This window comes from Dipodomys merriami, unplaced genomic scaffold (genome assembly GCF_024711535.1).
Source record: "Dipodomys merriami isolate MVZ:Mamm:240054 unplaced genomic scaffold, mDipMer1.0.p SCAF_56, whole genome shotgun sequence".
Classification (NCBI taxonomy): Eukaryota; Metazoa; Chordata; class Mammalia; order Rodentia; family Heteromyidae; genus Dipodomys; species Dipodomys merriami.
Window position 1 is genome coordinate 3,400,738 of NW_027206135.1, and position 72,089 is coordinate 3,472,826.

At 40.0% G+C, this 72,089-nt stretch overlaps 1 protein-coding gene across 1 annotated transcript; it reads left to right on the forward strand.

Annotated features, from left to right (window-relative positions):
- The first annotated feature begins 15,254 nt into the window (after positions 1-15,254).
- On the forward strand, positions 15,255-29,461 carry Dleu7 (deleted in lymphocytic leukemia 7). The gene is made up of 2 exons (XM_070000035.1): positions 15,255-15,713; positions 27,847-29,461. The coding sequence occupies exons 1-2, from the start codon at positions 15,255-15,257 to the stop codon at positions 28,051-28,053; spliced, it is 666 nt and encodes a 221-aa protein (XP_069856136.1). The 3' UTR covers positions 28,054-29,461.
- Positions 29,462-72,089: the final 42,628 nt, after the last annotated feature.

Genomic DNA, 72,089 nt, shown 5'->3' on the forward strand with positions numbered 1-72,089 from the left:
AAGAAGTGGATAAGGAGTTCCGGGAAGATGGCAGAGGAGAAGCTGGAATCTGAACAAGCTCTCGCATAGAAAGCAGTTTTAGAGTTCCAGTGAACAGTCCTAAGCCAGAGAATGACACCAAGTGTGCCATCACAGAACAGAGAGTTAGAGAAGAGAGGGGAAGCCAAGACAAGGAGACACATCTGAGCGCCTGCCAGCAGCCGCGGCGGCGGCGGTGGCAGGGTCGCATGCGCCGACCACAGCCGCGGCCATACCTGAGCGCTCACACAGAGAGGCCAGGACGAAGGAGCCAGACGCAGCGGGCGAGAGGATTATATTCAACACCAGCAAGAACCAACAAGGAGCGGACATCCTCATCCTGCAGTTTGCAGACCAGAGATGACCCAGGATCCAAGACTCGGTGTGAGTACAAGCCCAACGTCCTCACTCCTTCTCAGGGAGCAGAGGAGGGAAGGCCACCCCTCCCCCCCCAGCACCGGTGATCTCCATCTTGGATACCGACAAAGCTCGGAGGAGCTGCCAGCTCCAACTCAGGCCTTGGAATAAAACGAGTCATTTAGCAGGTCACAAGAACTGAACGGCGAAGTGACCTGCCAGACTCAGCTCCATCCAGGGAAAAGTCACCCAGCTCAGGCGCCAGCCATTGGAGTGGCTTTCCTCACTGGGTAACCAGAGCCAGAGGCTGCCCCTCCCTCTAGCAGCCCCCACAATCAATTGAAAAACAGAAACCCTGAGAATGGCTCTGTGAGTTTTTCACAAAATAGCCCCAGGGAAAAGCTACTGTTTGTTGAAAGGCCTCAACTCTACCAGAACCTAGCCTCATCACCCCTCTTTTGTGATTCTCAAAGCAGATCACCCTCCCAGAAAACTAACCTGGGAGGGGGATCTCAAAATCTTCGGTAAAGCGGAGCATTTTTCTGCCTGTTCGAACAAACTGACTTAAGAAACCAATCAAGCCACAGGACCTCAAGCTGGCCAGAGACTCCAACAAGAGACTGGTTACAGACAAAAGGGAGATACAGGATTCTTCCCACCCCTCCCAAAAAAAATAAAAAAAAAAAAATCAAAGAACTTTTTTTTTTTTTCTTCTTCTTCTTTTTTCTTTTTTCTTTTTGTTTGGTACCTTATATATATATAAATTTTTTTTTCCTTTTCTAAAACTTTTATTAATCTTTAATTTTTGCCTTTTTTGAAAAATAATTGTTTTCCAGTAACTTTTTTTTCCCTCTTATAATTTTTATTTTAGGAATACGTGAATGTGCGTTTTCCTTTCTTTTCTTGTCTTCTTTCTCTTTTTCTTTCTTTCTTAATTATCTTTTTGTTTTTTGTCTAGCTCTACTGAACTTCTGATCTTTTTTTCTCCCTTTGTCATCCTTTTCACCTTTTCCTCTGTTTTGTTCTTCTGTATGTGACTTAACCCTTGTCCTGCACATCCTCAGATAAACCAATAGTTAACTACTAGACCCTATCCCCCATTGTGTACACACTTAATCCACAAATTTATTACTGAATCCAAAACCTCTGAGACTTAAATTCCTTAATAGCAGTACTACCTCTTTATACCTATATAATATTTTAAGCATTTTTTTAAGCTTTTCACATCTCCTCTATCTCCCTCCTGTTTTCTCAATATATTCACATTCCTCTCTAAATAGATGGTCTTTCAATCTCCATGACTATATTAATTTTTACGTTTCTATTTTTTTCTGGTCTCTTTTCATTTCCCTTTCCCTTTCTTCTTTTTCTCTCTCTCTCTACTTGCATCCTACCCAACCTATTTCCTGCATTGAGATTAGGACATAGTTAACTCTCCCTGTGCCTCCCCACACCAATCTATTCCTATTTTTTACCCACATGTCTCCCTAACCCTAATAATTTCTGGTTTTCCAAATTCTTCTCTGTGGTTCAAAGCCCATTAACATATAGTTGTTTGATGTTGAATAGATGTATCTGTTGAACTAGATTGTATCTGTAGACTGTTGACTGTATAAATGCAAACGTTGGTTGATGGTTGCCTTAAGATAGTGTTCTAGCACAAAACTGGTTCTATTTTCATCTCAAATGGGCAGAGTAAGCCAGAAAAAACACAAGAAAAATGGCAAATCCGGGTATCTCAATTCCCAATCTTGATAATCAGGGGTCAGATCAGATAATGAACAATCCAGAGGAGAGTTCCCAAATAGCTCTACAAACACTGGTGGCAAACATGATAAATGAGAAGTCTGACAACTTACAAAGGACTCTGTATGAGCGTGATAGGGAGAGAGAGGAGGCATCCCAAAAGTTTATACAGGAATATCATAAGCGTGAGGAAGCTACTCAAAAACTGATACAGGATTTGCGTGAACAACTTGAGAATACTCAAAGAGAAAGGGAGGAATGGCACGAGCAGGCTGAGAACACTCAAAGAGAACTGCAGGAATCCCACGAATGGGAGGAAAGAGAACTGCAGGAATCCCACAAACGGGAGGAAGCTAATCAAAGAGTAATTCAGGAATTGAGAGACCAGGTAGAGAATACACAAAGATCACTAAAGGCATTCATGGAATCCATTAACAAAGAGCTGAAGGAAGTCAGGGAGACCACAAAGGGAATGCTGAATGAAACCCAACAGAAGGAATGGGAGTCCAAAGAAACCATAACCAATCAACTAAGTGATTTGAGAACAAACACTGAACACCAAATTAAGGAAGTAAAGAAATTCATACAAGACCTAAAACAAAGCTTCAACAAAGAACTTGAAGCCATCAAAGCTGACCAATTAGAAGGAAAAGAGATAAAAAACAAAGTAGAGAGTCTTGACAGCAGGTTAGACCATGCAGAAGATCGAATCTCAGGGATTGAAGACAGCCTAGATATTATAGAGAAAGAACATACAACCATCCAAGACAAGTCCAAAAAATATGATAGATCTATCCAACACCTAGAAGACACCATCAGAAGGCCCAATCTAAGGATAATGGGTGTAGAGGAGCACCTAGAAACAGAAGTTAATGGTCTAGGAAATTTGTTTAACAGGATCCTAGCAGAGAACTTCCCAAACATACAAAAACATAGGCCTATTCAGATACAAGAAGCTTTTAGAACCCCAAATAGACCAGACCAGAATAGGACATCCCACCATCACATTATAATCCACACAGGATCAACTCAGACCAAGGAAAAGATCCTTAAAGCTGTCAAGGAGAAAAGGTTAATCACCTATAAAGGGAAATCAATTAGAATCACCTCAGATTTCTCAGCAGAGACAATCAAAGCAAGAAGAGCCTGGAATGATGTATGCCATGCCCTAAAAACAAACAACTATCAACCAAGAATACTGGACCCAGCTAAACTCTCCTTCATAACTGAAGGCCAAATAAAAACCTTCCATAGCAAAGAAAAATTGAAACAATACATCTCCACCAAACCAGCCCTACAAAAGATTCTTAAAGATGTCCTACACATAGAAAACCAACAAGACCTCAACAAAGGCCAAGAAACTGCACCCAAACTGAGAATCCAAGAACCATAGGAAGAACCCAGTTTTCGCAGCCCCCAAGAAGGTGGATAACATGGGAGGAACTCCCAAATACCTCTCAGTCCTATCTCTTAACGTTAACGGACTGAACTCTCCAATTAAGCGACATAGACTGTCTAGTTGGATTAAAAGACAAGACCCTTCTATCTGCTGCCTGCAGGAGTCACATCTTGCCCGTAAAAACAAACACATTTTCAATGTTAAAGGCTAGAACAAAATCTACCAAGCAAACAGCCCCCATAAACAGGCGGGAGTTGCAATCCTAATATCAGATAAAATAGACTTCAAATTAAAATTCGTGAGAAGAAATAAAAAGGTCGCTACATACTAATTAAAGGATCTCTCCTTCAGGAGGATATTACAATTCTAAATATCTATTCGCCAAACAATGGAGCACCCAAATTTATCAAAGAAACACTACTTTCCCTCAAATCCCATATAGATCCAAAGACATTAATTGTTGGGTATTTTAACACACCACTCTCCCCACTAGATAGATCAACTCGGCAAAAACTCAACAGAGAAACCGCAGATCTAAACAGCTGCATAGATCAACTAGACTTAACAGATATCTACTGAACATTTCACCCAGCAGCATCAGAATACACGTTTTTCTCAGCAACACATGGAACGTTTCTAAAATAGACCACATTTTAGGCCACAAAGCAAACTTGTCTAAATTCAGAAACATTGAAGTTATACCTTGCATTCTCTCTGACCACAAGGGAATAAAGTTAGAACTCAACACCAAAAGCCACCAAAGAAAGTCCGGTATCACATGGAGGCTGAACAACACACTGCTGAATCAAGAGTGGGTCATGGAAGAGATTAGAAAGGAAATTAAAATGTTCATGCTATTCAACAAAAATGAACACACAAATTACCAGCTCCTCTGGGACACAGCAAAGGCAGTACTCAGAGGCAAGTTTATAGCTCTGAGCTCCTACATCAACAAATTGGAGAGATCTGAAACTAGCAATTTAATGACACATCTAAACCTCCTTGAAAAAGAGCAGCAAGATAAACCCCAATCCAGTAGACAGAAAGAAATAATCAAAATTAAATCAGAATTAAATGAATTAGAATCCAAAAAAAACTATAGAAAGAATCAACAAAACAAAAAGTTAGTTCTTCGAAAAACTTAACAAAATTGACAGACCCTTAGCAAATCTTATCAGAAAAAGAAGAGAACACACCCAAATTAATAAACTCAGAGATGAGAATGGAAACATCACCACAGAAACAACCAAGATTCAGAACATTATAAGGGAATACTTCTCAAAACTTTATGCTAATAAGTTTGAGAACTTGACAGAAATGGACCTTTTCCTAGCAAATATTGACATGCCAAAACTAAACCAAGATGAGTTAAACCAGCTTAACAGGCCCATATCAAGCATTGAAATAGAAACAGCAATAAGAGACCTCCCAGCTAAGAAAAGTCCAGGACCAGATGGTTTTACAGCGGAATTTTACAAGGCCTTCAAAGCAGAGCTCACACCAATACTCCTCCAACTCTTCAATGAAATTGAAAGAGAAAGCTCACTACCAAACACATTCTATGAAGCCATCATAACCCTCATCCCCAAACCAGGCAGGGACTCATCAAAGAAAGAGAACTATAGACCCATTTCTTTGATGAACATTGATGCAAAACTTCTCAACAAAATTTTGGCCAATCGACTTCAACAATTCATCCAAAAAATCATACACCATGATCAAACAGGATTCATTTCAGGGATGCAAAGCTGGTTCAATATACGCAAATCAATTAATATTATTCATCACATCAACAGGAGCAAGAATAAGAACCACATGGTTATCTCAATAGTTGCAGAAAAAGCATTCGACAAGATCCAACACCCCTTTATGATGAAGGTTTTGGAAAAATTAGGAATCCATGGAACATTCCTCAATACAATAAAGGCTGTATATGACAAACCTACAGCCAGCATTATACTCAATGGTGAAAAACTAAAGCCATTTCCTCTTAACTCAGGAACAAGACAAAGATGCCCACTCTCTCCACTCCTCTTCAATCTAGTATTAGAATGCCTAGCTACAGCAATAAGATAAGATGCAGACATAAAGGGGATCGAAATAGGGAAAGAAGAAATAAAACTCTCCCTCTTTGCAGATGACATGATCTTGTATTTAAAGAATCCCATAGACTCTACTCCCAAATTACTCAAGCTGATTCAAAACTTTGGCAAAGTAGCAGGTTATAAAATTAACCCCCCAAAATCAATGGCTTTTCTGTATGCCAACAATGAGAAAAGTGTGGCTGAAATTAGGAAAGCAACTCCATTTGTAATAGCCCCACAAAAAATAAACTACCTAGGAATTAACTTAACCAAAGAAGTGAAGGACCTCTATGATGAAAACTTTAAAATCTTGAAAAAGGAAATCAACACAGAACTTAAAAAATGGCAAAACCTCCCATGCTCCTGGATTGGAAAGATTAACATCGAGAAAATGCCAATACTTCCCAAGGCTATCTACAAATTCAACGCAATACCTATCAAAATTCCAACCTCATTCTTCAAGGAAATAAAAGAGGCAATCCAAAAATTCATATGGAACAATAAAAGACCCCGAATAGCAAAAACGCTCCTCAATGGAAAGAACACTGCTGGAGGAATATCAATACCAAACTTCAAACTCTACTATAAAGCCATAGTAATCAAAACAGCTTGGTATTGGCATAAGAACAGACCTCAGGACCAATGGAATAGAATTGAAAACCCAGAAATGAACCTACAGACCTATAGCCATCTAATCTTCGATAAGGGAGCTAAAACAATAGAATGGAAGAAAGACAACCTCTTCAGTAAATGGTGCTGGCAAAATTGGTTAACTACATGTAGAAAACTTAAGCTAGATCCTTATATATCACCCTGCACCAGAATCAACTCCAAATGGATCAAAGACCTTGAACTCAAAGCAGACACTCTTAAAACATTACAGGATGGAATAGGAGAAACCCTAGATCTCCTTGGCTCAGGCTGAAATTTTCTGAATAGAGACCCGGAAACACAACAAATCAAAGAAAGATTGGACAAATGGGATTGCATAAAGTTGCAGAGCTTCTGCAGGGCAAAGGTCATAGCTAGCAAGATCAATAGAAAGCCCACCGATTGGGAGAAGATCTTTACTAGCCATACAACGGACAAGGGTCTCATATCTAAAATATACTTGGAACTCAAAAAATTAAACCCCCCAACAACAAATCCTCAAAGAAACAACTGCCCAATAAATAAGTGGGTGAAAGACTTAAAGAGAAACTTCTCTGAAGAAGAAAGAAGGATAGCCAATAGACACATGAAGAAATGTTCAACATCCCTAGCCATAAAAGAAATGCAAATCAAAACAACATTGAGATATCACCTCACTCCAGTTAGAACGGCAAAAATCAAGAACTCTAACAACAACAGATGCTGGAAGGGATGTGGACAGAAAGGAACCTTACTTCATTGTTGGTGGGAATGTAAACTTGTTCAACCACTTTGGAAAGCAGTATGGAGGTTCCTCAAAAGACTTCACATAGAACTCCCCTATGACCCAGCAATCCCACTTTGGGGCATTTACCCAAATGTTTACAAACAAGACCACACTAAAGCTACCAGCACAACTATGTTTATTGCAGCATTATTTACCATAGCTAAGATATGGAACCAACCCAGATGCCCCTCAGTAGATGAATGGATCAAGAAAATGTGGTATATATACACAATGGAATTCTATGCCTCCATCAGAAAGAATGACATTGCCCCATTTGTTAGGAAATGGAAAAACTTGGAAAAAATTATATTAAGTGAAGTAAGCCAGGCCCAAAGAAACATAGGTCCCATGGTTTCCCTTATTTGTAATATCTAGTAGATGTATGAGTCAAGTGGAACAGGTCAGATAATGTGATGTCAGGAAAATGAACCCTTAGATATGTATTTTAATGTTTTTTTGTTTTATGCATGTGTTTCTTTGTTGCTTTGTATGTCCCTCCCCCACAGTATAACCCCTGCTTTCACTATATTTGATGTCAGTATAACTTGTGGAGGAGATGGGGAAAAACCAGTTGTTTAAGGATTCAGGTGGACCTGTTGCAACAATGAGAAGTACAAGTTGTCATGTCCAAAATGAGCTTTACAACGTCAGTGCGGGGGGGGGGGGGGGAAGGGGGGGAAGGAGAAGGCTTGGGATTGGGATTGGGGGGGAGGCTCGGAAGGGATGTGAAGTGTAAACAAAGGAGGAGGCTGCAATGCTTGGTAAGAAATGTACGCATTATCCTGCCCATGTAATTGCAACTCCTCTGTACAATATGTTCACAAATAAAATAAAATTAAATTAAAAAAAAAAAGAAGTGGATTAAAATGTTTTGTAGGCTTGAACTCTGGGCCTGGGTGCTGTCCTTGCACTCTTCAGCTCAAGGGTAGTGCTCTGCCACTTGAGCCACAGTGCCACTTCCAGTTTTCTTAGTGGTTTATTGGAGATGAGTCTCACTGACTTTCCTGCCTCAGCTGGCTTTGAACCGCGATCCTCAGATCTCAGTCTCCTGTGTTGTAAGATTATAGGCATGAGCCACCAGTGCTGGGGATTGATTGCTTCTTTTTTTTTTTTATGCCAGTCCTGGGAGTTGAACTCAGGACCTGGGCACTGTCCCTGAGCTTCTTTTGCTCAAGGCTAGCACTTTCCCACCTAAGCCACAGCACCATTTTCAGCTTTTTCCATTTATGTGGTACTGAGGAATTGACCCCAGGGCTTCATGCATGCTAGGCAAACACTCTACCACTAAGCCATATTCCCAGCTCTTAGAAAGTTCTTTTTTTTGTTGGGGGGGGGGGGGGGATGGTCCAGTCGTGGGCCTGAACTCTGGGCCTGGGCACTGTCCCTCAGCTCTTCAGTTCAAGGCTAGCGCTCTACCACTTGAGCCACAGTGCCACTTCCAGTTTTTTTTTTTTTTTCTGCTTATGTGGTGCTGAGGAATGGAACCCAGGGCTTCATTCATGCAAGGCAAGCGCTCTACTACTGAGCGCTTCCCAGCCTCCCTTAGAAAGTTCTTAATGGAACAACACATTCATAAGAGTGAGTATAAGGAAGATTAAAAAAAGATTTTAATATGTCAAACCCAAGTCAAACATTTATTCTTTCACATTAAAATGGAACCTCCTGGAACTTTAAAATACAAGGCAATCACTAAAATGAATGGTCCTTGAATCTAGTTGACTAAGAACTTAAACACCTCTATATCATTCCTTATCCTCCCCTCACTCACACATTTCTTTTTTTAGCCAGGGTGTCAAAATGTTCCCAAACTGGGGCCTGGGAAGGTGGCTCAGTGGTAGAGCGCTTGCCTTGCATGCCTGAGGCCCTTGATTCGATTCCTCAGCACCACATAAGCAAAAAGAAAAAAGCCAGAAGTGGCGCTGTGGCTCACGTGGTAGAGCTCTAGCCTTGAGCTGAAGAGCTGAGGGACAGTGCCCAGGCCGAGTTCAGGCCCCACGACTGGACCAAAAAAAAAAAAAAGTACCCAAAACTGGCAATTCTTCAGTCTTAGCCTCCTGAGTTCTGGGAGTACAGGCAGGTACCACAATAGTAGACCCTTCCCCTATTTTTTTTTTAACATGACTTTAAAACTTTTTTTTATCATTTCAATGTTATGTCATATGTATACAGATAATCAAGTTGGTTTATCTGCTTTTAATAAAGCAGTTCTTTAATTTTTCCTTCCAAAAGAAAAAGATATTCTTCAAGTTTGATGTTTTGTGTTTGTAATGTAGAGGCAAGACCCAGCAAGGCCATCCTGTTAAAAGTGATGCAGATGGCCATAAAAATCAGGGCTATTGTCTTGTTCTTAAAAAACTAAACCATTATCTTCTATTTCTTTTTTTCTTATTGTTAGCAATGTGTGCCGTTATTGTGTTATAATGGTGTATGCACTGAACACAGAGATGGTAGCCAAAAAAGACTGCGTAATTTTTGTTGTACATGCTTAAAAATACAAATAGAAGCACTGAACTTAAAGAGTTTAGTTATGGATACACAGGTCATTGAATGAATCTAGGTTTACATAGCACCTGACATGTATATGGAGCGTATAGTCTCCTTAACCTATACATGAGCTTTCCCTGTCACCTGAGATAATCACAGCTGAAAAAGGAGCAAATTATTTCTAAATCAGAAGAGTTGTCTGGAAGAAAAGCCTATCCTGGGGGGAAAAGCTGAAGAAAAGAATAATTTCAGTATAAAATAAAAACAAAGATTTTTTAAACTCTATCAAAGCTATGATAAATTAGAAAATATATATATACTCTTTTAAAATTCACCTTTGATTTTTTTTATGTCAATGCCAAGAATCCTCCTAGAAATAAACTATTAACATGGAAACAAAATAATATGCCTGGAAAGAATTGCATTTTTGTGTGGAGGCCAGTGACAATGGGATACACATCCAATTATGTCCAGAAAGCAAGTGACACTCAACATTTCCAGCTTCTTTTTTTCACTGTAGTAGTGGCAATGTAATATGTAATAGAAACAATGTAACAGATGAAGAATTTGTTTTGGCTGTTCTTTTAACCTGTGATCACCTGGTTCTATGATTCTGAGCCTACCATAAAACAGAACATCTTGGTGGAAGGGGGAATGGTGGACCAAAATTTCCCAAGTCATTGGAGACAGGAAACAGAGACAGAGAAACAGAGTCAGGTAAAAGAGATAAGATGTAACCTCCCAGAACAGAACCCAGTGACCCACTTCCTGCAAGCAACCCCCCCCCCTCCTACAATTACACCACTTTCGAATAGTCCATCAATTATAAATACATCATTTGATCAATCCATTGATTATGTAGGAGCAGTCAAGGTCCAATAACTTCAATGATTGGATCCACCAGTTTCACACCAAGCTGACAACACAGTAGCTTTATGGGGAACACTTCATATCCAAACCCAAGCACTTATCTTCACTCACTTGATGATATTTTTCATCATTAGTTTCACAAAGATTCACTTAGCTTCACCAGCTTAATAGTATCTGGGAAGGCAGGAAATATATGATGTCCTGAAAATATATTTTCCTATGCCAGCAATTGTTTTGGGCAATTCAGAGCTCTCATGGTACTTGATATGATTGCATGTTGTTATTGCTATTATTGTTGTTGTTTCTGAAAAATCAAATGTTTAGGCCAAAGTTAGAACTTTGTGTGCATTTTTATGTTGGCATATCCAGACATTACAATTGTATGTTTGAAAAGGGGAATAGAATCTTTTTTTGTTTGTTTTGTTTTCTTCTTTGAGCCTACACCTTTTCCTAATTTGATTGCTTTCTGTTTTATAGTTCATTTTCCTGTCTCGGTGTATCTCTTCAACATCTGTTTCTCCTTAACAATAACTTTTATTAAAGAATAATAAGTCTTTGGTCTCTTTGCACATGTTTTTGCCCTATCCCTTCCCCTCCCCCTCCCCGCCATCCCCCCCCCCCCCCCCCCCCGCCATCGCCCCCCCCCCCAATGAACTTCATCAGGGCACACTGAAGGTTAACAGCTCCATTCCTGAATTCTCTTGGATCCTTTCTGCAGAAAAGTGCCAAAGAATATAAGCAGGGCTCAAAAGTATCTGGACTCTGCCAACTCCTTTGAGGAGGGCTCCACATAGCCGCACCTTCTGCCAGTTCCCCTCTGGTTTTGCTGTGCCCATCTTCTCCACCCTCCCATCTTTTGCTCATGTGAGAAAGGAACTTTTGGACTTAGAGAAATGATAGAATGTTTATTTATCTAGCAGTACTCTATTTTGTTTGTTAACAGGTGGAAAATTATTTCTCAATTCACTGAGTTTTTCCACTCTGTTTTGTTTCCATCCCCCACACACAGAGGGCTGAATGTTTCTGGTGATCATGTTCAAATATTCCCCTCAATTGTCAGAAATGACAAGGGTTGCTTCAAAAGCTTTTCCCCCAACTGGTAAAACAGTAGAAAGGTCCAGGTGAATGGCAAAGGCATTGCTGGAGTAGTTGGTTGAAGGGTCCTAGCCATGCTTGTCTAAAGGACATAGGGTCAGAGGGTCACTCCATTAACACTGTCTTTCCTGTGACTGATGTCTTGCTGTTTGTTTCTTTTGTGATTCTGCCTATGTCAAGAGGCAATAAACCCAACTCAAAGCAGTTCAGCTAAAAGAGACTTTATTGGCCTGTATAATGGAGAGGTGGGACTGACATTCTGAAAAAAATAGTTCTATATGAAGACTGGCTTCTCTCTTGTTTTTCTCTCTTTACTACAAGCTCATTCACAAACAGGTTCTCCCTTCATGAAGTTTTTGACTGCAGAAACACAAGAACTTGTTTTTTTTTCAGTTTCATTTGCATAAGGGGCATTTTAATCAGCCACTTGACAGTATAAGGGTTAGTCTTATGAAATTGGATTTTCTATGACCCTGGAAAATGAAGTAGCTCTGGAGATCTTATGGGTTTTTATCCAGACTCCTTGCAAAAGCCTCATTGTGTTCTGTTGCCATTGCCATTGCTTGGCAACACAACCTTGATTTCTATCAAGTCTTTTCTACCTTTCCTGCAACTATATGTTTTGAGGGAAGCTGGTCCCAGCTCCTGGCCATAGGTAAACTAGTTCAAGGACCAAGGAAGGACTAAGTTGACAGAAAGAACCAACAGCTTTGAGGACACTGTTGAGCTTCAAAATTCAGACTTTTTATAACTTGGAACAATAAATTACTGTCATCAATTAGAGTATTTTATGTTAACTTTTCTTATCAAATGGGAATTTGTTTTTGCTGTGCTATCACTTATCCTACACACCTTAGTTGCATACTTTGATTACAGTGCACGCAACTGAAAGCATTTTAAATATGCAATCTCATTGGTTCTAGTGGGGTCATATGGCCATTTCTGACCATTCCTTGTGGGGATGTGATGTGTGATGACCCAGTACCCTTTAGCAGTGGGATGGATTCATTCTATCTGACCTTATGGACTGAACATGGGAAATGAGGAATATCCAATGGAAAATGAGGATGTGGTTTCCCTGAAATAGTGAGATAGAAGCTGTGAATCAAAAATGTCAGATGTGAAATACTTTGTCCTTCTGCGTGTGCCTTTCATTGCAACGTAATCTCACATTGTGAATGTGGTAAGTAGGAGGTGTGTAATTTCTTACTTGGTCGGGTAGCCCAGAGTATGTAACTTGGAAGGAGTTTTAGATCAAAGGCAGATCTGCTATGTTATTGAAACATATCAATACCCTGTGAAGTCTTTCCCACACTTAGGGGCTCATGTATCCAACTTTGGGCCTAAAGCTGTTTTGGGATCACAGCAAATGAGAATGTGACTCATGGCCAAGAGTGACAAAACACTGAGTGGCATGCTGGGTGATCCAATGCTTCCTAAGGATATTGAGCAACCATCTATCTAGCTCCATGGTTTCCTGGCCCACAGCTCTCAACCTCCACCCCCTTATCCCTCCAAGTTCAGTTGGTCTTGTTATTCTCAGGATTGAGTGTGCTATGTAGAAGAGGGGGGTGGCCTCAGGTCAGGGTCTGTCTAGTGATTTCAACTCTCTTGTTGGCTGGAATTCCATCTGTCAAGAAGGTTTTGTACTCAGCTATTTGATAGTGGAAGGGTTAGTCCATGAAACTGGATTTCCTGTGTATCTGGAAAGAGGAGCAGCCCTAGAGATCTGACCTGCTCTGGGAAAATTAGGGGTTAGTTTGTTCCATTCTCAGTCTCTGCTGAATCTAATGGACTTCAACATTTGAGGATTTAAAAGAGCAAATAAATAAGAAAGGCAGGATCGTTGTATTTTTTTTTTATTATTATGAACTTTAGTAATGGTACAGCAAGAGAACCTAATCAACATTGAACTATTTACTTCCCTCCAAAGCAATTTCCTCTGTCAATGAACAGACATTCATTTTTTACTCAGCTATAATTAGTGCGAACATAATAGTTTTTGCTTAAGAAAGGTTTTCTTTACCTTGGCATCCTGATTTGTTTTCATAAGGGAAGAAAACACAGAGAATGAGAAGGAACCTCTGCGGGAGGATGGGGAGGATTCTCTGGGGTCAGAGTCTTCTAGAGTGAAAGAAACCATCAATAGAGAACCTGGGCTAGGCCCACAACTTTACCCATCAACTTTCTGGCCCCATATCTGACACCACAGGGTTCTCATCTCTAATGGAGGAATGAAATCTAGCTTCCCAGTCTGCTTAGATGGCTGTCCTGAGTTTGTGCCCTGGCCCTTTCACGCTGGCTGGTTTGCTGAGTTGTGATGGTTGTCCACATGGTTTTCCTTACAGGAAGAAAGCAGAAGAGATTACCATCCCAGGCAGCTTTCCATACTATTTTTCACAAATGGATATGTGTAGCGTGTGCGAGGGCAATATTGGGATTTGAACTCAGGGCCTCACTTGCTAGCCAAGCACTCTCTACCACTTGAATTATGCCCCAGACTTTTAAAAAAGTTCTTATCGGAAGTGGCGCTGTAGCTCAAGTGGTAGAGCGCTCGCCTTGAGCTGAAGAGCTGAGGGACAGTGCCCAGGCCCAGAGTTCAAGCCCCACGACCAACAAAAAAAAAAAAAAATAATAAAATAAAATAAATAAATAAAATAAAATAAAATAAAAAAGTTCTTATTTTTCTAGTGGAACCTTTGCCTCTCCCGCACATTTTTTTTTTTTTTTGCCCTGGTCAGTTTCTATCCAGATCTTCCTACCTTTCTCTCCCCCAAAAAGTGGGCTTACAGGAGTGAACAACTGTATCTGACCCTTCTTTTTGAAAGTGTGATTACAGACCTATGCTTTCCCACCTCTAAAGCATAACATTTATTGCCAGGCCTTTTTCCTAATTTAAGGAAGCAGACAAGTTGGGTTTAATTAAAAACAGCAACTATTTGTACAGCCGCCCCCAGGTTCATGACTCATAAAAGAATCTAGCAAGAACCTTGCTAAATGGTTTTCCCTTTCAGAAAGAAAGCAGACCTACTGAGGCCGCGAGGCCCTGGGGGAAGGCGGAGCCTGCTGGACCTCCGTGACATTCAGGATGCCACCAGGCTGTCAGCTGTGCCCATCCTGCCTGAAGCGAAGCCAAGAGGAGCAGGGCGGTGAGATCTACTAGGTCCAGCAGGCTCCGCCTTCCCCCAAGGCCTCGGGCCTCAGTAGGTCTGCCTTGAGGACTGCTCCTAAGTAAAGTGTTGTGAAAATGCTCCTAAATGTTGGGAACTTTCGGAAAGCCCTTCTGCCTTTGGTATGACAAAGCCAGCCAGCCACTTCTTTCTGAGAGTTTTCCTGGGGGGGGGGGGGTCTTTCTCACTTTCGTTCCTCACCCCAGGCCTAAGTGGGTCCTTGGCGAGCCTGGGGCCAAGGCGAAGGGGTGTGGGAGGGGCGGGGAATCTGCTGGTGGATGCCTCAGCGCAGAGCAGAACCTGGTCCATCAAAGCCCGGGGGGGGGGGCGGGGGGGAGAGGCAGGATCGGAGCTCAGCCTTTGGCTCACACTCAAGAACACCAGGCGCAGCGCGTCGGACCCGCCCAGGGTCAGAAACAAACCTATCGGGGCTAGCGAGGGGGCACCACCTGCGGGCCGGGCTCGGGGAGCCGGCCACCCAAGCTGAGAGGAGCCCAGGCCTGGGAGCTGAGGTTTAGGAAATGTGACCCCGGCGACCCTAAATTCCACCCGCACCCCCCGCCTCCCGGCTCCGGCTCCACCTGCCAGCCGGGCGCGCTGAGCCAGCGGAGGCGATGGCCAGCCCTGCGCCCTTAGTGGCCTCCATCAGCCACCAAATGGTGGCTTTGCAGACCCTACAGCTGCTGCAGCAGGAGTGGGGCTGGGGGGAGGGCCCTGGCGCCCCCGGGAGCTCGCGCGGCCCGGACCACGTGCCCGCCACCCCGGCCCATCGCCCAAGCTCCATGCGGGCCCGGCTGGGGCCTGGGCGCTCGGAGGAGTGCAGGAGCTGGAGAACCAGGAATGGGGGCGCCGGGGTGCCGGCGAGCTCTCCGGAGGTGGAGGTGGTGCGGGGCGCCGAGGGGGGCGGGGAGCTGCTGCCCTTGCCCCAGGCCCGCAGGCCCTGCACGCTGGCGCGGATGGCGATGCGCAGCGCGCTGGCCCGCGTGGTGGACTCCACCTCGGAGCTGGTCAGCGTGGAGCAGACGCTGCTGGAGCCCCTGCAGCAGGAACGGCCCTTCCCCATCCACCTGAAGGTGAATCCGGCCTGGCCTTCCATCTCTGCGGGAGCGTAAGGTGGAGGGGGGGGCGGTCCTTGGGAGTGGAGATCCGGCGGGACCGCGGGGAGGGGTGGGGCGCTGGGGATGCCCTAGGTGGTCCCGCTCTTAGAGAGAAGGGAGAGAGGGCGGGGAGCTGGAGCAGGGAGCTGGAAGTTCACCTACAGTCAGCCTGAACAGGTAATACTCGGGAGACCTTGTCCAAATATCTCCCCCTCCCTCTCTCCCCCCCTCCGCTCTCCTCCGCCTTCCCCCCTCTCTCCCCTTCCACTCCTCTCCCCCTCCCTTCCTCTTATCTCTCCCCCCTCCCTTCCTGCTTCTTGCTAAATGCAAGTCCCTTCCCACAGGGAGGGAGGGCAGCACCCCTGCCCTCCCATCCAAACTAATAACCCCTCCTTCGGAGCCTTAAGTACCCTTCGGAAGTTCCTTCTGCGTTTTATATGATGAATACAGCTACTTTTATTTAGAGTTCTATCACAATCAAAAATCATAATTATTTTTGCATAAGTCCACTTTCTAACAGGGCTCAGAGATTCTCATAAGGTGGGGTGAGAGCTGGTGAGGCCCAGTTAAAGCATGAATCTTAAAGAGGAGCTCCTGCTAAGACACCCAGCCCTTCCTTGAAGAACAGATTGCTCATAAGGCAGGGAACTGTTGTTAGCTGGGGAACAGAGCTGCATGGAGTCTGGATTCCAGTCCTGCCTTTGCCATTCACTAACATATTAGGATTATTATTATTTTTTAGCATACTAGGATTAAACCCACAATCTCTTTGAGACCTTCTGTCTTTCAAGTTTGATCCCCTGCACTGCCCCTTGACTAGGGAGCGTAGAGAAAGAAGTCAGGAAGAGGTGTGGAGGAAGGCTTGGGGCTCTGCTCAAGAGTAGCTATTCTTGCTATATCAGCCAATATTTGGGGTACAGTTGCTCTATATAAATTTATGCTATGTACTGTAAAAGACTTATTCCAAACGAGACACAATGCAGCCTGTTATAAAACCAAATACGTGTTGTTTCTTTCTACCAGGATTTTTCTACTTTAGCTCCACTGACATTTAGGGTTGGGTAATTTTCATGGTTAGGGGTTGTCCTGTGTATTGTCCAGCATCCCTGACCTCTGATCACTGGATGCAACCAGTGTGCTCCCTCCACCCCAAGTTGATACAGCCAAAATGTCTCCAAGACACTGCCAAACAAGGATGAGGGTGGAGTGGGAAGTTAAAACTACCTGCAGTTAAGGAAATAAAAAAAACTGAGCAGCATTTCACCCAGTATATGATGAAGGTTTTATTTTAGTACCAAGAAAATTTAAAATCTTGTCAATTAAATATGATACATTATTAATTGGAAGTTACATCCTAATTTCATTTCGTGCATCGTGTGTGTGTGTGTGTGTGTGTGTGTGTGTGTGTGTGTGTGTGTGTGTGTGTATGCATGTGCTAGTGTTGTTGCTTGAACTTGGGGCATTTGTGATAAAGTTTAATTTATGAATTAGGCATAGGGAGAGATAACGGCATGATTACAATAATGATTGTAATAAAAAGTATGTGAGAGTGAACTTTCTTTTTCTTAAAATAGTTTACTGTGCTATATGCCCCTGTCTTGTGATGATGTAAGATGATAGAATACTCACATGACAGAATGAAGTGGATAATAGCATAGCGTGCTACATAAAGGTGTTTGTGTGCACGGTGTGCCTCACAATGACAGCCCATCTGAAGGCCAAGGTGGTCACTATACAACTAATGGGTGGGTACTGTATACAGCATGGACTCTGGACCAAGGGATAATACGTATTTTGGGCAGAGTAGGGTAAGATAGTGCTCAGAACTTCATTACACTATACCAGAATTGTTAACAATTAAAAACTTTTGGATAGAGGTCTCTATTTAATATTCCTGGAATTTTCCACTTAATATTATTGGACTACAGAAAATGGCTTCACATTGGGTAAGTGCATGTCACTGTATTTTCTACTGCCTCCTCCCTGCCTTTTGCCTCTTAATCCATTAGCAAGCGTAAATCATCCTTTGCCTCCCTAGCCTCTTGAGTCACAGTCTTTTCTTGTCTCTAGAAAACTTTATAAACTCCTAGATGTGTTGCTGCCACATTCTAAAAGTGTCCAGAGTGCTGATGAGAAAGATGCAGAGATCTCTAGCATTTCTACTGCTGGAGTCTGGTTACCTGCAGGAGAGCCATGCATTTCAGGGCACCTGAGGACACAGCCAGTGCTTTTGAAAGGAAGAGGAGTAGGAGCAGCCAGTACCTAGGAATTTTGGTTGGCTTGCGGTTTGGAGAAAGGGTGGTATCTCCATTTGGCTTCTAGATTAATTAGACTTAAGGGGGCAGCGTTCTGTCTTTCCAAGGGGCTGGCTATGCAAGCTTGGCTTCATTAGTGCTAGTGTTGATTCAAATGATTTGGAAGGGTGTTTTATCTACTTTTAAGTTAAGAATGTGCAGATTGGTTTTCTACAACAGCATGGTTTCACAAGGGATTTTGCTCATGGAAATAACATTTGGATATCACTTAGAAATGTTTAGAAACTGCCCCAACTATTGGATCTCTTTGGCTGTATCATTTGTCATAAAGGGCAGGGGAGAGACTCACCTGAGCTAAAACCAGGGCCCAGATGGCAGGCATTAGGGACCCTAAAGTGAAGACAGCACAGCAGAGCAATCTACTCCCATGATGCATTTCAAATCTACTACTCTGTGTCCTTCCCTCTCCTCCCCTCCTTGAAGTAACTGAACCTTCCAGTGCCTCAGTCTTCTGTTCTGTAAGGTAGCATAGTGATTATCTGACCCTGAGATACTACACAAAAAGTTTCAGTCAGTTGCTTTCTGCAGTTAGTCTTCAGATATTTATGCTATTGTCATAATCATCATCATCATCATCATCATCATCATCATCATCATCATTATTATTATTATTGTCAGTCGTGGGGCCTGAACTCTGGGCCTGGGCTCTGTCCCTCAGCTCTTCAGCTCAAGGATAGCCCTCTACCACTTGAGCCAATTACCACTTCGGCTTTTTCTGTTTACGTGGTGCTGAGGAATTGAACCCAGGACTTCATGCATGCAAGGCAAGCACTCTACAACCTTCCCAGCCCCAATATTATTATTATTAATAATAGGTTAATGCCTCACAAATTCTTATTGACTTGTTTTTAGCATGTATTAGTTGTACTGAGCCACACCTCCAATCTTTTACAGTTTATAAACTCTTGTTGATTTCTAGTCTAAAGTCTCTGACCCTAGATACAATCACATTGGGAGTTATAACTTCAAGATTTGAATTTGGTGGGTGGGAGTGGGGAGGGTTATTGTATAATCTTGGGTGATCTATGTGTTTCCTATGAAGAGCATCAGCCATGATGACAAAAGGCACCAGGTAAGCTCAGAAAAAATCACTTATAAATTCATAATGCAAGTGAGAGGAGTTCCTGAGCCATTTGTGACCCCAAAGGGTACACAGAAGTATCCAGGAAGAAGCCTATGTACCACTTTTGAACTATTAAAAATGATCCATTCATATCAGGGCCATTAGCCAAGCCAATTAGGAAGTTACTCTGATCAAGTTTTGTCTTTCTTTGAGAACTCTAAATACTTAAGAGTTTCCAAGAATTCTGTTTTTCAGCAAGTTAGCGGCAAGTCTATGGCTAATGCCAACTTTTGGAGGCAGAAGAACTTTCTATTATTGATGAAACTTGCCTGTGAGCTCATTCATTGCAATTAGTTCATCCTGTTACCAATTATTCCATCATGTTCAGTAGGCCTTTCTGGTTTGTTCATTCTACAGACCAAGAGCAGTGGCCATGAAATTATTGGCTTTGACCACACAGCTAATGCTGTTTGCAAGCTGTAGTTGTGAATATTGTATTAGGCTGTTCATGGGATGACATTGAGGACCAGTGCTTCCCTTCTCCCCTCTCCCCCCAGCATTAGTGAAGTCAGATTGTTTAAATTTGGAAATTGGGCCTATAAAACTTGTTCCACACCATTAAAGAGACAGATGCTTGTGGATGTCTTACACAGTAGCCATATCTGGGGGTTGCTTGTTATTTGGGACAAAGTTGTACCTCCAAGGTCCAGTGACGCATCATAGAACTTCACTTCCATTGTCTTCTCTGTCTCTCTCCCCCTTCCCAGTATCCATGGATGTAGTGGTGACTGCTGTAGAAGTAGCTTATTTATCTTTATGATATTCTATAAGGTAAATGACATACACATCAGGACATGATGGCTTTCTGGAATAAAAATTTGGAGAGCAATTTCAAAAAGGCTCTAAGACAAAATGACTTATGTCTGCCAGCTTGGAGAAAATTCTTCACTGTTTTATTTGACCATTTTGGGGCTTGCCTTGTGAACATCCCTGAATCAAATGTTTGTACTCATCACAAAAGTGCTTTTCACGGAACTTTTCGGCTGAAAATAGTGCCATACCCCAAGCAAAAGCCTAAGGAGCCTTAGTTATTTGTGAGCATTTCCATTGGGTCTACCACAAGTAAAAATGTTTAATTTCCTGTGGACGATAGACTTTTTATGGTGACTGGCACATACTTGGGTTCTTCATTGGGTGTTTTATTAATACACAGTTCCGTATCTATTCTAGTCTGCCCTTGAGCTCAGGTAATGGGTAACTGCTCTGGGGTCTGTAAATTCCTAGTTCAAAGCCAGATGTGGCAAGTCCAGAAGACGCTGGGACAATTGCTAGTTCATGAGAGTATTTTGTTCACAACATCCCTCTAAATCATCACACCCATTTTAAGGACACAATGTGGAGGATACTAAAATCTGTGAACAGGGTTCATGTTTCTTTGTTGGGCCTCACACTGAGCTGCTGAGGTAGAAAGCTGTGTGCTGGACAGGTGGAAGTTTAAGGTTAGACCTCATCTTAAAAAACTGGAGAAAAGCTTGCTGCCCTCTCTTCCCATCCTCCCTTCTTTCTGTTCTTTCTACTTCCCTTCCTTCTTATCTCCCTCCTTCTCTTTTCCCCCTCCTCCCTCTCTTCTCCTTTCTTCTTCTCCCTCCTTCCTCTTCCTCAATCTCTCAAAGTCCTTTCTTCCCCAGTTTCTTTCCCTCCTTTCTTCTCTCTTTTTTTCTCATTCCCCCCTCTCTATTCCCTCTCTCCTGCCCTCCCTCCTCCTTTTCCTTCCTATCTATATTCACTTCTAGGGAGAAGAAAATGTAAGAAGAAATAGGCTTGTGAAATCATTGTGAAAGATGTGATTCTTGATGTGACTGGTTTGAAAAGAGCAAACTTTCCTTAAAGCCAGCTAGTGGTTAAGTGAGTATGAGCTGATTTATGGTTTATATAGATCTAGGGGTGATTTTGAAAGTGAGACAACAGGAGTAAAAACACCACCTTGAGGGTTGTTTAAATACCATCTGCATTTTAGAGCCTGTGAAGTCATGCTGTATTTATGACTTTATTATCCATTGGTACTTCTTTGAAAAATCAGGCTTTGAAATCAACTCCTGCTGCCAGCTTCCTTTTGTCCTAAACCTTCATATCTAATGGGGGTGTTTCTTTTCAGTAAGAAGCTAAAAGGGCTCTTAACTTTCCCTCCCTTTTCTGGACATCGCAGGTGCAAAGAACTTTTTCAGATCTTTTTAATATTTCTTAAAAATATTGTTTAAAGATTGCGGACATAAATGTTTCTAATAACAATTCATAATGTGTAAAAGTACAGAGGTAGGAGTTTTCCTAAGACCTCCCTAGCCCTGATTAGGAGAGAATAGAGCCAAGATGGAGTCCCCTCCCCATCCCCCATCCCCTTCTCCTTCCTTCCCCCCTCCCCCCCTACCCAGGGAGCTAGGCAATGGCTTTAAATTGGGTGTGGAAAGTTCCATACTTTAAACCGCTTTTAAGTGGCCTAGGCCTGTGGATTATGCTGGGGTGGCGGACCAACGCACCTGTCTTCAGAGTGGATGCAATCATGACCAATTTGAGCTTTACAATGCTCATAACTCTCAAGAAGAACAGTGATGATGGTTAAAGAAGAAAACAGGCAATGATTGCCTGGGGGCAATGTTAAGGTTCTTCTTAAAGCTAGCTTCCTGCTTCCCTTAATTGCTCCCCAGAGCCTCTTCATCCTATGTGCTGGTCTTGTCCCCCACTTTGGATGGTGAGCAGACTCTTGGGAGATAGCATAGTACCTGGCCCAAACAGGGTATATAGAGGCAGGCTTTAGCTGCACAATCAAGTACTGGAAGAGAGGTCGTTTCAGCTCTGATTCTCACTATACAACTGAGGGCCACCGTTCCCTGTTTCCAAGCATGTTTCTTTTCATGTCTGTTGTGAATTGTTATGGGTACTGACTGAGAAAGGTGTATGAGGAGCCTTGCTTGCAGTCTAACTCCTACTAGGTACTCTTAGACTCACAGGCCAGTGCCTTTAATGCTGCTTTGCCATGTTACTCATGGTTGGAAGTGTCCTGGGCCTTCACCCTGGCATTCAGGACTTTCCACATAATCTCATATGCTGGTTCGAAACACAAAACTGTGTTTTGGGGGGGTTGTTGGTTTTGATTGATTCCCTCTCCATCAGTTCAAATCTCTTCTTGACTCCAGATTTGTGTGTTTTATTCATTCTCAATACAGGGGCTATCTCTTTTTCTTGTGAGTCAAATATTACTTTCCCCAACACATGCTATCTACAAAATCTACTGTAGTCTTGTCTTCACTACCTCTCTGAAGCATCAGCCAGCCCTCGATTCCCTTCTTCAAAGGCCAGGGATATTATCTTTGGGCTTTAGCCACTCTTTATAAACTTCAGTCTTATTCGGTGTGATAACACTAACAAATAATCGGATATATTTCATATATATATTAGATTCTTATATACATATGTTAGATTCTAGTATACACATTATATATATATGTTAGAGTCTTAGTTTTTACAGAGTATATCTTCTTTCCCTTTCCTTCTTTCCTTTTCCCCCCTTCATCTCCCTCTTTCTGAGCTCCAAGTGTGAGAGAGTATTTGGTTCATAATCTGAGATCAGTGGAGTGAATTGTCTGTACAAAGAACTTTTTCTTATCCATGAGCTAATGTCACTTTTGCAATCTTTCCATGTGGCAGTTCTTGGTTATGTTTCACAGATGCAAAAACTGAGTTCTCCATAGATAAAAAGGCTTTTCCAAGATGGGGCTAGGAAGGTGGCTCAGTGGTAGAGTGCTTGTCTTGCATGCATGAGGCCCTGGGTTCGATTCCTCAGTACCACATAAGCAAAAAGAAAAAAGCTGGAAGTGGTGCTGTGGCTCAAGAGCTGAAGAGCTGAGGGACAGCGCCCAGGCCCAGGGTTCAGGCCCCACAACCGGAAACCCCCCCCACAAAGAAAACAAAACAAAAAAGGCTTGTCCAAGAATTGAAAGGGTATACCAGGCAGGTACCTTGTTCTTGAAGGAATGAACTCTTTGTGGCTGCTCTGAGGGCTGCCTATTCCAACTAGTGTGTGTGTGTGTGTGTGTGTGTGTGTGTGTGTGTGTGTGTGTGTGTGTGTGTGTGTGTGTGTGTGTGTGTGTGTGTGTGTGTGTGTGTGTGTGTGTGTGTGTGTGTGTGTGTGTGTGTGTGTGTGTGTTTGCTATATATGGTAACAAATTCAGAGATTCTTGGAATTAAGGTGGTCATCTTTGGGAGGCTGTTTTTCTGCCTACCAAAGAACAGATTTCATCTAAAAATAGGAAAAAAATGTAAAAATTGCCTTCTAAGCACATTGCCTTTCTTTAGGGTATTCAAGTGAATTTTGAGAGAAACCTATTTAGCACATTATAGAAAGGACTGACACATCAGAATGAGCTTCATAGGGAACCTGTGCCGAGCTTAGATGAGGGTATACAAGATTTGTGATTTAGCATGAGACATTTAAATAAATTCTGTTTACTGTGTTATAAACTGTAGATATCAGGTCCCATATATCATTGCTTTTTTTTCTTCAATGTAGTCAATCATGTAGTTTGGTACATGTGTGATGTATATTTAACTAATTCATTGAGTTAAATAGGCTGAGGCCATTATCCCAGTTGATAAGGCAAGGTATAGGAGCACATCTCATACTCACTTTAAAAGGTAAATGCCAGCCGTCAATTTGGACTCCTTTAGCAATCAATACATTTCATATCCAAAGTCGGGAATTACACAAAGCTTTAGAGGCTCCAAAACCTGCTTTAGATTGCCCAGACATACAGTTCTAATTCTGGCAAAGGACTCAAAATGCTGTGTAGGATATTACATCATTTCTGGAAGCATCTAGGACTTAGTAAATAACAGTCACTGGGAAAATATGTTCTGTCATTGAATGGAAGCATCATAACTGAAATCATCACCAGCATTGATCATGTGAGATTGTACTGAAAGCCAGGAGCCATTTAAGAGGCTGCTGCTTTGATCCTATGATTTCTGACCCCCACCATTGCAGCAGAAGCAAGTAGAGGTTTGCTTGGAGATAATGACTATGGATTCCTAGTTGGCCTTCAGACATTTTAGAAAGGAAGAGAAGCAATCACTGGCTTTATTTCTTCCCTCCTTTGGCTTAAGAGTCCCATGGAAAGTCCATTGCTATTAATTTGTTTTCTTTGACTGTTAATATATTTGAGAAAGGATTAAAAGGAAATACTGTACTAGAATAGTAAAATAAAGAGACTTTGCAGAACTCGCCAGAGATCTGAAGTTTGCCCAGGACCTCAGGGACCAGTACAGCCTAGCAGTCGAGTTTTATTATATGTGTAATTTCCCCAAACGATGCCTTCTTTGATTCTTTACAGTAAATGTGAAATTGACTTCAGATTTTAGGCTCCTGAATGTATTTTTAAAGGCATTTTAATCTTTGTTGGGTGATAAAGGCCTTTGCAGACTGACTAATAGGTACACGTCAGCACACGTTTCAGTGGTTCTTCTATTTTGAATTTCCCTGAATGTGTTTTCTTTGATCTTTCCACTTTGTACTTAAGAGTTGAAGTCCTTCTATAAAACAAGCAGACAATTTCTCTTGATGTGGATTTGGGCAAAAGTGGTTCAGGGTGATGTTTTTTTCCCATTTTTTTTCCCTTCTATTTCCAACCAATATGCTTAAGCAATGGAGGTCACCTATAAACTATGGGAAAGATTGTCTAAGGAGCCCCCTGATACCTTTTGAACAGAAATGAGGAATACATAAATGTAGGGAAATAAGAATGCTGTTTTTCTTTTCTTCCTTTTTTTTTTTTTAAGTGACACCGGAGGTTTTTTTTAAAGTGACACACTTGCTAGGCAAGTACTTTGATGATGAGCCATGCCTCCAGCCTTATTTTTTCCTGATTTTTTTTTTGGGGGGTCCGGTCATGGGGCCTGAACTCTGGGCCTGGGTGCTGTCCCTCAGCTCAAGGCTAGCACTCCACCACTTTGAGCCACAGCGCCACCTCCAGCTTTTTCCTTTTTGCTTATGTGGTACTGAGGAATTGAACCCAGGGCCTCAGGCATGCAAGGCAAGCGCTCTACCACTGAGCCACCTTCTCAGCCTCCTGATTGTTTTTGAGATAGGGTCTTACTGCCTCCCCAAGCACAAACCTAGATGACAATCCACCAGTTTCAGGCTTCTCATCACCGCTGGATGACAGGTGTACACAGTTAGATTCTTAGCTTCTGTTGAGATGGAGTTTCATGAACTTCTGTTTTCTGCCTGAGCTTGCCTGGAAACTTGATCCTCTCTATCCTACCCTCTCCTATAGTTAGCCTGACAGGTATGAGCCACAAGTACCTGGCTAAGAATGTTTTAAACAGAAAACAACACAGAACAAGTACAATGCCTGGAAATACTAGACTATGCCATGTTTCTCCTACCTCAGCACCTGGCTCTCCCTTGATTCTGAGCCATTGTTTGGTATTGTTAAATATACACACATTTTTCTTTTTCCTTTTTTGCATATCATTCTTCCCTTCTAAGTTGCATTTCTTTTTTTTTTTTTGAAATTTTCTTTAGAAAGACCTAAAGTTGATTGTCTATTGGTTATAAACTGTTCTTTAAAGAGAGATTATGAATACAAAGGATGTTTTCATAAATTGCTTTGTTAAATGGCAACTCCTTTGTACAACTACTTAAAGATAATAAAGAGATTTAATTAAGCAACCTTTGCTAATAAAAAAGAAAAATTATATTGTTTTACTCCGAGTTTTAAATCCTAGTTTAGTTGCTTTATAAACAAAATGAGTTTGAAGATACCTTGTATTATCTTCAATTGGTGTGGTGAGAAGTTGGCTCTCTGTCTTGTCATACTTGAAACCTGTCTTGTCTTTTATTTCTTGGTTGCTTTTAAGAGTAACTTGGCTTCATTGAGTTTTGATTTGGATCCATTTAGCTTATTCTGCATAAAGCTCATCTTACTTCCTGAGTCTAAGGATTTTTGTTTTGGATCAATTCTGTATAATGTATGTCTATTTTTTTTGGAACATTCGCTTTTCCCCATCCTCTTTCTGGTCTTTCCTGGAAATCTATTTGTTAGACTTCCTCATCTTGTTATCTGTGCTGCTTAACCTCCCATTCATAATTTAACTTTTTGTCTTGCATTATGTATAATTTTCTCATATTTGTCATCCAAATTTATTAACCTTTATTCCAAATACATTTTCTTAGGTGGTTACGTTGTATATTGAGTTTTGAATTTGTTGAGATTTCTAAAAGTAATGTTTGGATCTTTAACAACCTTTTTGTTCCCTTACAACTTAAAAAAAATGTCTTCTTCGATGCCACCAATCATTTAAAACTTAATTGACAGTTTTTAATCAGAAATTCTTAAAATTAAATCCCTTTGACATTGCATTGTCTTCTCATGATTGATCATGCTTTAAGTTTCATCCTTTGAGTTCATCTTTGACTAAGCTTATAAGAACACTATTGCAGGGCATGGGTTTCGGCCATGTTCCCCCTAGAACAGATTTTCATTTGTTTTTCCATGTATCGGGATGGTTCATCCTAGCTCCAGTTGCTAAGCTAATATCTTAGCATGACTATTCCCAGAACATGACGAGAGTCTAGAGAAAGATCTGAAACTTGAATTGCTGTGTAGTACAAGCTCAGGGTGCACATTCTCAGGGACAACTTTATTTTCCATCCCAAACCCAAACCCAAACCTGCACAAAGGAATTCACTTCCTTTTCTTTATGGTACTGGTAGGCAATTAAAATAATCTTCCCATTTTTTCTGAACCTCAGAAGATTTCTCTTCCTCTCCTGTGATCTTAGAAAAAAAAGTTCATTCTCTTTTTGTTTAAAATTCAGTAACAAGGACTTTTGAGGAAGTTAAATATACTATGTTGCCAGAAGCCAAAATCTTTGTTCCGTATTTAAAATGATCAGATATTCTCTAATGTAGAATGATTTCCATGTACCAATTTTTGCAAGGGATTTTAAAGTCTGACCCATTTGAAGATTAACAAGTCTATTGAATTATCTAAATTGCTTCATTCTCTGAAAGTACCCAGATGCTATTCTTTCTAGATTTGTATTGGGATTTTTTTGAGACCATGTCCTTTAAATAAGGAATTCTGTATGAAAATCTGGAATGCCAGGAGGCTGGAATATTAATAGCAGGGGGTATTTGTGTGTTTATCACAGTTCTTAGAAACAAGTAACAGAAATTCAACTTCTCTTGAACTTAAACTAAAAAAGGGATATATATTAACTCAGAGAATGGAAAAACCATGAGGTTTATCACTAAAGTGTAGGTAGATTTTCATGCTTAGGAAAGGTAATTAGTGTCTGTCTCTTAACCTCCAGCTTCTTCTTTCTTCTAGTTAGTTTCATCCTTATTTGCATTCTGTCTTTCTGGTGGCAAGATGTTATCCAACATCCTCAGTGAAAGAGGGCTTCTTCTCTTTGCCAGTCTAGCAAATGTGGGGCTGTGGCATGTGGGCTTCTGTCACCTCTCCATCACTGACCAACCACTTGGCTGGGAGGGGAAAGGAGGACCTGATCCCTAGAGGTGTAGTAGGGTCTGCTATGGTCAAAACTGTGTAGGCTGAGGATAGAGAAGGGCAATTTTCTGAAGAAAAAGAAAAATCTGGAATCTGGGTAAGCAAAACACAACATGTTTCAGTCATTTATCTAATTTTCTGTTTCTGTTTGCCCTTCATTTCAGGATAGTGTTGAATTTAGAAACATCTGCAGTCATTTGGCTCTACAAATAGAAGGGCAGCAGTTTGACAGAGACTTGAACGCTGCCCACCAGTGTTTGAAGACCATAGTCAAGAAGCTGATTCAGTCGCTTACGAATCTCCCTTCCGATGCCCATGTGGTCGCCTGTGCTTCCTTGAGACAGATCTTACAAAATCTCCCAGACACATGAATGTGAAAGATATCAGGATTAAAGTGACCCCTGGTACTGCTAAACGAACTGGATACCCTACCCTCCTAATGGACTTGGCAGACAATGGATGTTTTTATTCTCCAAAAGGAGATGTTTAGAGCACAGGTAGCAGTCCAAACAGTGACACTTGTAGCCTCCAGAACTATAGCATGCTAGTGAACACATTTTAAAGCTGTAGTTCACATTTTTAAGTATGTTGACCTCTGTTTGCTGCCATTTTGATTGACGTATAGTCCATTTCATGGAACTGATTGGATCATATATGTATATACTTATCAATTCATAGTATTGGTTTTAATTGAATGATGCCTTCATCTACATTCATACTAATGTAGGCTGTAAAATTTAATCTGGTTATTTGTATGGTCGAAGCCTCCAGGGTTCTTTTAAATGATTTGAGTAAATGAGACATCTGATAATTGACATGTTTTATTTGTTGGACACTCTAGGCTATGAAAATGATTTCTGGTTGTAGGATCATGTGTCAGTAATTATGAGATCCAACTTGGCAGTAATAAATTTACTGCTGAACAGAAGCATTGCTTCTAAATTGTGCTTTCATATATTTATAAATTTAAAATGATAATGAGCTATGAAATACCAAGGCTATGTGATATGTAAATATAAAGCACAGTATTATTAAAGTCTCATGTGGAATGTTCTAGCTCTTCTTATGTTTCTAAATATTCCAATTGAAGTAGCAAAGGGTGATGACAAAAAGCTGTGGGTGGCTATACAGCCACATTTTCTTGAACATTTTAGATTCTTAGAACTGGGAAAGGACAATTTCATTTTTATTGCTATTTTCAACAGTGATCTACACATTCTTAGGAAAAGTTACTTCCTATTGTTCCATAATGATTGTTTTGAGAATCAAAATAAAGTGGAAGGTTACTTCTCCCTTAAAAGTTTATAATAGAGCCAGGTGTTGGTGGCTTATGCCTGTAAACCTAGCTACTCAGGAGGCTTGATCCTGAAGGATCACTGTTTGAAGGCAGCACAAACAGAAAAGTCCAAGAGACACTGTTTCCAAAAGTAATCATTGAAAAGCAGGGCTGGAGGCACATAGCTTAACTGGTAGAGTGCTAGTTGAATAGGCATGCTGAATGAGCATGTGTTTGAGTTCAAGCAGCAATGACCCATATTAATATATACATAACGTATTTCTAATGTATTATATATTAGAACCAATATCATAGTTAGGGTGGCAGGAAGCGGGAGATTAAATTTCTGTGAGCATCTTATTCTCTAGAAGAATTATAAACTGGGCTTATGTGGTGGGACTAGATCTTCTATCTTTAAAAAGTACTAGTAGTAACCAAGAGCTTTTAATCCCACATATCGTGATATTAGTAGTTTTCAAATAGTTTCTTTCAGAATATGAGAATGAAAGATAAATAGGTTTATATATATATATATATATATATATATATATATATATATATATATATAAAATGGATCATTTCCACAGAAGAGAGTGTCTGTGAGATGAAAATTTGTGTGTGTATTGGCAGAAGAGCTTTGGGGGGGGCAGGAAAAAGGCGTTTATTTCTTGGGAAGAGCCATTGGCACTTACTTTCCCATTTCATTATATTCTGGGGGAGATGAATTTACTTTATAATCAGACCTCCCTACCTTCAGGAAATTATCTCAAAATTCGTCCTTAATGACCTGCCATAATTTATAGGCATCCTACTCACAAACCTCTTAATGACTATGAAGTTGTTTTACTCTTGCCCTGCTTTTGCTTGTACTTTTTTCTAATTTTGTACCATAGTTTTCACATTGTTTCCGTAGATAAATTAAAGTCATACTCATCCTTTAAGATCTGATTTACTGTCTACTCTCTCTGTGACCTGATGGGTCATCCCAGCTGGAAATGAGTTCTAATTTGCACAGTGAACATTTGGTGCTTTATCACATACAATCATCATAGGATGGTTATTGTCTTAACTGCTGTCAAGATTAGCTTGCTGAAGGCAGATGTTTTTCTGGATCTCTTTTTATGTTGTATAGAGTCTAAATTTTTGGATGTTCTTTGATCCTACTTGAATTTTCATTGCCCCTACCATTGTTTTAACCTCCTATCTGATTCTGACTCCTGTGTATGTTTGTCTTATGTCCAACTGGAATAAACTTTTGCTTGTGCATGCCAACAATTCCCTTTCTATTTGCACAAGGGCCCTTAGTATTCTTTATTAACACTACCCAATTTTCTAGACCCGTAACACCCAATACAGTAGCTACAGTAAGGTTTTTAAGCACTTGAAATATGGTTTGTCTGAACTGATGTGCTGAAAGTGCAACACAAACTCAGTTTTTGCAAACCAAGTACTAAATGAATAAAATAACTAAGACCTCAGTATTTGTAATATTTAAAGCAACATCTTGAATAAGTTGACATAAATAAAAAAAGTCTTTTGACATTAATTATACAGATCTTTTTATCTTCAATGGGGATATTGGGAAACAAGAAATTCCATGAGTGGCTTGCATTATATTTCTGTGGAATAGTGTTGGCTTTAGAAAATTCAGTAGACAATCCATTGCTGTCTTTGACAATTCATTCTCTGAAGGCTGTCCCATACTTTCTTAAACTTTATATTTGTCACCTTTTCTTACTCTCAGCTGATAACTTGACTGCAGATTGCACAGTGAAACCCATTAGAAGTGCATGTTATTCATCTCCCCATTGGAACTAGCAATCCTATCCTAAATCTGCAGCCACATACTCAGTTTCCTTTCCACCCAAGGATGTTTGGCCATTTGGCTCTGGGGCCTGTCTTTCTCTCATTCTCCAACTTCCTTCTTGCATTTCTTCCTTCACCTACATTATCACCTCACCTCTCCCTAGGAGCATTTCTCTAGCAGGGTATGTTAGGAGTAGATTTAAACTTTTTTTTTTTTTTAACAAAAGATACCATAATAGCAAGATACATTGCAGTAAGTGTCCAGATCAGTTTTCCTCAAGTCATTTTTTTCCTATTCCCTTTAGGACTCACTTTGAGTGGTTCTTTTATCCACAGCTCCACCCTAACTGCTCTTGTCAAGAACTTTGATGATGGCCTCTCTGATACACTCTATGAGTCAGTCCTTATCTCACCAGATCCTTTAGCAGCTTTGCACACAACTGATTACTCCCTTCTTGGATTGTTCTTATTTTGGGTTCCAGGTCAGCAGACTTTCAGAGTTTTGGTTTATTAATGGCTCATCTGGCTAAATCGTATCTCCAGATTTCTCAATTTTGGAGTCCTTCAGGACTCAGTTTTAGTCCTCTTCTCTAATAATGCTTACATCTTGGCGACTTTAAATGTTATTTACCAGTAACACCCAAGAATATGTCTTCTACCTGGACTTCATATTCTTGCATTTCAAATACCTGAATACCAAAAACCTATGCGGTATTTGAAATTTCAAAATGGAATTCTTTCCTTTTCTTTTTCACACCCATGCATTTTTTATTGTTGTTACGAATATGATGTCCAGACAGGTTACAGTTACATAGGTTAAAGAGTACATTTTTGGGGGGAGTCTGGAGGAAGATAGTGGAGGAGAAGCTGGAGGCTAAACAAGCTCTCACATAGAAAGCAGTTTTAGTGTTCCAGTGAACAGTCCTAGGCTAGAGAATTACACTAAGTGTGCCATCACAGTACAGAACTTTTGGCCAGAAAGGAAAAATCCAGGCAGCTTGGTCAAGAAGACAGGTCTGAGCACTTACTGGTGTCTGTGGTGGCGGCGGCCACCATATCAACAGAGAAAGCCTGGGACAAAGGAGCCAGACATGGTGTGTGAGCGGATTCTACTCAGCGTCAGCAAGAACTGACCAGGAGCAGAAATCATCCTACTGATTGCAGACCAGGGATGGCCCAGAAACTAAGAGGCTTGTGTGAGTACCCTCAAGACATCCTCACCCCTTCTCACAGAGCAGTAGTGGGAAGGTAGCCCCTCCCCCACTACCAGAGAAGAACTCCATCTTTGATACTGACAAAGGCCTGGCTGAGCAGCTAGCTCCAACTTAAGAAATGGAAGAAAACAATAGGAGCCATTCACCAGGTCACTGGAACCTAACCTAACCTGCTGGGCTCAGCTCCACCCAGGGGAAAAATCACCCCACCCTGGCAGAGAGAGCTCCGCCCTCGAGGAGTGACTGCAGCCTAGGTAGCATGCCCAGCAGCAGGATGGGTAAAAGACAAACAATTGAAACTCAGTAAACATAAATCTGGAGAATGGCTCCAGGCTGGGCTCTGTGAGTGTCTCAGGACCTAGCCCCTTGGAGAAAAGCTACTGATTGCTGATAGGCCTCAACCCTACCCAAAACCTAGCCTCATCACAACAACTCCAAGTTAGAGGAAATAGCAATCTCCCTCTTTGGGTGATACTCAAAGCAGATCTCCCTCCCATTGATCTAGCCTGGGAGGAGAATCACAAAGTCCTGGGTAAGGCAGAATATTTTTCTGCCTGCTCAAACAAACTGACTTAAGAAACCAATCAAGCCAAAGGAAAACCAAACACCACACGCAAACCAGAGACTCCAGCAAGAGACTGGTTATGGACACAGGGGAGATCCAAGATCTTCCCCCACCCCCACCACCCCCCCCCCACAAAAAATCAAATAACACATTTTTCCTTTTAATTTTTTTAAAAAAAGTTTTCTATTTTTTCCTTTTATAATTTTTATTTTAGATATGTGTGTGTGTGTGTGTGTGTATGTGTGTGTGTGTTGCATGACTTAATTGCTGTTCTGCTCATCCCTAGATATATACCCCTCATCAATTATTAGATCTTATCCTTCATTGTGTACACACTTAATTCAGGAATTCCTCTTTGGCTTAACTTCTTTAGTAGTAGTAGTATTTCCTTATACCAATATAATTTTTAAGTATTCTATTTTTAAATTTTTTATTTTTTATTTTTCACTTTTCTTTTTTATCTCTTCCCTCCTCTCATCCTATCCTTTTCTTCTACCAGTATTATTTCTTTGTACTTACATAATCTTTAAGTGTTTCATTTTTTAAATTCAAAATTTTGTTTTTTCATTTTTTTCTTTTTTCTTTATACCTCTCCTTTCATTCTGCCCTATCCATTTCCTCTTAGAGATTTGGACTTGTGTAAATTCATTCTTTTCTTTTACCTCTCCACATCCCTCTAATCCTATTTTTCCCCACAATTCTCCCTAAACCTATTAATTTCTGGTCTGCTGAGTCCCTCTTTGATGTTGAATAGATTGTATCTGTTGAACTAGATTGTATCTGCAGCCATTTTGACTGAGCAACTACAGGACTCTGGTTGATGCTTACCTTAAAATAGTGTTCTAGCACAAAATTAGTGTTACTTTCATGCCAAATGGGCAGAATTAGCTAGAGAAACACAAGAAAAATGGTAAGTCCAGGTATCTCAAATCACACTCATGATAATCAGGTGACAGAACAGTTAATGAATAATCCAGAGGAGAGTTCCCAAAAAGCTCTACAAGCACTACTAGTAAACATGGTGAAACAATTGAAAGCCTGCAAAGGACTCAGTGTGAGCATCATAGGGAGCAAGACAAGGCTAACCAAAAATTAATACAGTAATCTCATGAGCATGAGGAAGCCAATCAAAGATTAACACAGGAATTGCATGAGCAGGCTGGGAACAGTAAAAGAGTAATACAGGAATTGCATGAGCAATTTAAATAAGTTTTTTTTATTGTGAAAATACTGTACAGAGGGGTTACAATCACATGAGCAAGGTAATGAGTACATTTCTTATAAAGCATTGTTGCCTCCTCCTTTGTTTTTCCCCTACCATCCCTTCCCCCCATCTCCACAACTACATTCCCTCCTTCCCCTCCTGCCCCCACCTAAAGTGTAAAGTTCATTTTTCGACATAGCATCTTGTACATCTCATTGTTACAATGGGCCAATCTGTATCCCTATTTAAACAATTTGTTTTTTCCCTTCTGCTCCCCAAATTATACCAACATCAAATACAGTGAAAACAGGGATTATATCATAGGTAGGAACATACAAAGCAACAAAAAAATCATGTGGTACCTTAGAAATATGTTAGAAACTACGGCAAGAAAGAAAAAACCAGTTGTGTGCTTATCTAGGGGTTCATTTCACTTATCATCTTATCTGAGCTTTTCTGCTTGTCTCAGATATATACTAGTTATTTCAAATAAGGGAAACCATGGGACCTATGTTTCTTCACTTACTATAATTTTTTCCACAAGTAGAAAGTCTTGACAGTAGGTTAGACCATGCAGAAGATCGAATCTCGGAGATTGAAGACAGCCTAGCTATTATAGAGAAAGAACATAATACAACTATCCAAGACAAATCCAAGAAATATGATAGATATATTCAACATTTGGAAGACTTCATCAGAAGGCCTAATCTGAGGATAATGGGTGTAGAGGAGCACCTAGAGACAGAAGTTAAGGGTCTAGGAAATTTATTTAACAGGATCCTAGCAGAGAACTTCCCAAACATACAAAAAGATAGGCCTATTCAGATACAAGAAGCTTTTAGAACCCCAAATAGACCAGATCAGAACGGGACATCCCACCATCACATTATAATTCACACAGGATCAATTCAGACCAAGGAAAGGATCCTTAAAACTGTCAAGAAGAAAAGATCAATCGCCTATAAAGGGAAACCAATTAGAATCACCTCAGATTTCTCAGCAGAGACAAAGCAAGAAGAGCCTGGAATGATGGATGCCATGCCCTAAAGACAAACAACTATCAACCAAGAATACTGTACCCAGCTAAACTCTCCTTCATAATGGACGGCCAAATAAAAACCTTCCATAGCAAAGAAAAACTGAAACAACATATCTCCGCCAAACCAGCCCTACAAAAGATACTTAAAGATGTCCTACACATAGAAAACCAACAAGACCACAATAAAGGCCAAGAAAACACACCCAGAGAATCCAAGAACCATAGGAAGAACCCAGTTGTCACCACACCCAAGAAAGTGGATAACATGGCAGGAACTACCAAACATCCCTCAGTCCTAATTCTCAATATTAATGGACTTAACTCTCCAATTAAGTGACAGACTGTCTAGTTGGATTAAAAAGCAAGATCCTTTTTTTCTGCTGCCTTCAAAAGTTACACTTTGCCCATAGAAACAAACATATTCTGAAAGTGAAAGGCTGGAATAAAATCTACCAAGCAAATGGCCTCTACAAACAGGCAGGAATTGCAATCCTAATATCAAATAAAATAGACTTCAAAATGAAATTAGTGATAAGAAATAAAGAAGGTCACCACATAATAATTAAGGAATTTCTCCTTCAGTAGGATATTACAGTTCTAAATATCTATTCACCAAACAGCAGAGCTCCCAAATTTCTCCAAGAAACACTACTTTCCCTCAAATCTTACATGGATCCAAAGACATTAATTGTTAGGAACTTTAACACACCACTATTCCTACTAGATAGATCAACTCAGCAAAAACTCAACAGAGATACCACAGATCTAAACAACTAGATTTAGCAGACATCTACTGAATAGTTCACCCAGCAGGATCAGAATACACCTTCTTCTCAGCAGCACATGAAACATTTTCCAAAATAGACCATATTTTAGGTCACAAAGCAAACTTGTCCAAATTCAGAAACACTGAAGTTATGTCATGCATTCTCCCAGACCACAAGGGAATAAAATTAGAACTCAACACCAAAAGCCATCAAAGAAAGTCTGGTAACACATGGAGGCTGAACAACACACTGTTGAATCACTGCTGGGTCATGGAAGAGATTGGAAAGGAAATTCAAATGTTATGATATTCAACAAAAATGAACATACAAATCACCAGGTCTTCTAGGACACAGAAAAGGCAGTACTCAGAGGCAAGTTTTTATAGCTCTGAGTTCCTACATCAACAAATTGGAGAGATCTGAAACCAACAATTTAATGAGACATCTGAACCTCCTTGAAAAAGAGCAGCAAGCTAAACTCCAATCCAGTAGATGGAAAGAAATAATTAAAATTAAATCAGAATTAAACGAATTAGAATTTTAAAAAACCATAGAAAGAGTCAACAAAACAAAGAGTTAGTTCTTCGAAAAATTAACAAAATTGACAGACCCTTAGCAAATCTTATCAGAAAAAGAAGAGAACACACCCAAATAAACAAACTCAGAGATGAGAATGGAAATATCACCACAGAAACAACCAAGATTCAGAACATTATAAGGGAATACTTTGCAAACCTTTATGCTAATAAGTTTGAGAATCTGGAAGAAATGGACAATTTCCTAGCAAATATTGACGTGCTGAAACTAAACCAAGATGAGTTAAACCAACTTAATACACCCATATCAAGCATTGAAATAGAAAGAGCAATATGAGACCTCCCATCTAAGAAAAGCCCAAGACCAGGATTTACAGGGATTTACAAGATTTACAGCGGAATTCTACAAGGCCTTCAAAGCAGAACTCATACCAATACTCCTCCAACTCTTCAATGAAATTGAAAGAGAAAGTTCACTACCGAACTCTTTCTATGAAGCCATCATACCACATTTTCTTGATCCATTCATCTACTGAGGGGCATCTGGATTGGTTCCATATCTTAGCTATGGTAAATAATGCTGCAATAAATATAGTTGTGCTGGTAGCTTTAGTATGGTCTTGTTTGTGATCATTTGGGAAAATACCAAAAAGTGGGATTGCTGAGTCATAGGGGAGCTCTATTTGGAGTCTTTTGAGGAACCTCCATACTACTTTCCAAAGTGGTTGAACAAGTTTACACTCCCACCAACAATGCAGTAGGGTTCCCTTCTGTCCACATCCCCTCCAGCATCGGTTGTTATTAGAGTTCTTGGTTATAGCCATTCTAACTGGGGTGAGGTGGTATCTCAATGTTGTTTTGATTTACATTTTTTTTTTATGGCTAGAGAGGTTGAGCATTTCTTCATGTGTCTGTTGGCCCTCATCCCAAAACCAGGTAGGGACTCATCAAAGGAAGAGAACCTAAACCCATTTCTTTGATAAATATTGATGCAAAACTTCTCAACAAAATTTTGGCGAATTGACTTCAACAATTCATCCAAAAAATCATATACCACAATCAAACAGGATTCATTTCAGGGATGCAAAGCTGGTTCAATATACACAAATCAACTGATATAATTCATCACATCAACAAGAGCAAGAATAAGAACCACATGGTTATCTCAATAGATGCAGAAAAGGCATTTGACAAGATCCAATACCCCTTTATGATGAATGCTCTGGAAAATATTTCATTTCTGTTTTTGTTTTGTTTTTGTCAGTTGTGGGGATTGAACTCAGGGTCTGGGTACTGTCCCTGAACTCTTTTGTGCTCAAGGCAAGCGCTCTACCACTTTGAGCCACTTCTGGTTTTCTGGTGGTTAATTGGAGATAAGAATCTCATGGGAACTTTTCAACCTGGGCTGGCTTTGAATTATGATCCTCAGATCTCAGCCTCCTAAGTAGCTAGTATTACAGGTTTGAGCCACAAGTGCCTGGCCATTTCTGTTGTTTTAAGCCATCCAGATCATGCTAACTTGTTGTAGCAACCACATGGTATGATTATACCTAGGATCATCCTTACTAGAGAGAATTACCAGGGTTGGTTTTCATAGCTCTGTTAGCATGGCAGTAATGCCTGGCACAGAATAGTAGCCCATGAAGAACAAAATATATGTTATGTGATTAGCTCTTTTTTTTTTAACAAAAGATGTTTTAAGGAGTTTCCCACGTTTTATGCATTCAGTAAATACTTAAACCCCAGGAAAAAGTGAAAAGGGTAATTTTAAGGATCAAGTGGATGAGTACATTTTACTCAGGTGTTATCACGCAAGCACTTGATAAGTGATGACCTTCCTAACCTGGGCCATTGTAGGCCACTTTGAAGAGTGAACCCTTCCTCCTCAACTTCCCTATAGAGACTCAAATCCAGCCTGTTGGTTTTTAAATGTATGGTCATGTTGAACAATGTGTGCCACTTTCATGAGACAAGTTACGGACGTCTTTCCAAATTAGGGAAAAAAATTGAGTCATTTAATGTCCATTGCATTGAATTTCCTTGAAATTTCTTGAAAAAGAACTTTAAGTAGTCACAGTAATGAATAGATTCCTGGGCAGTAGAAACACATTTGCTAATGGAGTAAAGTAGGAGTCATACTAAGGATTTTGTAAGTAGAACTGGTACGCAAGTAACAAAATGTAACTATGCTCCTTCTCTAGTCCATGGCTACCCTTTCACATAGTCTGATTCTGTGTCCTATCTACTGAATTCCATACACTAAGTCAAGAAATATCTTCAACTTTCCTTGGCCATGTTCCATTTTCTTTTGCTTCTTTATAGTCAACTTTCTTCCTCTATTTAAATATTCAATTATTCTCCTGATTTACACAGTTTCTCCCCAAAGTAGATTTCATTTCTCAATTTAGATGATGGCCATTTGGGGTGGAAAGTCATTCAGATCCTTGTGTCAGACAGAATGTTGGCCTGTAAGAATCAGTCTCTCATGTCTTAAAATCCCCTTAAAAAGTTGGACCTTTTTTCCATTTGTATTCATGATCTGGTGCCAGATTCTTAGGCAGTAAATCTGTCTGAGATGACTGTAAGTCCCCAGGATCCATGAGTTTCAAGACACATTTAATTTGGCAGAACTTTAACTAAGAATTGTTCCGTATCATCTGGGTCTCCTCATCAGGGAGCCCAGTGTTCCATTCTACAGCCAAAAAATTTACCTCAGTCCTGGTTTCACTTAACTGCGCGTCAGAACCTCAGGTCAGCTGTTGAAGTCCTTGTGTATGTTAGTAAAGAGCTCCACCTTCATCTGATATGACTTGTTTAGTGCTGTATTCTATAGCAGTGATGTTTAAAGCTGAGCTACAGTTTATGAAGTTTTCTTCTAGTAGGCAAGTTCATGTTTCCTTCTTGCTTACAATCATATATCAGAAGTCACTTCCAAGGCTAGTAGAAAGATTTTCTAGCATGGAAGTTTCACTCAGTACTGTTTTTCCTGGCCTTGATGAAGATTTTGATGCATTAGGGAATATTTGTGGAACACAAGAATATCTTGTGACCTTTCCAGTACCCTCCTCCCTCTGTCCCTGCCACCACTCAAATTCTCACTTACCCTAGAAATGACTTACAGAAAATAGTGTTGGCTAAAGTTGATACAAAGGAGACTTTCTGCAACCATCATTTCCCCTATACATGTCACTGTGTACATAACAAATTTAGTGTGTGCATGTATGTGTGTGTGTGTGTGTGTGTGTGTGTGTGTGTGTGTGTGTGCATGTGTGCACATTGTGCTGGACAAAATGAGATGGGTGATGGGGGACCCAGAGAAAGGAAGTACAATGAACTTGCAGCTGTCATCCCAAACATGAAGAAAACAATGGAGATCTCCAGTCTTGCCTTAGCGAGTTCATCAAATGAGTTGGATTGATTGTTGATGAAAAATGCAATGCTCCTCGAACATGAACCTCTTAATGTCATTTCCTAGTGGTTTGGGTGGGCTAATGTGACAGTTCTTTGATAAGCAATCACATCACATCTACAGGCTTGTTTTTAATTCTCATTGTCTCTTAATCTTCAATTTTTTTTATCTACCTCCTCGGTCTCAGTCTCAGAGAAAGATATGCAATTCTACTGACTACTTAAGAGTAATGGTCTTGGCTTTTCCTGAACTGAGATTGGATCAAGTTGTACAGGAACACTAAGGACTCATAGAGGCAACTTTTATGTGTATTTTTTTCTATTCGAAGTCCATTTCCTAAAATAGAAGTTTTTGTAACTTATTGGAGATATTCATATTTGGATAATTCTGCAGTTGTATGTTTTAAGTGAAAAAAAATGACTACAACCAATATTGTCAACAAAACCAAAGAGAAAGCATTCTCTTGCCTTGGGCTGTACATGTGAATTCTTCTTCCTCAAGCCTAAAACACACATCATGAGCTTAATGTTTCCAAGTGTGACACTATCCTATTATTTCCACATTTTCACTTCACAGGAAACCTCTCAAAATACTCTTGTGACATGAGTGCTCTCAAGAAGATACAGGGCCAGCCATTGCTCATACCTACTCACATGTTTTAGAGTTTAAGTTAGAGTAAAAATTATTTCATATTTGATCTCCTACTAGATGAGACTGGTATTTTTTCACTAATTAGAAAAATTCCCATGAGGGAACTTTTCTTTGGGCAAACTGAACTCCAAGAAGTAGAATCAAGAGGTTTATAATTTAATTTAATTTTTTGCAGTTCTTTCTTCTTTCTTCCTGTTTTCTTTCCCTTTATCACTGCTTTTGTCTTGCATATAAGTTTATCTGATTTGGGTAGGAGAAGGGGAAACACAGAAATGGTGGGGCAAAAGGTACTAATTCAGCAGTGATCCTTAGTAGACACAACGTTGGAAATGAACTATACAACTTGAGGGAGAGGGAGGGAGAAACCTGGGAGAAAATGAGGGAGAGGGTAGTAACACTGTTCAAAAAGAAATATACTCCGTCTATTTGAATTAGGGAAGGGAAGGGAAGGAGAACAACAGAATGATGAGACAAAGGACAAGGGTTGGGGGAATGCAACAGCAATATACACAAGACAATCTGTTGGAAATGATCTGTGTAACTTGGGGGTAGGAGCGGGGGAGAAAGTAGGAGAAAAATGAGGGAAGAGGTAACAAGTTTGACAGGAAACTTATGTAATTGTAACCCCTCTGCACATCACTTTGATAATAAAAAATGTACTCAATATCTGACTTATGTAACTATAACCCCTCTGTACATCATCTTTACAATAAAAATAAAAATTAAAGAAGAAGAAAAAAAGAAAAACCGCCATGTTGAAATTCAGTACAGATTTAAAAATATATATCTTACTTAAAACTACATTTTTTGTTTTTGTTTTTGTTTGTTGGTTTGTTTGTTTTTTGTTTTTTCGGTTGTGGGACTTGAACTCTCGGCCTGGCGCTGTCCCTCAGCTCTGAAGAGCTCAAGGTAAGTAAGTGCCTTGCCACTTGAGCCTCAGCACCACTTCCAGTTTCCTGGTGGTTTATTGGAGATAAGAGTCTCACAGACTTCCCTTTCCGGGCTGTTCCCTTTCAGGATTGGCTTTGAACCACAATCCTCAGATCTCAGCCTCCTGAGTAGCTAGGATTACAGATGGTGAGCCATCAGCATCCAGCTCATTTTTGTGTTTTCTATTATTCTTAATATGAAAGATGGTATTTCATGCTCTTTAACATAAAATGGAATTTATTTCAAGGGTCAAAATATGACATTTGCTGTTTCATTTTAAAGTAGATAATAATGCCTTTGTGGAATTAAACATCTGCTAGAAATTCTATTATAATCAAATCCAGGGAATTTTGGTATAATTTGTGAGAAATATATTGTGAAAAATATATCGAACTTATGAAGAATAATGCATGATGTTTCAAGATGATTGAGCCATAAAACACAACCCTCATTTATCATATCATTCTAAGGTCTTTAGCCTTTTGATCAAGATAGCTCTATCACTTTACTTTAAAGTTTCTATGATGAATACCTAAATTCCAAACAAATTACAAACTTTGTTTTTTAAATGATGATCTTCAAACTACTGTTACACTTCTTCTAAAGGTTTTAAGCATTTTTGGTAAAACTCAGATATACCAATTAAATGTCTATTTAACACCACATAACCTCCAAACCATAGTTCTGATGTCCATCGTTGATTACTCAGAAAACAAAGGAAGAATTACCTTTGATTTGTCTTTTCCTAGGCAGCAACTCAAACCAAGTCCTAAAAAGAGGTTTAAAAATTAAGATGTATATTTGGGCACTGGTGACTCACCCCTATGATCCTAGCTACTCAGGAGTCAGAGAGCTAAGGATCACAGTTCAAAGCCAGTCCAGGCAGGAGAGTCTGAGAGACTCTTACCTCCAATAAATTACAAAAAAGAAAGAAAAGAAGGAAGAAAGGAAGAAAGAAAGAAAGAAAGGAAGAAAGAAAAAAGAAAGAAAGAAAGAAAGAAAGAAAGAAAGAAAGAAAGAAAGAAAGAAAAGGAAGAAAGGAAGGAAGGAAGAAAGAAAGAAAGAAAGCGAAAAGGTAGAAGTAGAGCTTTTGGCTCAAAGGGTAGATTACTAGTCTTGAGCAAAAGAAACTTAGGGACAGCGTTTAGGCCCTGAGTTCAAGCCTCAGGACTGGGAATAAAAAAATTAAGATGTGTATTTTTCCCTAAATTCAACAGCTTTTGCAACTTCTTTTTTTTTTTTTTTTTTTTTTTTTTTTTTTTTGTCGGTCGTGGGGCTTGAACTCTGGGCCTGAGCGCTGTCCCTCAGCTCTTCAGCTCAAGGCGAGCGCTCTACCACTTGAGCTACAGCGCCACTTCCGGCTTTCTGGTGGTTTATTGGAGATAGGAGTCTCACGGTCTCTCCTGCCCGGGCTGGCTTTGAACCGCGATCCTCAGATCTCAGCCTCCTGAGTAGCTAGGATTACAGGCGTGAGCCACCAGCGCCCGGCAGCTTTTGCAACTTCTATGTGAAGATTTCATCCATTGCTTTAAGTATCTATTTATATATCAATGTACTAAGTATATGCATATATATACATATATTATATAATCTATTACTATTATCTAGTACTATATGCAAGTGCAACAAGTTAAATTCCAAATCTCAATTACAATTGACTGAAAGCCATTTCATTTTGTTTGATAGACTTAAGTTTACACCTTTCTGCCTACATGGCTATGGTATCAGTCTTTGCTACGTGGGATGCATATCCAGGGCATTGTAACTGCTTTGCAGTTATGCTTAGTTATGAAAAAGCTATTGATCTTGTTATAGACTTTCTTGCCTTTAAATCTACATTACAAACTAAAATTCTTTTGAAAATATAGTATATATGTAACTAGTGAAGTTTTATAGTGTTGGCCCAGAATAAGCAGATGTGAGAACTAGATCATCTCTTGAGGTCTTGAATGGAGTCTTTCAGAGCAGACAGGACTAGTGAAGCCCACAGGGGTACTCTGGGTCTGAGCCCAGGCTCCTGTGATAGCTCTCCTCTTCCCTTCTCTGCACCATAAGACCAGCTCCAAGTTTACTACTTAAACAGATTTTCAAGTAGCATTTCTATTTAAAGTAGGATTCTATTCCTGAAAAAAAAGGAAGAAAATAAGTTCTGTCAAGAAAGGCATAAAAACAAAATAAAAATATCAGTGGTTACTCATTGTCTTTTGTGTTACAGATTTTTAAATGTGAAGTGGGGACAGGCTCCTTTTCCCTAACTCAATATCTAGCCTTCCCTCTTTGAGATCCTACCAACCCAACCCCCCCCCCCCACCACCAAAACATCAGGCTCATCTTCTCATGATCAGCACAGACCACACAGCCAGGGCTGGGAGCTACTGATACTGGGAAGTAATATTGATGGCAGTGCTAAACTCATGACCTAGACCCATATTTCCCCTGGGCTAAACCACTTCAAGTCCCTGTCAGGACTCTTTTGCAGGTGAGTACGTTTCTTTCTCACAAATGCCAGCCATCGAAATCCTTTAGGAACAGAAAGTTCCAGGCTGTTATAAGCTTTTCTTTTAAGCAGATAGGAGAGTGCTCACTCTAATTCTTGGTCTGTGGAGACCTGAGGACTCATTTGGGGTCTATGGGGAATGCATCTTCTTCATACCAGTCTTCCTCTGGCCTCTCTGGCCCATTCTCATTCTAAACATTTCCTCTGAGTTCAGTTCTGCCTAAAAGTCCTCACTTCCCTCTAATTTAGAACCAAAGCAGTAAGCTACTGGTTTCTGGACCCAAACAAAAGCAGTGCTCTCCCTACTTGGAGCTCATACACACATACACCTATACAGAGCATTTCTGCACACATGCAACCTGTACATGAAACTTACATGCAGGCATGCAAATGCATATACAAGCCTGCGAACACGTGCACACACTTTCTGATGTGAAACCACCAGAAAAAGTTCAGTGCCTTCACTGGCACCACAAGATACTCTGAACTATTTGGCATCCTCTCTGTAGGAATAGTACTTTTAAAAATTAATTTTTAGGGTCAATGTCATTCAAAGAAAAACATCATTAGTCTCTTTGAAATTCCATAGAGTTTAAAGATTTAAGACTCTTGGGATATTTAATATAGAATTTGCCAAACTTTTAAATAAGCTAAAATAATTACCGTATTTGAATTCCTCCTGAGGTTCCTCTAAAACCCTTACAGATTGCTGAGACACAGATGAAATCCATTGATTGTAAGGTTCTCTATGGCCTTTCTCCTAATACAGTGATTCTCAAATGCCAGTGGACAAGTCATCTTCAACTTTCAGCAGTGAAATGGAAAGAACTGAAATGTCAGGGTCAATTGTCCCATGTCACTAGAAGGCTCTGTCCTTTCTGGAGATTTTTATGCTAACCTTTCTTATCTTTTTGTTGTTAAATTTTGGTTTCTTTTTTGAAAACAAGGGCAATATTAGACAGTAGAAATATTATAGTTTTGTTGTGCTGGTGTGTGTGTGTGTGTGTGTGTGTGTGTGTGTGTGTGTGTGTGTGTGTGTGTGTGTGTGTGTGTGTGTGTGTGTGTGTGTGTGTGTGTGTGTGTGTGTGTGTGTATACTGCTCTTTGGACTTGGACTTTGGGTCCTGTCCTGGAGTTGCTTTTGCTCAAGGCTAGTACTCTACCACTTGAGTATCCCTTTTGGCTTTTTCTGAGTAGCTTATTGGAGATCAGAATATCATGGACTTTCCTACCTGGGCTAGATCTCAGTCTCCTGAATAGCAAGGATTACAAGCTCTAGGTGCCCAACTATCCCTGAGCTTTTGTGTTCAAGGCGTGTACTCTACCACTTTGAGCCACAGCTCCATTTATGGCTTTTTGGTAGTTAATTGGAGATAAGAGTCTCAAGGACTTTCCTGCCTGGGCTGGCTTTGAGCAATGATCATCAGATCTCAGCCTCCTGAGTAGATAGGATTACAGGTGTGAGTCACGTATGCCTGGCACACCAGGCTTCTTTTAAAAGATGGAAATTCTGAGTTGTTTGTAGAGCCAGCTTTATCTCTATATGGACTTTTACATTCAGGTGACATTGCTAGAAGCAGTGCTAAATCTCTAGACCTGGTTGTGATGGGGAAGCGTAGCTTCTGGAGGGAAGGCGCAGCACCAGAGAAATTCTCCAGAAAATTCAGGTTTTTGTTCTTAAGGGAACTTGTCTTTCAGAGAAAATGGAGAAAACGATGTTGGATCCATCAGTCTAGCTTTCTCCCCTTCCCCAACATCCACATAAATCTAGAAGGAACACAGGTTAAGTTACTCTTGAAATGGGAAATAAAACAGTAAGACTTCAAAAAAAACCCAAAACCCAAAAAACAAAAACAGGGCTGGGAAGGTGGCTCAGTGGTAGAGTGCTTGCCTTGCATGCATGAGGCCCTGGGTTTGATTCCTCAGCACCACATAAGCAGAAAAAGCTGGAAGTGGTACTATGTGTCAAGTGTTAGCCTTGAGCTGAACAGCTGAGGGACAACATCCAGGCCCAGAGTGGAGGCCCCATGACTGAACAAAAAAAATCTCCAAAACCCATGGTGACATTGATCAAGATGCATTGTACTCATAAACTGACATGCTCAATTGAAATGCCTTTGAACAACTAATTAAAGAGAATAAAAAAACATAAATTAAAAACGGAAAAATGTAATCCCCAAACATCACAACCAAGTTGCTTCCTGGCTCAAAGGATTATGAAGTATGGCACTGTGTTACAAACAGTCAACAGGTGTGTACTTTTTCCCTGACAAATGCTATATATTTTCTTCTTCCAACAAGCAACCTTTGTTTATGCAGCTGTGATTTCTTCAATGAACACTGACTTTCCGCCCCAGTATCTTTGTTTCAAAGACACTTAGTGAGAGTTTTCGGCTGAGGCCTGGAGAGGACTTTTTGAGTAAGGCTGCCTCATTAGGCACAATCACTATGCATTCAATCTTTTTTTTTTTTTTTTGGCTATGTTAAGTGTTTCCATCTTGAATTACAGGCTTCATCGAAAGCAGTTTCTCCCTTGGCCTGAATGGCCTTTCCTGAGGAGACTGAAGGTAAGATTGAATGTTGGCCAGCCTGTCAGAGATCTAGAGCAAATTCTTAGGAAATCTCAGCCCCTCCAGCAGTTGAATTCTCACTCCTCTGAGACCAGCTAAGATTATTTTCTTACTTCATTTAACCAGCCAGATGATAGGTTGACTGATGGGGTCATTATGTCCTGTGTAAAGTAATTTTAGACTGAAAATTATGCAATGGGTTAGACCACAGATCCGTTTTTATCATCCCCAATGCCTACAGTGTTTCTAATGTGATTGCCTTTGGGTTAAGCCAGAAAGAAATGTTTGTTCCCCAGGTGCATATATATATATATATATATATATATATATATATATATATATATATACATATATATGTATATATATATGTGTGTGTGTGTATATATATATATATATAAATATTAAACAGATTGAGAGAAACCTCTTTGTTTTGTCTCTGTCTCTCTGATCTAAACACATAAAAATTGATTTCTTAGGTTTTACATTTCTAGATATCTGGTATGAGGTAGAGATAGCATGAAAAATATTTCCTAGGGGCCTGGTAGTTGGTGAGGGAAAAGTGGCAAAGGTTTATATGGCTTTTCATCAAGTTAGTATTATCATTGTCACACTTACATCGTCAAGCAGGTAGACAAACTTCTTGACATGCTGAATCAAGTGAGAATCTGACAATTGATTCCATTAAAAAATCTTCAATATAATCATTTTGTTTAAGTACCTTCTAATTTAGAATGCATCCCGAGACACCATATTCATTTCTCTTTCTGCCTTTTTTATTTCTCTTTTTATTCTTATTGGCATTTTTGTTTGTTTTTGAGACTTGAACTTTCAAAAGTTAGTTAAAATGTTAAAATATATTTTTAAGAGCAGCAAAGCGGCCAACATATCTGCCAAAGTCATTTTAATGGATTTTTTATATGTCTGGCAAATATATAATTTTCAATTTTGTATTAAAATACATGACTACTGATATAGACTATTTAAACGCTAGATACAAAGAGCACGGGTTTGCTATCTGAGAGCCTTGTTTGGGGCTCCAGTTTTCTCCACAGTGAGGAACATCGGTTGAATTTTTCGTTGTTGTTGTTTTGTTTTATACTGAGGCTTGAACTCAGGATCTCTTGCTTTTGCTTGTCTTGCTTGCTCACAAGTGGCTCTCTACCACTTAAACCATGCCTCCAATCAGGCATTTTGCTGGGTAATTGGAGATGGAGTCTCACAGACTTTTCTGTTCCTGCTAGCTTCAGATCAAGATCCTCTAATCTCAGCCTTTTGAATAGCTAGGATTTCGGGTGTTTCATTAGCCTTTTGACCTACTGTGTTTACTAGGATCCAATGGCAAATATTTCCAAATAATGTTTTCTATCAATCAAATTAATCCTTCATTCCTTCCTTTCTTCTTTCCTTTCCCTCCCTCCCTTTCTTTCTTTTTTCACACTTCTTTTCTTCTTTCCTTTTCTTCCTTCTTTCTTTCCTTTCTTTCACTCCCTTCCTTCCTTCTTTTCTTTTCCTCCTCTCCTCTCCTCTCCTCTCCTCTCCTCTCCTCTCGTCTCCTCTCCTCACCTCTCCTCTCCTCTCCTCTCCTCTCCTCTCCTCTCCTCTCCTCTCCTCTCCTCTCCTCTCCTCTCCTCTCCTCTTCTTTCTTTCTATTGAAACAGGTCCTCAACTCTATAGCCTACGCTGGCCTCCAACTCACCATGTAACCCAGGCTGGCCTTAGCTTCACAATTCTGTTCCAGTTTCCTGAGTGTTGGGATTCCAGGTTTTTACTGCCACACCTGGATTCTGTCCATTACTTTTTAATTGTAATGTACACTTCTGGATAGAGAGGCCTTAGTTATGCTTCTTTTAAAATCAACAAGTATCTGAATTCCTAGGGGCTACTCTGGATTGTAATGCAGTAAACAGATTCCAGGAAAGTAATGGGCTTTTTGTTTTGTTTTGTTTTGTTTTTCAAGATGCAGAGAAATACTTGTTAACTCTGCCTTGCACCTCTTCAAGAAACTCTGATTGGTTTCAAACCTTGTGTCCTTGCTGGAGAAATTCTGCAGGCCCTTGGTAGTATTGATGAATGTAGTCTTTCTTTGCTGGCCTGTTGGCAGACAAACAAGACAAGGTAACATGAGCAGAGTGAGTCTGTAGATAAGGTTCTCTCAGTCAATTAAACATGGGATTACAATGGCCAATTGGAGTTTGAAGCATTTAGAAGGCAATAGTAAATCTCTTGGCAATTAATTTGCCATTAGTAATACTAGCATGTGGAAACAGTGACCCACAGTTCTCTCTTCATGAATTCAACCACGAGCTTCCAAACCTGCTGTTAGTGGTGATGAGTTGTGCTGTGGTTTGAAGTACCAAGGGTGCATAGATGCACATCTAGAGCATAATGGTGGAGCAGAATCTGGTTGAATCTACATACATACCCACTCGAAGGTGGATCAAAAATCACTTTAAATTCAACCAATAGTTCATGCTAACGTGCTTGGGACTCACTGCCCACCTTGAGAAATGGCCAAGGTTTGGAGAGAAAAGGATTAGGTGTTTCTGTGCCAACCAGTGGAGGGCAGTGTTGAGTCGCTGATGATGCCTTAAGTTTGAACTGATGCTTTAAGTTATCATGGTAGACAGGTTCCTCATCCTAAAGCAGAGACAGAAAAAGGACATTCCAAGATGCAAAATAATGAGGCTTATGCATGTTTCCAGCTGGAAGCAGCCACTCTATGCTTCTGAATGGACAAATGGACAAGGATGGACAAATGGAGAGATGATAATGTTTACATGGAATTTTAGCTTCAGGCAGGCCCTAAGAACATCCAACGTTCCCAGATTTCCCTCCGTGGAAAGAAATCAGAATGCCTCACTAGCTATATGAGTTTTTTAAGGCAAGAATGAAGGGGTCTTCTGGCAGTCAATGGCTTTCTCAGGTCCACAATTCCTATTTCTATCATGTTTAAAGAGTTTCTGGAAACATTCACTCCAAATTGAGAGTCAGCCCCACTACGTGCTTTGTGGTCTGTTCCTCGGCTTAGTGGTCTGTTCCTCACCCTCCCACTTTTTTTCTCCCTCTCTCTGTCCCTCTTCCTCTGCATAGACCTTTCTTGTTAATCTCTCACAAGTGGAGAAATTAAAAGCCTAGAGGTTTATACTGCAGAATTAACCGTTAGAAATGGGGAGAACCACAGAAGATAGACAACATCAAGATGCCAATCTCCATGTCACTGACATGTCTTAAGAGCCACAAGCTTTCTCTCCATAGATTGAGGATTTAAGGGCAGAAAGGACTAAGTGGAATATTTGACGAAATCAAATGCTTAAACTCTGGGAGGCTCATTCAGTTCTGCTATTTTGGTGTTTACTATTGAAGTGATTTACTAGAGTGGAGAATGGACAGAGATCTGACGTGCCAGGAAGGTCTCTTTGTGTGCTTTCAATATCTTTCCCCCAAGCTGCTCCAGATGTCTATGGAATCGCAAAATGACTAGGTTTCAGATTATGCCCCACTAGCCAAGGAGAACTTAATTTATGAAAATCTAGTAAGTAGTCCCAAACACTGCAAATTTCATTTTTGCAGTTAGGTTTGTGTCTTTCCATTATATGATACACATATGCATTGTTCATTTTGAATGAGTCATACATGCATACTTAATTTTAGGTGGATTAATCATTTTAATGGTTTTCTTTGTTATCATTCTATTAACCTTAGCAAGATATTCCAGGTCCAGGTGGACTCCAAAAGCACTGCTGTGGAGACCTTGCTGCTCCAGACGGCACACCATGGCAGGATGACACAGGAACCGGCCCTATTTGGTGGTAACACGTACCAAAATGGCATTTGGAAATTTGCCATTTTGAATACTTGCTTATTTCTTCATCTGCCCATCAGTTAGTCTGTAAAATCCTTATTCATCCTTGGGCCAAAAGAGTGTGACCCAGAAAAGGGCTTAATGAGCATTAGTTAAATGAAATAAAGGTTCCTAGTGGTAGGGGAAGTAATATATTCTTACCATTTTTTTTTTTTTTTTGGATACTACCTCCTTAAGATTCTGCAGTATGTGGGAACACAGAAGCAGAACTCAGTACTAGTTGGGTGAATGAACAAACAATAATTTTACAAAAGGCAGATAAAATATATGATAGCAAGAAATGCCCAGTGTCCAAGGAATGTGGATCTATATCTATCTAAGACATGTCCCTAAGACATATATGAAGAACTGAGTGGGACAAATCCCTTCTTCTCTAATCTTTCCTGCCATGGAAGGAAATGGTTATTATTGAACTTAATATCCAACAACAACAACACACACTTATTAAAATATGACAAAGAAGAAACTAAAATGTACTTTTTCCCATTCCCACTTTAAAAATGTTTTTGATTTCTCTTCTCTTTCTCTCTTTCTCTCTTTCTCTTTCCTTTCTTTCTTTCCTCTTCCTACCTTTCTTTCTCTCTTTCTTTCCTCTTCCTACCTTTCTTTTTCTCTTTCTTTCTTTCTCTTTCTTTTCTTCTTTTTTTCTTTGTTTCTTTGTTTCTTTCCTTCTTTCTTTCTCTTTCTAATTAAAAACTCATGAAGAAAAGCCAGTTCTGTAAGTGCTGCTCAGTGGTTTGAAAGTGTGATACAAGGTCTGGTGTCTGGAAACCTTGTTGTATTAGCATGTTCCAGAAAAGGATTAGATTTCTCTCAGGATTGATTTTGGCTGAGTTTCCCCCTTAAGTTCTATTTCCCCATTGACTGTGCTTCCTGCCTTGGGTTCCATGCTGGGATTCTTACTACTGGGCCTCCATTTCCTGAACTATGAAGCCCACCACCTTTTCTCATGCCAGCTGCTTCCTTGAGTTGAATCCAGGTTCTAGACTGACTCTCTAGACTCACATTCCTGCCTTCTTCTTTGGGACAGAATGACCCAATATGCCGCACACTCACATCTTACATCCTGTCACACTTACTCATGTGATCAAACCTGATTCAAAACCTCAGGAAGCTGAGATCTGAGGATCATTATTTGAAGCCAACCCAGGCAGGAAAGTTCATGAGACTCTTATCTCCAATAAACTACTCAGAAAAAGCTGGAAGTGGTGCTATGGCTCAAGTGGTAGAAGCACAAAGAAGCTCAGGGACAATGCCCAGGCCCTGAGTTCAAACCCCAGGACTGGCAAAAACAAAACAAAATAAAACAACAAAACCCAAATTTGTAGAAGTTTATCATAATTTTTTATTTAAAATCTCAGTCACAATGTGCAGAATGCACTTGCACACTGTCAGAAGAACTAGCTCATTGAAATCTCTTCCATGTGGTCCCTCACAAATCCATTTCCCTTCTATTTCATGCCTCTGCCCTTGCCTTGGTCTGCACAAACCTCACTATTCAGTCAGAATGGAGGAGGAGCAATAATTAGAGCAGGCCTACAATGGTATACCTCACTCACATCCTATTGGGTAGAGCCCAGTCACATGGCTGAGGTAGACTTACATGGCCACTCCCATCTGCAGCATATAACCTGAGGAACAGTAATAAATGGAGTAACAATTGTATAACTTTTACTGTTAGTAAAACATAGTCCTTAGAACTTTAAGGCCCAAAGTATCTATTGATATGTAAGAGAAATGATATCCTAATGAACTCTGGTGATCTATCAACTTATTTGCAGTCATGCTTTTTGTAAACTACAAGGATGGATAAATGAGTGGATGGAGATCCTGATAATAAATCACACTAGTCTTCCTAATTTCCAGTTCAGTTCTTCATCTCAATTGTGCAGATTGCTTTAAAAATAATTTTACCATGCACTAGCACCTTAGATGATCCATAAAAGGATATTTGAATAGCACTCTCAGCTTGTTGATGAGTTTAATAGAAACACAATATGTGTACCATACATATCTTTTGAAGGCTTTAAAATAGAAAAGCTCCAAAGCTTCCTAAACTTTTGCTCTGTGTCCTTGGTCCACTCCTCTTTCCAACTCCATCTTCCACTCACAAGCCACTGTCCAGAGTCCCCTCATTCAGCTGTAGAGAATGTCCCCATGCCCTCTCCCCTCTACCTTCCTGCTTTCCTGGAGCACAACCTTGGTAAGTTTACTTAGCTTGACCAATAATTGTTCTAGATAATTTTTAAAACTTTTTTTCCCCCTAATGAACACAAAGGCTAGCTGTTCCCTCAGAAATGCAGGAGAACTTAGAAGTCCCAATCCTGACTCAAAATGTCAAGGAAGTTTCTCTGCCTACAATATCCCATCTGTAAAGTGGGTTTGATGGAATATAGACATCACCAGGTTGAATAGCTGGGGCTGAGTCTTCCTTCTGCCCCAGCTAGCAACTATCTATCCTTACTGCAGCCTAACCACCATACTTGACTGCTCACATAGCCTGCCATTCTGAATTTCCCCAAATTACTTCCTCCCTACTAGTGTGGGAGAGGGACCATGGGGTTTTTGTTTATTTGTTTGTTTGTTTTAATTGTCAAGGTGATGTACAGAGGGGTTTCAGTTACATAAGTAAGGTAATAAGTACATTTTTGTTGTCAACCTTGTTAGTCCTTCCCTTAATTTTCTCCTACTCTCCCTCCCTCCCCCATAAGGGCCATGGGTTTTTCAGAACTGTCTCTGAACAATGATGACAGTCAATTACACAGCAAAGGCTGAAAGATAAAAAGGAAAGCAGCAGGAGTCTCCTGAAGTAGGGAACATTATTCCAGTTCACATGAGATTCTTGTGGATCTCGAGGGCACCTCGAAGTCTATGAAAAGAATATGAAAGGATTTGAAAGAAGAAAAACAAACTTCTCTCCCACACAACTCCTACTTCTTCCTCCTTCAGATCTTGAGGGTTTTTTTTTTCAACAAAAGGAGAAATTAACTGTGATGACTATACAAATTGTCACACTAAATAGATGACTTGGGAAAGCCAAGACTTGTAGAAGTACTTGCTCATTCTGAGATTTTTCTATTTCTTTGATCAGTCCCCCATTTAACATTACACTATTCAGGCAATATACTTTGAAGTATTAGAAATGGGCACAATTTACTTCACTAAGTTTTAGTTTAGCTTCAATATGAAGAGTCAGAATAAAGTGATTTCAAAGGCCCCTCTTATGGCTATTATTCTGTGATTCAGTAATAAGGGTATATTCTGTATAGGCAGCATTTTGTTGTTATTCTATATTAAAATATTCTAATATTCTATATTCTATATCTGTAATCAACCCTGCAGATTTTATTGGTTAAGTACTAATTGGGCATGTAACTCAGAAAAACAATTTCTGAAGGACATGATAGTGTTTCTAAAAATGTATGTGTGTGACATATGTAGCATCTATGTATATGTAATATTAAATATAATATATGTATTAGATACAATATATGTATATGTATATTACACATACATAATAGATATAAAATATACTATAACTTATGGTATATATAGTATATATAGTATAGTATATAAAATATACTATAAGTTATATTTTATATACTATAGTATATTTTATATACTATAACTTAATAGTATATTTTATATCTATAATTTAACTTAGTATATAACTTAGTATATATTATACCATAAATATTCTTTTATATATATTTCTTATTGTAAAGATACTGTTCAGAGGGGTTACAGTTACATGAGTAAGATAATGAGTACATTTCCTATCTAACATTGTTACCTCCTCCTTTGTTTTTCCCCTACCATCCCTTCCCTCTCTACCTCCCCAACTCGTTCCTCACCCCCCCGCCCAGAAGTTGTAAAATTTGTTTTCAACATAGTGTCCTGCACATCTCATTGTTACAGTGGGTCAACCTATACCATAAATATTCTATATGTATCATACATTATACTATATATTATACATTATATATTATACTGTATATTACATTATACCCTTGTTTCTATTATAAATTATATATTACATTTATATATTATATAAGATTATATATATAAAATGAATCAACATCTATTTTGTATATGTTGTCAAGTTTTCTGCTTTTAAGGATTTTATAATAAGGAGATCAGGGGGTGATGGCTTGAGTCCAGCCCTTAGCATACAAGTTATGCAGATTCTATCTCAACCAATATCTGGGTACCCTGGCCCAGGCCCATCATCCCAGCAACAAAAGGAAGCACAAACAGGAAAATCATAGTCCAGGCCAGCCTTGGCAAAAAGCAAAATCCTATTCCAAATTAACCAACATATAAAGGGGCTGGAAGAATGGCTCAAGTGGTAGAGTGCCTGCTCAGCAAGCACAAGGCCCTGAGTTCGAGCCTCAGTACTGCCCCAAAGAATTCTATAATGAAGCATTTCACAGAGCTTGTTTAACAAATATGTCAAGTTCAATTTCCTAAAGAAAAGAGGAATGTTAGTAGTAAATGCTTGCACATATCCTTGGCTGGTCCCAGCCTAAGATTTAATGTGTTCACACACTCGCCGTGCTCTGAACCACCAGGCACCTCCTAAACAACATTTCACACAAAGAGACAGACAACCTTCTGGACGCTGTTGTCATATTGTGACGAGGCGCTGTCTGTTTGGCAATATGACCATGCTCCAGATGTATGTTTTCCAAAATTGAAGCCATTTATTTACAGACATACAAAGGAAAAATAAACTTCACTTGGCTGTGGGCTTCTTAGTAGCTTCCCCTCTCCTGTGATATTATCCAGGACCCACTCTCTGGGTTTATGGCTGAAGATCAGGCGTAGCTGGTAGATGGTGTAGCTATTTCCATAGTCCTGGGCTGGGGGTTAGGGAGAAAAGGAGCCTGTGACGACATGGAACCTCTGATCTCTTGTGTTCTTTCCAGTATTCTCAGTGAGGACCCCAATAAACATGTTCAGGGAAATCGCTCTTCCTCTATCCCTTGCACTATGGGCATTATTGGAAACCTTAAGCCAACATCATTTACCATCTTGCTATGTATATCATTTCCATTATCTGAAAATAGCAGGCTTTGACGCCATGTTCCTCTCAAGAAATATTTCTTCCCTTATAATGTTTTTATTTCTTGGCTTCTTGGAAAGTGACATCATTTTACCTTACTTTTCACCCTAGGACACTGAACATGATTGGTTTTTCATAAGAGTTTGGAGTTGGAGAGGTAGAAAGATACTTGGTGGAGCCAAAGTACTTAAGAGTGGACTTGATATTGAGATTTCTTCCCTTAGAAATACACAGAAGGAGGGACTAGGTTGGAAAGATGTCATCAGCCAGCCAGAAACGTGTTTATTTTTCCACCCTCATTCCAATGAGAGGTTGAGCAATGCACTCTAGGCCAGTATCCTAAGAGATAGAGAGGTAAATTTGCTAAGCCTTAGCCAGGATCCTCTCAGTAGAGCCAAGCTGAGTGTCAAATCTCTAACACCTGGGCCTTTGAGGAACACTGAAGATTAAAATCATAACAATGGGCTGGAGGGTATTTGTGAGGAGAAGTGGACAGTGAGAATTCCCAGAAAGATACTTCTGAGGTAGTCAGAAGGGGAGGCAGCAGGATGCATCAGGAAGATGAGTAGAAATAATTTATTGGGGGGAGTTGAGGGGGAGGGAAAGTGGGAGAAAAACGAGGGTGGGAGTAACAATGTTTGATAAGAAATGTACTCACTACCTTATGGATATAACCATAACCCCTCTGTACATCACCTTGACAGTTAAATTAGATTAAAAATGATTTGTTGGGATTAGATGGTCTTGGATGCTGATATGTTGGGAAGAGGTCATTTTGGAGGGTTTGGGTAGAAGAGAATGATAACTTGGTCCGTGTGATAGGCTGCAGGTCTGGTGGCTGAAGGGAGGATGAAGAGGAGACATTATAAGAGGCACAGCAGGGAATAGTTACTGCTGTGCGGAACCTGTTCCAACACTCCAGGCAAGAGTGAGGATGAGAAGATGGTTTAAGAAACTCAAGGGCCAACTGGATGTGGAAGTGTGGGGTCTGGGATTCTGTTACTCAAATATCGTCACCGTCTCTTCCCTTCAAAATACATTCCTTTCACTCCCAGCTTCATGGGGCATGAAACTGCAAAGTAGATAAGGTCTTAATTCTCTTCTGATTTAACAGTGAAGAACCTTTTCTAATTGGAAGAGAAAAGACAATGCTAATGGTAACATCCTTGACCTTTGCTTTAAATCCATTGTAGGGCATTATTAAGTGGGACTGACTCAAGTAGGGAAACTCATAGTTTGAATAACTTTAGCAGTATTCTAACTATGAGTTTCCCATATACTGTGTATGGGCTTTGCATGAGTTACCCCATTTAATCCTCACAATGGCATCCTAAGGTACTTCCTGTCAGAACAATTAGCCAAGACTTGGAATGAGAGCACAAAGGTGAACTCTGTGTCTTTCCAGTGCTGTAAGGAGCAAAAACCACTTGAGGATTTTCCTGAGAACAGTCTTTTGTCTTCTTGTAGCTCAATCTTAACTAAAGTGACCAGGTGTAGGAGACATCACTTGTTAGTCTGCAAACTTTAGCCTATACTAGCAAATTTACAAAGAATTTTTATTAGTGCACCAGACAACTGCAATGATTTCAGCAATAAGCATTGGGAGTTTCTAATTTAGTAGTCTTCTTCTAATATTTTTTCTTAGAATGTCTGAATATTCTAACTTCTCAGCTATGAATAGGTTGTAATTCCTTACCAGTACTTTAAGTAGGTAGTTTGAAATATAACTAATTTTTGTTTTCTTAAAATGACATTGTCAAAATTATAACCTACATTTTGTAGATGAGTACATTAAAGCACAGAGAAGTGATACAATATCTAAAGGCAGAGAACTCTAAGTGGTAGAACTCTAAGATTTGAATTCAGGATCTCATTACCATTCACTATATATTTATTGACCATTTCTCTCCACTATCTATCCACTGTTTTTGATTTCTCCTTTACCTAAATCCAAGTGTTATTACATTTGACACATATTTAGTAAGCTACTACATGTAGTTTATTCTTGATAAACCAATATAGTAAAATGTTGCATAGCATTAGCTTTAAAAAGGACTTTTGTCCATGTGTCCAGGATCTTTAAAAAAAAACCAGGCAAGGAGTCTTCTAAGCAATGGTGTGATTTTTCTGTGTCCTTTATTTGGTCTTATGATCATTTGTGTATATAGAAACCAAGTGTATTTATTTTCCACAGGCAGAGAAAGGAGGGAGAAGAGGTGAAAATCTGATGCTGAAGTAAGAGTCAATGTAAAACCTAAAGGCTAAGTTTCTTCCAGAACTTTGAAGTCATGGAAGTTTTGTTTTGTTTTGTTTTGTTTTTTTGTGAAGGTAGACCAGCAAGAAATGGAATATGAAAGCTTCCTTCCTCCACTTGTCTACCAACCATGCTGTCCTTCAGAATCTGCCTTCAGCTTTTCAACTTGTTTGGCCTTTTATGCTTGACTCTGCCCATGTAATTATTATTATAATGATAGATGGTTTCAGTCCATTTCAGCTACCAGTATAGTCTGTTGTTTGTGTCTGTACTTTAAGACAAAGGAAACATAGAAGAGAGGGACGTAGACATCTGTAGCCACATCTGGCAATGGTAGCTGACAAACATTCAGCTCTTGGAGAAATAAGCACTCCTTACTATAGTTTAAGGGGTTTATCTCCCTTTCATGGATGGCAACTTGGGCTCCCAGAGTCAGGAAATTCAGCTGCTACCAAATGGAAATGATGATATGGAAGAGATGCTTTATTCAGCCTGCTCAATAGTTTGGACCATGCTTTATTTACTATTTCACAGTGAAGCTTCTTACATCATGTGACAGTCAAGTCACCCCTGGCACCCCTTTCTTTAGCTGAAAATGAGGCTGTAAGGCATACTCAGCACTCAAACTTCCAGTTTCTGTTGGGGAGTGTTGATGCCAGGATCAATAGCTATATTAAATTAGTATTATTTTGAGACAGGGTCTCACTATATAACTCAGGCTAGCTTCTAACTTGCCATCCTCTTGCCTTGGCCTTCTGAGTGTTGTGACTACAAGTTCATGCCATGCCCAGCTTTTTATTTGGCTTCTAATATAGTAAAATTCTAGGGGAAAATCTTTTATCCTCCTCTTACTGTACACAAAGACAACATTTAAGGAAGTAATATTGTACTAGCCACTACTATCATCAACTGTCACATTTTTCTGGTGTCTCTCATGTCTACGCAAGGTCTCCACTCAGTTTTTCCATCATGGCTGGGTGATGGGCTGGGTATGTGGCTTGATGGTCGAGTGCTTGCCTAGCATACAATAGGCCCTGGGTTCTATTCCTTGGTACCACATAAACAAAAATAAATAAATGGCTGGGTGAGTTAGATTCCACTGGAGTGAACAGGAGGAACAAAATCCAGGCCAGCTGGTAGATCATTGCTAGGCTGTAGAGAAGCAGGTGATGTCTTTGTGATAACACCTTTGTGATATCATCACCTATGACAAAAGTCACAGCACTTCCATAGTTTCTGGTATATTCTGAAGGGTCATTCTTTTTCCTCCTACAGCTGAACCAAGGAGAAGCCCAATCTTGTTAAATCTAGAGAAGATCATGGAGGCCACTGGGAAGGGCTAACTCATAGCTGAAGACTGTGGGCTTCAGCCTGATAAGACAGTGCTAGGGAAGAAAGGTTATCTTATAACATTCCAACATAAATCATTGACTTTAGTAAACCTTTTAACTGGGAGCACAGAGCCAGGGAAGGTCTATTATCCATCCTTCCTGAAGGGTAGAGACAGACACACAAGACACACAAGACATTTCAAACAGTCTGTCTTTGGTTCTTCATTGCTAGGAAAAATGGCAGATCATAAGGAATGAAATCCAGGCTCTCAAATGTCATATCCAGTCAATCTCTGAGTGTTCCCAGAATGAACGAAGACTGGTGCACTTGAACCTTGCTCCAGACTGTGCCATTCTTTCCAGAAGGAAATATCCTGTCATTTCTTGGAGCGGGGAGGCATGCATATCTTCCTTGAAGAGCAATGTGCTTAAGGATTTACACTGTTCCTTCTCCCTGAAGACGGAGTCAAGCTAGGGGAGAAGTATATGGAACACCCCTCCACCCCCAGCCCAGGAGAAATAATAACCCTGCTAAATTAAGGCAGATACACAAATGGATTCCAGTGGGTTTGAGTTTCACATGTGATGCCAGGCTGCATTTTTCCATCACTCTTTATGGGCGTCTAAGGAGTTGTGAAAAACACCTGTTCTCTAGGGACCAATATTCTGAAGCAAACAACTAGGGAGGAAAAAATACTCTTTCAATATATCTTGGAATGAATTTATGACTGCACCAGAAATATATCTGTATTCAACCTTCTAAATTCTGGCAGCCAGAGGTGTTTCCCAAACCTTCCACGAAAATGTTTGGTTAATATGTCTTATTTGGAGAAATCTTCTGCATCCAGGTGGCACCGAAATACATGTGCCTGACAAAACCCAGGGAGTGAGTACATAGACCAAAGTTAGAACTCACAGCTCAAGGCTTTGCAAGGAGACTTTAAAGCTGGGGTTGATGGCCTTTTTAAAACAAGGAATGGTACACTTGTGACATTTATTCAGGCTGGAGCAGTTACAGCAAGGGCCTGAAGGCCTTGACAATGTCTCCATATGGTTCCTTTGGCCTGCTTGGGGCCATCTTTGGGATGTCTAAAGCAAGGACTGGGGAGGGGTTCCCAGGATGGGACACACACAATGTTTGATAGTGGACTAAACATCAGAGAACTCAACTCATATGCCCACTTGCATATCTCAAGCATCTTGTGTTGAATTTGATGACCATCTATTGTCTCTTCCTCCTCCTCCTATTCTTCTTCCTCCTCCTCCTCCTCCTTCAACTTTTCAACTATCTGTTTGTGGCAGACATATTGGTTGTCAAATCCATCAACTATACCATCTTCTTTTTTTTTGTTCAAAAGACTATTATGTGGTCGAATCACTACTAAATAACCCCATGCTGCTGATCACATGTATGGTATATATGTGCACACCAGAGGGGAACCAGGAAGACAACAAAGAACTAGAGGGAATTAGGGGAAAATATGTAACAGTGGGACCCATCAGCTGCACTGGACATTGATCAAAATGAACTAAGCAACACAATGGCAGTGATGGGAGGGAGGGAACAAGTGGGAAAGAGGGAACAGCTGATGCTATGCAAAACAAAAGAAATGTACATACCACCCAATGTGGAAGAAATAACTGTATCGCAAAGCTCACAGAACTCATAAATGTTATAGACCATGATAGACAATTTGCTCCAGGAAAGTTAGAATGTGTTTATGACTTTAACTGATCATCACTATCCCACAATACTGTGAAATTTGGGAAATTATGTAACCACCTAATCACAATAAAAAAATTTGGAAAAAAAAAGACTATTATGTATCACCCTCCTCTGACAGGGTGCAGCAGTTAGGGGAGTCTGGGACCTTACCCTTACTGTAGTGTGCAGCCCCAATGATGTGTGCTAATCACTGTGGTGCCTTCTGTCCTTATGCAAGTTAACCTGTATGGTGACTATGACCTGTAGTGAGATGCTTTAAGGATCACAAGTCTTCCATTTAGACCAGAGGACCTAAAGGATTTCTGTATAAGGCCTATGTGTGAGACAACAGAACCTGGAAGGACAGGTCAGAATCCATTTATGGGGAGCTTTAAATGATAGTCTAATACATTTAGGATAAACTTCTTTTTATGATAAACTTCCTTGATGCTGGAGAAAACTTCCAGAAGGAAAAGAAGAGAGATACAGGAACACTGGACTTCAACAGCATCTGCAACACCCAATAGTTAATAAAGGACAAAACAATTCTGAATAAGTAACGGATATGATTAGAAGAGGTACCAACAGAGATACTTTTTTTTTTAGTTCAGCAGGAGTGAAATGATGGATTAGAAGCAAGCAGCATACTCTCCAGCTTCTCTATGACTCAAAAAGCAAAACAGCTAGAAAACAATTTCCCAGTGAGGTTTTAAAGTCACAAACTAGATTCAAGCTGCCACAAGGGGAAAAAGTGCTGATGTACTGCCACCACGCGCTTTGGGCCAGTTGGGAATCAGAAGGAGCCAGAGCCACACAGGAACGCCACTAATCAAAAACAAGGCAGGGGCCTGGGCAGTGAAGACTGGCCTGCCGCCACAGCTAGACTTGGACATAACCTACTGTGAATCTTATAGGGAGCCATTTGGGAATCAGTGTCAAGTAGTGCTGCAGAAATCCTATGAAGAAAAACCCAGGCCCATGGCATAAGAAGTGATGGCCAGTGCAGCATGTGGCACAAGTTGAGTAGAACTGGAAGTCAGTGTAGGGTCAACTCTTTGGGAATCCATGTGGGGCAATTGGAGAATGACCCATTGTGTTGGAGGGGACTGGCCAAATTGGAAGTCATCCCATGGGCTCAAATAAGGAAAAGACCTGGAGAGTTGATACTTGTGGGGAGCGAGCCTGGGGTGAAATGAGAGGTTAGAGGTTGTAGCCCCTGGGAGCCAACGAGGACCTTGCTAACAGCATTTTTGGTCTATATGCTATGCTGGGGTTTTGGTTCAGAGTCAGACAGCTAGGTACGCACTTTGCCACCAAGCTAAATCTGAAAACTAGACAACTCCCTCTGGCTTAACCTACTCAGATTCAGGAAGACCAACCAATCTGTTGGGACAGGGAGAAGATGCCACACTCCTTATCAATGATGAAGGACAATTGGCATTTTTTTCTCTTGCTTGCTTTCCCCCTCCTCTTTTCTGTTGTTTTGTAGTCAATATGAGTTTGAGGGGCAGCAAACCATACTTCTAAAATGTGCTTCTTTATCTGTGTTTTCAAATTTCCTTTCTAACTTCTGGTTAATTTTAACAAAGTCTCTATTCAATGTAGTAAATATTGATTATTAAAGAACTCATAAACAAAAGCTCTTTGAGATGCTCAGTAATTATTAAGGATGCGTTAGGAGCCCTAAGACCAATAAATCTGAGAAATACTGCTATCTACATATTTACTTATTTGATTTTGAGAAATAGGTATTTTAAAAATACAGGCTTGCCTTTACTGTTTCAAAAAATACCAGCTGGTACTCACTAGACACTATGTTGGAAATGAACTATACAACTTTTTATGGGAGGAAAAAGCTGGAAGAGAGGGAGGGAAGGGATGAAAAAATGTACTCATTATCTGATTTATGTATTGGTAACCCTTCTGTACCTCGCCTCAAAAATAACCATAAAAAGTCCTTAACAAAAATAATACGAGAGGCCAGGTGCCAGTGTTTCATGCCTATAAGCCTAGTAACTTGGGAGGCTGAGGTCAGGAAGATCACTAAAGTCTGGCCTGGCAGAAAAGTTTAGAAGAACACTTCTCAACCCATAAGTGGGTACATTAGCACACCCTTGTTATCCCAAGCTACAAAGGAGATGAGATGAGAGGGTTCTGGTTTGAAACTTGCCCAGACAGAAAAGTTCCAACTCCACAGAGGGAAGCTGGATGCTAGGGTGTGTATGCCTATAATCCTAGCAATTACAGGGAACCTAGAGTAAGCAGATCACAGCTCTGGCCCACTTCCTCCTCTCCCCCCAGGCAGAAAAATAAAACTGTATCTCAAAAGTAATCAGAGAAAAGCAGGGCTTGAAGTGAGTGTGTCTTAAATAGCCTAGTGAGCACAAGGCCCTTAGTTGAAACTGTAGTACTACTCCTCCTGCAAAGAAAACCCTAAGTAAAAAACAAATAAAACAACAACAACAAAAAACTAGACATACTCAACTTACATTGGAAAAACTTACTTTGGCCCACAATTTTGGAAGTCTGAGTCTATAATTTATAGGCCCAGTTGCTTTGGACGTTGTAGCAAGGCATCATGATGGAAACACATGGTAGAGCAAAGCTAGTCTCCTTCGATGGCATGCCCCCAATGCCCTAAAGACCTCTCCCAATATCCTACCACTCAAAGGTATTGCTATCTCCCAATAGCAGTATCTTTTTCAGGCTAAACCTTTACATGAGGGCCTTTGAGGAACATTTAAATCCCAACTATGATATGTTCCAATCTGTGTGAGGAAATGATTTAGGCATAATATTGATTACATTGACAGATCAAAGCTAAGGTAGATGGACACCTGGGAACTTATTTAAAGAAAGCTAGTTTTTTTGTGAGTTTTTTTTGGGGGAAGGGCGGCAGAATTCAGCTATTCATGCCTGTTATCCTAAATACTCAGGAAGTAGAGATTGGGCAGACTCTTGTTTAAATAGACTCTTGTTTAAATAGTACAGGCAAAAAGTTATCAAGACCCCATTTCAACCAGTGAAAGTTGAGTGTGGTGATATACACCAGTCATCTTGGCTATGTGAGGAATGGGAATCAGAGTATCTTGGCTCAGGTGAGTTTAGGCATAAACAAGAGACCCTATCTGAAAAATAACAAAAGCATAAAGACAAGAGATATGGCTTAAATGGTAGAGTGCTAGCCTAGCAAACACAAGCCCTGAGCTCAAACCCAAGTATTACCATTAAAAGGGAAGAAAAGAAAAGAAGAAAAGTCAGTTTGGGGGAAAGGAAGGAAGAAAGGAAGGAAGGAAGGAAGGAAGGAAAAAGAGAAAGAGAAAGAGAAATAAGAACATCAGTTGAATGCTGGCTTCAGAAGGGAGGATTAAAAACTCATCAAGTAGAAAATAAACAACTGGAGTAGAAAGAGGAAAGCCAAGTATTACACTTACTGATCTTGATCTTCGTATATCCTCTGCCTGGCCACAGACTCCCATTGCTTCTTTTGCTTCCAGACTGAACTTCCATGAGATTAGCCAAATGCCTTCTCCTTTTCAACCTTGTGTTTTGTCTCATTTCTTCAGGAATCCTTTTGGGCAAAGACCAATGCTGACTCAAGTCAGACTCAAGTCTGCATAGAGTAATGGTGTGCAGAGAATCCTGTCTAGGAGGGATGCAGATAGAAATGCTCTTCACCCCTGCCCATGTGAACAGGTTATACCATCCCCACCAGCCCAGCTCCCTTCAGGATCCTCACTATGGCTATACACATAAATCTGCTGCCTTGAAGATCCTGACCTCTTAGCCCTCTGCTACTTCTTCAGGAAAAAGCATATCATGGTAAAATAATGTTTTAAAACTCTTTTCTGGAGAATCTGAACAACATCAACATTAAAAAAATCACCTCTGATGTACTTTAATAATAACCTTTTTTAAAAAAACCTAACTTGATTAAGTTACAGATAACTAGGTGCATGCTTCATTTTCTAAGAATTTACATTTCCCAGGATTCCCTAGGATGTGGGTTAAAGGCAGAAGACGTCCATGGGCTCAATCAGTGAGCTGGAGGAGGAGGTCAGCATGAGGGAACTGGGGAATTGAGGTCCAGAAGAGAACAATGCTGAGGGTGTCTGCTTTTTCCCAGTGTGGTTGCTGGGAAGTGGTTGGTGTCCACTCTCAAGTGCCATGCAAGCATAGTGGCAGTGGTGTGTCTTCTGAAGATGTGCCACAGTATGGCTGGGCATTGTTTAGTGCAGCTGTTGGCTCTGGCTACCTTGTTCATCACTGTTTAGCTCACATCTGGCTTCCCAGAGAATAGCAGTAATTTACTATTATTAATAATATAGTATTATTATGATTCCCTTGCTATGTAAGCTAGATAAAGGAAGTCCAAATCACGACTAAATCTTGACTGCTCCAACCATGGAAACTATTTATTAAATATTAAAGGTAGCCCACAGAACAAGTGGTTCATGGGATACAAGTTTGGGAATGCAATGCTTCAAAATATGGGCTTGGGGAATTCTTCTCTAAGGAGAAGAATTTTAGGTATTGGACCAAGTAATGTCTGTCATGAGGAGGAGGGACAGTGGCTGTATAAGCACCTTATTATTAGTCATGCCAGACTAGAAACTCTTGGGGCACTTTCTAGATCTATGATTGCATGAAGACATTAGCTGTCCTGAGCATCTGTTCTTTATCTGACACCCTGCTAGGTCTTCATGAGAAACTAACAATGAATAAATGGTTTGATTGCTCACTGGGACTAGCAAGAGGCTAGAGATCTATATACAAAATCATCAGGGAATGAAAAGGATATGAAATTAAGTGCTACATTTTAAGGTTTAATATATCTGACTTATTAAACGCATAAATCAGAAGTTGTTCTTCCCATTGTTGATGGTTTCTCTAAATTAGTGGCTCAAATTGGGTCCCTAGGCATGTTTTATTTTGCCCACCCTGGATGTTGTTTAAAGGGAGTTAGAAAAATTGTAAGATTTTTTTACCTTAAACTTTCAAACAAGCACAATAAGCAGAGAGAATTATGCTCTTCTTGATACGAGTCTTTTGTTTTTGATCCTCCAAATTATTCTTCATCAGAGACAAGGGGTATCTAGTTAGATTTTTCTGATTTTCTAAATTTGCAAAATGCAGTGGTGCCCTTGAAAATGTTTACTTGCCAATACGAGGACACATCTAATGTCCAATATTATGAGATGAAGAAAAGAGGAAGAGGAAGCAGCTGCAGACAGAGGAAGTCTGAGGTGGACACAGAGAACTTAGGTTTGGCACTTGACAATTAGCTACTTTTGCCTACACTCTTGTTTGGAAAAAATATTCACTAAGACACATGAATCCAGAAGCTAAGAAATTAGTTAAACGTGTACCCAGGCAGGGACAATTTTGGGCTGTTTTATTGGTCAATGTAAAACTTTTCTGAAGGGTTTTACTCTTCACCAAGGATCACAGGTCTTCCTCGCAGATAAGCCTTAACTGTGGATAAACTCTAAATCCAAAGAGGGTAAAAAACTCAAGCATAAATGACACACACCACCATGAGAAGAAGTCAATTGAATGGATAAGTTGATTTGACCCTTAAAGCTATACAGGCAATACATTTCCCAGATAGAGGTCTTAAACTAAGCATTGTCAAAATAGATGGGGTATGAAAAAATTAAAAACATATGAAAAGAACAAGACCCTGGAGGGGAGAAAAGGCTGAGGTGAAAAGATAGAATTTCTACAAATGGAAAACAGAATCATTGAAATTAAAAACAACTTTCAGATTAAATAGTGACTGAAACAAACCTAGACAGAGATTTACTATGGGGGAAAGATACATGTAATGAAATTATCCAGAACATAACAAAAGAGAAAGCAGATGAAAATTATAAGAGAGAAAGTAATGGCAAAGTGGATGTTTGGGCATTTCTTGCCAATAACTTATAAAGTCTGGGAATAAACAGTAATTGGGAGGTGAACAAAAGATGGTAGAAATTGGTAAGGATTTGACTCTTACTGAGAGAGATATACATTGACCTGATCTTTTCTTTGAAAGGTACTTCCCACTCCATCAGTGTATGGCCAATAGTACCAAGCCCCAAAGTATCTATCTTATGGAACTTAGGAATCAGAAGATGGAGTTTGGGACTTCCAAGAGGGCTCCAGAGAGGACGGATCTACAAAAGGCAGCCCACAAATCTGTGTAGAACCTCTCTAAAATCATTAGCTGAGGGAAACCATGGATCCTATGTTTCTTTGGGCCTGGCTTACTTCACTTAATATAATTTTTTCCAAGCCTTTCCATTTCCTAACAAATGGGGCAATGTCATTCTTTCTGATGGAGGAATAGAATTCCAGCCTGAGATGAAACTCCAGGAAGTTTGTCTTAGTCTGTTTCTGTGGGGCTATAGCATGATGCTTACGGCTGATTTATAAAGAAAAGAATTTTATTTTGGCTTATGGTTCTGCAGGCAGGAAAGTACAAGATGACAGCATGAACATCTGCATGATCCCTGCTGAAGGCCTTTTACTTTTCCATATACAATGGAAAGGCTGGAAATCAGGTGGACACAAGCAGAAAAGGTACCATGACAACTGACCTTATTTAAATGTTCCCAACAAGGCCTCCACCAACATGACTCCAACCTCATCTACTCATCCACATTGCCACATTCAAGACAAAGCCTCAACATGAGCTTCTTTCTTTCTTTGCTTTTTTTTTTTTGTCGGTCGTGGGTCTTGAACTCTGGTCCTGAGCGCTGTCTCTCAGCTCTTCAGCTCAAGGCTAGCACCACTTCCTCTTTCTTTCTTTCTTTCTTTCTTTCTTTCTTTCTTTCTTTCTTTCTTTCTTTCTTTCTTTCTTTCTTTCTTTCTTCTTTCTTTCTTTCTTTCTTTCTTTCTTTCTTTTCTCTCTCTCTCTCTCTTTCTTTTCCTTTCTTTTCTTTGTGATGTACAGAGGGGTTACAGTTACATACATAAGGTAATGCATATATTTTTGTCTAACATTGTTACCCCCACTCTCATTTTCTCCCACTTTCTCTCCTTCCCCTCACCCCAGCCCGACTCCCTTCCACCCAACTTGTAAAGTTCATTTCCAACATAGTGTCTTGTGAGTATTGCTGTTGCATTTGTTTAACCCTTTGTCCTTTGATTTACCATTTTGTTATTCCCCTTCCCCAAATCAGATAAACACATATACAACACATAGGGTACAAAAATAAAAAAAAAAAAAACCAGTAACAACAGGGGATAAACCAAAGGGAAAGAAAATGAAGGAAAAATAAATAACTTCACACAGTACATTAAAAACAAAGAAAAATAAAAAACAAAAACAATTCTGATGGGAACAAATCACAAGAACAAAGTAACAATGGACTTGCTGAGAAGAGGTGTCAGCAGCTTCTCAGGCAGGCATTGAGTTTGGAATTCAAGTTTGCCAAGTAAGACTCAGAAAATGCCCTTAAAATTAAACCCAGAAACTACATCCAAGGACTCATCTCTAAGGGATTCATCCTATATTAGTTGCAAAACTGACACAAAGTCACATTAACAAAGCCTAAAAGTAAACTCATCAGTCAATTACTTCTTGCAAGTAATTTAACTGTCTTCTAAAATAGAAGTAAAACCTTGTTAGATTGGTAAGATAAAGTAAAATATGACAAAATTTGTTACTTGAAGACTCATCCCACCAATCTAGTCATTATTTTATAGATTAGATATTGTGCCACCCATTGTATCGAGTATAAAATAAACATTTATTCAACTTTCAAAGATAAATGTCACACAAAACAGTTGCAGAAAGAGACTTGCAGACTAACCAATGATGGAATTGATGCAGATATTTTAAAGCATAATTTGGTAAATATGTTAATGAATTTACACAAAAACACTGGTGTAATGATTGGAAAAGTGAAATGTAAACTGTAAAAAGAATCATAAAAATCTTAGTACTTTTAAAAAGAAAGAAGAAATGAAAAAAACATAATGGTAAATGTTTGGAAAAACATGAATATATATGAGGTGATGTTTTTGTTTTTAAGAAGCCAATAAAATTTTAATTTTATTAAAATACTAGAAATGAAAAAATTAATTTCCTGGGATTTACAACATATTGAGTACAACACAAGAGGAGTAATGAAAAAAGAAGACTGGACTATGGGAATAATCTAAATTTAAGGACATAGGGGAAGACCTTTTTGATCTGCGGATCTGTCTTAATGAGTTAAACACACTAAGAAAGAGAAGTGAGAGAAAATGAGGAAGAGAAAAGTTAGCAACTACACTGACAAAATTTAAAAAAATGTATTCTAAAAATCCACATATCTTGGAAGTTCAACAAATCCCAAACAGAAACTTTGCATCTCAACTGAAAATAAAACACACGAAACCACATCATAAACAAACTGTTGAAAACAGAGTAGGAACAAATTTCAAAAACATCAAAAGAAAACAAGACACTGTAGGTAAAGAGAAACAGTAAGAACAACGGTAGCCAGCTTCTCACAAGGAAAAACACGGGGCTGTAATACATGAAACAATGTCTTGGAAGACATGGAAGAAAATAAGCCATCTTTAATTTTATACAATCCTCTGTGTGTGTGTGTGTGTGTGTGTGTGTGTGTGTGTGTGTGTGTGTGTGTGTGTGTGTGTGTGTGTGTGTGAAGTGCAAGTGAAATAAAGCTTTCTGTTGTTTGGCTGTTATTTTTTTGCTATGTGTGCTAGAGCTAGGGCTTGCTCTCAGCATTTCATGCTCTTGCTCTTGTTTGGCTTTTTTAAAAAATAAATTTTTTATTGTGAAAATGCTGTACAGAGGGGTTACAATCACATGAACAAGGCAATGAGTACATTTCTTATTAAGCAGTTGCCTCCTCCTTTTTTTCCCCCTACCATCCCTTCCTTCCTACCTTCCCCCCCACCCCCCTCCCCCGCCTAAATTGTAAAGTTTGTTTTCGACATAGTGTCTTGTACATCTCATTGTTGCAATGGGTCCACCTGTATCCCTATTTAAACAATTTGTTTTTTCCCTTCCCCTCCCCAAATTATACCAACATCAAATACAGTGAAAACAGGGGTTATACCATGGAGGAGGTACATACAAAGCAACAAAAAGATCACCTAGTACCTTATAAATACATTAGAAACAATAGCAAGAAAGAAAAAAAAACCACTTGTGTCCTTATCTTGGGTTTCATTTTGCTTAACATCATCTTATCTGAGCTTTTCTGCTTGTCCTAGACATATACTAGTTATTGCAAATAAGGGAAACCATGGGACCTATGTTTCTTTGGGCCTGGCTTACTTCACTTAGTATAATTTTTTCCACGTCTCTCCATTTCCTAACAAATGGGGCAATGCCATTCTTTCTGATGGAGGCATAGAATTCCATTATGTATAAATACCACATTTTCTTGATCCATTCAACTACTGAGGGGCATCTGGGTTGGTTCCACATCTTAGCTATGGTAAGTAATACTGCAATAAACGATTGTGCTGGTAGCTTTAGTATGGTCTTGTTTGTGATCAGAAGAGGCACTAAGAATGGCCAATAGACACATGAAGAAATGCTCAACTTCTCTAGCCATAAAAGAAATGCAAATCAAAACAACATTGAGATACCACCTCACCCCAGATAGAATGGCTATAATCAAGAACTCTAATAACAGCAGATGCTGGAGGGGATGAGGCCAGAAGGGAACCCTACTTCACTGTTGGTATGAGTGTAAACTCCATACTACTTTGAAAAGTAGTATGGAGGTTCCTCAAAAGACTCCAAATAGAGCTCCCCTATGACCAAGCAATCCCATTTGGCTTTTTTGTCCAAGGTTTGCGCTATACCACTTGAGCTTCTCCTCCACTGCTGGCTCTTGGTTTTGGGTGGTTAATTGGAGGTAAGAATCTCTCAGATTTTGTCTGCCTGGACTTACATCAAACTATTATCCAGTTCTCAGCCTCTTGAGTAGTTAAAATTATACAGATGTGAGCTACCAGTGCCCAGCTAAGACTTTTAAGATAAAGTAAAATATGATAAAATTTGTCACTTGAAGACTCATACCACAAGAAACTCTCACAGATGTTCTTCAGGTTGAAGAAAAGAAGAACACCAGATGGAAATTTGGAGTTACATGAAGGAAGGAAGGATCAGTATTGAAAATGGTAGGCATGAAAATAACTATAAAAGACACATTGAAGTTGGCCAAGCCTTAACATTTGTCTTTCAAAACACAGCACAGAAGAAATAAAATTAAGTCTTAAAATAGAGAAATTATTTGCCCCTTGGGACTCACTCTTGGAGGGATGGCCTGGAGCTGGGCCCAAGAAAAGACAATGGAAGGCCTAGTGTCAGGATTTCCCTTCTCCCACTCTCAAGTTGGGCTAACAGGTGTCTCCTGGCCTTTTCTGTGTGTGTTCTGATTCCTGATTCCAGGTTTGGGGCTGCTTTGTATCTAAGCTAGGAAACACTGGAGGCAGAGTGGGAAACTTTACTATTCAGTGGTTCTCTGAATCCTGGTCTTTCCTCCCCAATGCCTGCTTGCCAGCATCGTCCAGTAGTTGGTCTGAGTGAGAGACCAATCTTCCAATAGCTAATCTAGATAAGCTGCTTTGAGTAAGAGATATAACTTGGAGTACTTCTCCATCTTCTCTAGAACAGTCCTCCCTGAATTAAGTTTTGATCATGTTAAGCCTGAGGATCATACAAGTGAGACATCCTAGGTGGAAAAACATCTGAAGCTTTGACGAGAGCTTGCGGCTAGAAATAAACATGGCACTCTTCAATTCTTCAATGCACAGATTATTTTCTTCCTTCATGGGAATGCATGAGAGCAATCAGGGAGTGGAGATTGAATCAGAGGGATGGATTGAGAATGGAGCCCTAGGGACCATCTACATGGAAATGTTGGGAAAAGGAAGGTAAGCTAGTAAGAGGGGTCAGGCAGAAAATCCAGGAGAAAAATCAGGACATGCCAGGGTCCAAACTCTAATGTATAGAAACTCCTGACACTGTCACCAGCATAAAAAGAAGGTAGTGAAGAAGGGCCAAGGAAAATGGAGTGACAGAGGAAAGAGATTCCCCAAGGCTTCTATGTGGTAGAAAAGGAGATGGAGGAGGAGAAGAAGAACAAAGAAGACATCTAGATTTGATGTCAGTATAACATATGGAGGAGATGGGGACAAACAAGTCGTTTAAGGATTCAGGTGGACCTGTTGCAACAATGAGAAGTACAAAATGTCATGTCAAAACCAGCTTTACAATGTCGGTGGGGGGTGAGGGGGGGAGGATTGGGTGGGGGGAGGGGGGAGGCTGGGAAGGGAGGTGAAGGGTAAACAAAGGAGGAGGCTGCAATGCTTGGTAAGAAATGTATGCATTATCCTGCCCATGTAATTGTAACCCCTCTGTACAGTATGTTCTCAAATAAATAAAAAAAAAAAGAACAAAGAAGAGGAGGAAAATAAAAGAGGAGGAGGAGTAGACCCTTTAGTCTGGTTATTCCAGATTCCATTCCAACATCCTCAGAAAAGTTGACTTCAACTTAACAGTTTTGACTTCAGCTCGGAAGTTTCATGTTTGTCCTAGGAGCCCGTGACAGACTTGGGGTGTAGGGCAGCCTCTGCAGCTGTGTTGACGGTGATGGAGAACAAGATGCTGACTGAGCAATCCGGTCTGACACTCCCCTTCTTTCAACAGCATCCAGTGGTAAGTCAGCCCTGTGGCTTTTGCATGACTCAATCAACATAGGTTAATTG

Bases quoted from the DNA above. Each gene is read 5' to 3' on its own strand.
- Dleu7 (XM_070000035.1), top strand. From the start codon at position 15,255: ATGGCCAGCCCTGCGCCCTTAGTGGCCTCCATCAGCCACCAAATGGTG. The intron at 15,714-27,846 runs GTGAATCCGGCC...CCTTCATTTCAG, and splicing joins CCTTCCCCATCCACCTGAAG to GATAGTGTTGAATTTAGAAA.